Source organism: Pongo pygmaeus, chromosome 9 (assembly GCF_028885625.2).
Source record: "Pongo pygmaeus isolate AG05252 chromosome 9, NHGRI_mPonPyg2-v2.0_pri, whole genome shotgun sequence".
NCBI classification, from domain to species: Eukaryota; Metazoa; Chordata; class Mammalia; order Primates; family Hominidae; genus Pongo; species Pongo pygmaeus.
In genome coordinates this window covers 87256932-87329020 of record NC_072382.2, presented here as the reverse complement: position 1 = coordinate 87329020, position 72089 = coordinate 87256932, and the positions used below count along the sequence as shown (strand labels likewise).

The following is a 72089-nucleotide window of genomic DNA, read 5'->3' as shown; positions in this document are numbered from 1 at the left end:
TCCACACAGCCTAACTCTGAGACCTGAGTTTTTTTAATCACTTCACCATATGGCATCCCGCTGAGTTGTCAACACGTTCTTTTCTTTCTTTTCTTTCTTCTCTTTCTTTCCTTTCTTCTCTCCCCTCCCTCCCTCCCTTCCTCCCTTCCTTCCTTCCTCCCTTGCCTCTTTCTTTCTTTCTCTCTCTCTCCTCCTTTCTTCTTTTCTCTTCCTTTCTCCTTCCTTGCTTTTGTTTCTTTCCTCCCTCCCTCCGTCCCTCCTTCCTTTCTTCCTTTCTTTCTTTCTTTTCTTTCCCTCCCTCCTTCCTTTCTCTTCCTTTCTCCTTTCTCTCTTCCTTCCTTTCTTTCTCTTTCTTTCTTTTCTTTCTTTCTTTCCTTCTCTCTCTTTTCTTTCTTTCTTTCCTTCTCTCTCTTTTCTTTCTTTCTTCCTTTCTTCCCTCCCTCTCTTCCTTCCTTTTTATAATTTAGGTCATAAGCATATATTACTTCTGTATTAAGAAAAAAGCTTACTTGAATTTAAAAATCAATCAGATCAATGAATTTATTTTAAATATCCCCTCCCATTGATTCCCTGAAAAGATCACCTCTGTAACTTTAAGCATTGAATACATTGCAGTTTGAAGGCAAAGTCTTGTCAGGTGCGTGTACATGATTATTGTACCTAATTCTCTGAAAAATAGGCTACAATTACTACCAGGTTAATTAACTGTTATTATCTTAAAGTCTGGATTATTACAGATAAATGCCTAATTCTGAAATAAAACTGGGAATTAAAGCCAGAAAAATGGGGGTTTTGTTGTTATTTTAACATTTTGTAAACTTTTTTTTTTTTTTTTTTTCAGATGGAGTCTTGCTCTGTCGTCCAGGCTGGAGTGCGGTGGTACAATCTCGGCTCACTGCAACCTCCACCTCCCAGATTCAAGCGATTCACCTGCCTCAGCCTCCCAACCTTTGTAATCTTTATATTGTCTGAAAGTTTATTAATCAGCCATAAGAAATTCACTCCTATCTATAAATTAAAGTCAGTGCCCAAAGAGTCCTGAGATCTGAAATTTATTTTTACTTTTCTTGTTTTTCTTTTTTTCTTTCTTTTTTTGAGATGGAGTCTTGTTCTGATGCTCAGGCTGGAGTGTAGTGGCGCGATCTTGGCTCACTGCAACCTCTGCCTCCCGGGATCAAGCGATTCTCCTGCCTCACCCTCCTGAGTAGCTGTGACTACAGGTGTGTGCCACCACACTCGGCTAATTTTTTGTATTTTTAGTAGAGACAGGGTTTCACCATGTTGGTTAGACTGGTCTGGAACTCCTGACCTCGTGATCCTCCCGCCTCGGCCTCCCAAAGTGCTGGGATTACAGCTGTGAGCCACCGCGCCCAGCCACTTTTATTTTTTTCTGTGAACTATGCAGAAAAGTTGAGATCTGAAATTTAACTTAGCATTGTGAGGCTAGCCCCTTAGAAATGCAAAACTGTATTCCCAATTTCTTTGTAAATTTTTTTTTTACATTCATATTGGTTTGTTACTATATGACGTCTCAAGAGAATTAGCTTATATATCTGGGTCAGATATAATGCTGTTTTTTGTTGAAATAAGCCAACATCAGGGAAGTTTTGTGTTGAAAGAGTAATTACATATATGAAATTACACAGACTTTGCAAAACAATGTGAGCATTAAAAGAAAATAAATGAAAAAACCAACTTTTAAAATAGGTTGCATGTGATTTTACTGACCTTGACACTAATCTACCATCAGTACATATAAACAAAGCAAGAAAATAAATATACTTAATATGTTTTATGTAAAAATTAGTTGCTGCTTTTAATTCAAAGATATGTGTATATTTAAAAACATGTCTGGGAGAAAATCTTAAATAGGGTTAAAACAACAAGTTTTTCCAAATGAAGATATTAGTAAAAATATATTTTCTTTGAAAAGGGGTAAATTAGAAATTAAATATCTTGAATTTACTCTAACATGGGTTCTTACTTTATTTTCTTTCTTTGAGGGACCAAAAGGTGACTTAGAACAAAGACTTGATAGAGCAAGCTCAAGCACTAATAAGGTGCAGAGTGTCAAATAATTGTGAATCAAGACTTTGATGAGTTAAGTGTAAATGAATCAGAAACATGGCTTATATTCTTCAAAGTACACATGAGCTTAAAAGTGCAGAGGAAAACATGCTCAGTGAAATGCTCAGAGGCATCCTGAAACCCAAATACTTCAAATGTTGCATTTCAGCATTTAAGGTGTGCACAAAATGAGATCATGGCAATCTATATCCAGGGTAAATAGTGGAGATAATTTGCATTATCTTCATTTTTCCTTCTCATATTTTCTAAATCTTATGCCCAGGAAAAAGGATGCTGTATTAGCCTTCCCCAGAGGAAAAGAACAAGTAGTGTATGTATACATATATATAGAGACAGATTTATTTTAAGTAACTGGCGCATGCTATTATGGAGGCTGGAAAGTACAAAATCTACAGTTCTAATCTGAAGGTCATGTGCTGGCAGAATTCCTTCTTGCTCAGAAGGTCAGTCTTTTGTTCTAGTCAGACCTTCAACTGATTGAATAAGGCCCACCCACATTATGGAAGGTGATCTGCTTTACTCAGAGTCCACTGATTTAAATGTCATCCTCATCCAAACACCCTCACAGAAACGTTCAGAATAAAGTTTGACCAAATAGCTGAACACAGTGGCCCAGCCAAAATTAACCCTTACAGATGCTCAGTTGGTTCATATTGTCTGCCTGTTAATTAAATTTGACATTTAGAATACTAAAGAAATGCTAGTTCAAAGGGATGAATAGAATTCACTAACAAACTTGTAGAGCTGGAAAGGCCATTGGAGACCTTCTAATAGTATTTCTAATGGTATTTCTCAAAAGGAGTGCTATTAGCATTTAGGGCAGAACAGCTTTTGGATGTAGGGGATTGTCCTGAGCATGGCAGGACATTTAGCATCTCTGGCCCCAACCCATAAATGTTAATAGCTCTCCCAATCATTGTGACAACTGAACAAAACCATGCACAGATTTCCAAACACCCTGGGGTGGGGGGGAATGGAGGTAATACTCTTCATTAAGAACTGCCCCCTCACCCCAGTTTCGGAGGAAGAAACAGATTTAATAAGGTCAATTTACTGTATCTTCTGTGTAGACTATTACTTTCTCTCTCTCTCTCTTTTTTCCTGATTTAGCAGGGTAATTATTTGTACCAGACTATTTTGTAATAACATTGCCTAAAATAAAGTTTAAAATGTAAACTCTGAGTGGTATGAAAAGCTGCAATGTACAAAGTTGGGTACAGGTTTTAATCATTAAGTTACCAGGGTTTTGGTTAGCACACATATGTAATTTTTGGTATTAAACTAAAATCACAGCTATATCTAAATGTTCTGAGCTTGGTGTGGTGGCACACACCTGTAGTCCCAGCAACTCAGGAGGCTGAGGTGAGAGGATTGCTTGAGCAATCCAGCATGGGCAACATACCGCAGCCTGGGCAACATAGTGAGACCTCATCTCTAATAAAATTTAAAATAAAGAAACAAAAAGTAGAATATCTAAATTCTCTCCTTCCACAAAGCCGTTTGCCATCTTTTCAACCAGGACTAACTGTGCCTTTTCTTGATCTCTCATGACACTTATTTTTCTCTCTTTTATGTTACTTATTGTAGTAATATAATAGCTTTCATTCATTGTTGCTTACGATGAGCAATACAGTTTGCTAAATACTTAACATGTATTATAACTTTTACTCATAATAGAAACATTATAAGTAGATATTATTATGTTCTAATTGACAGATGAGGAAGTTGAGACACAAAGAGATTAAGTAATATATCCAAGGCCATATAATTAATACATTTCAGAGTTTGGATTTCAACTAAGATCTGTTTGCCTACAGATTCTGTGTTCTTAAATTATGCTTTTCTGACTCCAGATAGAGTCCATTTTGCCAGTCTCTCTCAGAAACTCTGGGATATTACTCAGGCCACCAATAAACCTACTTACATATGGCCACTTGGTATACTGGGAGATATGGCAGAGACTTTGGTATTGCTTGTGAGGCCTCAGAGATAACAGAATTAAAAACCCTTCAACAACAACAACAAAAAGATCTTTGAAGATTTCCTGCAGCTCCTGGTGAGTGTTCCCCAAGACAGGATAGGAAGTGACTCTTCTTTGCCTTCAGAAACAAGTTCTCTGAGTAATGTTTTGAGTTGGCACAGTTGGCATCACTAAAATAGCTTTCTGTTCCAGCCCCTGAGGTATTTGGTGAAACTTCTTTGTCAAAGAGAGCTACAAAATAGGAAGAACTAGACCACTTTTTGTTTCTTATTCTTAAAATATAGTGAAAGTAACACATGTACATTTTGGATAAATGTAACACATGTACATTTTGGATAATTTGGAAAACACGAGAAAAGCACCAAGAAGAAAACTCATGTAATTCTATGCAGAGATGGCCACTATTACTATCAGAGTCTTCTATTTTTTTTAGTCTTTTTCTGTCCACACACAAACATGAATACACACATATTTGGAAAATATAATTCATACCATGTTATAATTTTATAAGCAATTTTTATAACAGCATATGATGGATATACATTTCTTTGTTTTCCTGTAATATCATTTTAATGGCTGCATAGTACTACATCATAAAGATAGCCACAATTTATTTAACCACATCCCTGCTGTTTGTCATTTAGATGGTTCCTGATCTTTCCATGTATATTTACATACTTGCATGTGCATGTTTATATGGGCTCTGATTATTTCCTTAGGAGAGGGAAAAGAGAGGGAAGCCAAATCACTGGTTGGAAGTTACGTTGTACTCTGGTAAATGTGTCCAGTTAACACTCTCAGCGGAGCCAGGTTGCCCTTTGATGACTAAAAGATATGTAATCTCTCAGAGGCCACATCCTGAAAGTGTTGCTGGAATTGTAGGGAAGGAGCTTTCCACTGGGAGGAGGAAGAGCGAGTGGCTCCAGGTAACAGTGCGAAAATACCAACTGAGCTTGTCGACATTTATATGAGGATGCCAACTTTGCTACATGCCATGTTTCTCGGTCTACACTCCTAAGACTGTGGATTAACAACACAAAATACGTGTACTTCAAGTTCCTAACAGAAATGTCAGCCTTAACCCTGCTAATTAACTGCACCATGTCCCCACCCCAGACTAAGTTATTTGTGGGCAGAATCCATTTCTCATTCATTGTGATTTCTGTAGTGACTTCACATTCAATTAATGTTTTCTTTTTCTTTTCTTTTCTTTTTTTTGAGACAGAATCTCGCTGTGTTACCCAGGCTGAAGTGCAGTGGCGCAGTCTCAGCTCACTGCAACCCCCTTCTGGGTTCAAGCTATTCTCTTAGCACCCCCTGAGTACTTGGGATCACAGTCGTGTGCTACCACGCCCAGCTAATTTTTGTATTTTTAGTAGAGACGGGGTTTTGCCATGTCGGCCAGGCTGGTCTTGAATCCTGACCTCAAGCAATTCTCCTGCCTCAGCCTCCCAAAGTGCTGGGATTACAGGTGTGAGCCACTGTGTCTGGCCTCAACAAACATTTTCTGAATGAATGAAATCAGTATTATCTTTCTGCCTACTACCCTAATTTATATTGACTTGTTTAGAGGATTTAAAAGATGTCAGCTCCCGAAATTTGCTGTTGCAAGGACTGAAAGGCTTTTTCCCACAGTGAAAACACTATTACTCCAGCTGAAACCACTTTTACAGGTTGGAGCTTCTGGGTCGAGACCTCTTCCACAGGCTCACTAATCCACATAAGGAGAAAGACCTTGAAATAGTCTTGTTCAAACCTCCATTTGGAATCTACCCAATTGCAGCACACTAGTATATAACTCAGCTTTATACTACACATATTATTTTTTTAATTTTTCTGTTTGTTTATTTTCTTTTGTTTGTTTGCTTTGTTTTGTTTTGTTTTCTTTTGTTTTTTTGGAGACATGGTCTCGTTCTGTCACCCAGGCTGGACTGCAGTGACACGAGCATGGCTCACTGCAGCCTTGACCTCCTAGGCTCAGGCGATCCTCCTGTCTCAGCCTCCCAAGTAGCTAGGACTACAGGCACACAGCACCATGTCTGGCTAATTTTTTTTTTTCTGTCTTTTGTAGAGATAGGGTTTTGCCATGTTGCCCAGGCTGGTTTCAAACTCCTGGGCTCAAGTGATCCTCCCACCTTGGCCTCCCAAAGTGCTAGAATTACAGGCATGAGTCACTGTGCCCAACCCACACATCACTTAAAAAATTTTTTTTTCATGTCAGCTGCAAAAATGTACCCTTTCAACAAGATTGGAAACTTGTTGACCAAGTTCTATTCTTTCAGGTCAAATTCCAGTAAAACAGGTATAATTATCACAAGATGGATTATAGTGAAAATATTTCTAAGGTGTTGCAGGGCCATAATAATACTCTTTTGCTAATATCTTTACAAGGAGATTGTCAACTTACCTCTAACACTTACTCATGTCATACTCATGGAAACGACATCTAATATCTCCCACAGCCAGTACATTTGCATAAAACAAAGAACATTTTGTGAGGTAGAACAACGTAGCCTCATGGTTCTCCCTCTAATGACCATAGTACAGAAAAAGATACTATTTAGTTTCTGATGGCTTTATTATTAAAATCCTGAGCACACACATCCCTATGCAGAGTTAATGTTTCTTTGCATGTGAGTGCTGAAGAAAGAAAATTGGAGTTTTAGGATTTTACGCTAGGGTTTTTTTTTGGGTTGTGGTTTTGCTATTTTAACTTTTCTGAGATGTTATTTCCTAACGCGCAAAAACCTGGGAACAGGAGTTATTCACGAGGTCAGTACTGTACTGGTATCATCTCTTTCCCATCTCTGCTTTCCTGGTTTTGCTAGTCTGTGACCTTGTTATTCAAGTTCTTGGTTTTCCAGTTTGTGACCTTATTTTTTAAATTCCTGTGGATAATAAGGAATTTGGAGCCAGTAAGGTGAAAAAATCATCTCTAGAATTTGGGAAAGGCTTGAGTTAAACTCTCAGCTCGGCTATTTTAAAAGCTAAGCAATCCTGGGCTAGTCATCTAAGAGCTTAAGTCGCCAATCCCATGAGACTCTGATAAGAATATCTGCCTTTGAAACCTTTATTATGCCAATGTAAGTTTTATTTCATTTTTGAATGTTCATCCAAGGCCTTGTCTTCCTTCCTTGGCTCCTTTTCCTTTGCCTCCCGCCTAAAGGTCTCCTTTTCTAGAGTTCTCCCCACTTTTCCTTTTGTCCTATTAAGGTTGTGTAATCCTCAGGTGGCCTGTTCCATTCTCAGTTTCACCCATCATATACATACGTGGATGTCTGCTTTTGGTATGTAGTGCTCTTGTTGAGCTTTGGACCTATATATTCTACCGCCTATTGGATATAACCACCTGTAGGCCCCAGAAGGTCAAACATCCAAAACACAACTAATCTTCTTTCTCCCTATACTTGTTCCTTTCTGATGTGGTGACTAATACTAAGTGGGCCAATCCAGAAACCTGGTATTCATCCTAGATTCTGCCCATCCAATCAGACCCCTGTCAGATCAGCCAAAGGTCTGTAGATGTTATCCCTTCATGGTTTTCTAATATCACATCCCCTCCTCTCCATTTCCATTGCCACCACCTCAGTTAAAATCCTCATAAATTATTTCTTGGATGACTTGAATAGTCCCTCTTCTGGCCACTCTCTGTCTTTACCAGTTCCCCTCTAATCTGTTCTTCTCATTGTAGTTATAGTAAACTTTCCATATAATCCTGTCATTCTGCTTAACACCAATCTGGCTCTGCATGTCTTTTAGGATAAGGTCAAATTCTTTATGTTATTAGATGAAGTCCTTTATGACCTTGTCAATTATTTTAAAATTATTATTATTATTAGAGGCATGGTCTCATTCTCTCATTCAAGCTGGAGTGCAGTGGCACAATCATAGCTCACTATAACCTTGAACTCCTGGCCTCAAGTGATCCACCCACTTCAGCCTCCCAAAGTGCTGGGATTACAGGCATGAGCCTCCGCGCCCAGCCTAATTTTTGTACTTGATCTTAGTCAAAAGGCTGAGAAGCAATCCTGGCCTAATTTTCTATATAGTTTTCCTGCTGGGCGTTCTGCCACATTTGCCCTCTCTCCACACAGTTCTTCTCTAGTAACAAACAAGTTCATTTCCAAATGGCTCTTTCTAAGTTTATTTGTTCTCAAGACCAAAAGAACTAAGAGATGTTTATGTTTGCAGGCCCTGGATGGAATTCCACCAAATAGGTTCTCTGAAGAGAACCAGCACACTTATTGTTTGTAATAGCAAAAGACTACAATATAGATCCATCAATGGGGTATTGATTATATAAGTTATAGTATATCTATAGTGTAGTTTTTAAAATAAATAAGGTAGATCTATATGAATTGATATAGAACAATCTCCAAAATATATTAAATGGGAAAAAAGTTACAGAACAGTGTGTATAATGTGCACTTATGTGTATGAAAGGAAATATTTAAATTCCCAATAATGGTCACCTTTAGGCAGGGAAGTGGGGGTATAGGAAAGAAGGAAAAGTTGGTTTTTACTGTGTGTCTTTTTTATACTATTTGAATTGTAAACATTTATAATTATTGCTTTAAAAAATTAGTTTGCCTTCAACATCACAGACTAGACATGCTCTATTCTCCTACTTCCTGTACAATCTCTCAGCTATCTTTTCTCATGTACTAGTTTCCACCACGTTGAACATATGTTTAGGAAGGAAATCTCCCTCCTTGGTGATGGCTGCAAGTGTAGAAATCTCCTTGGCAGCTATGATGTCCTTAAACTACAGAACTTAAGTGTGGCTACGTAAAAAGTTCCATCAGGTGCATTTTTATCATGTTCAGTCCTCAAGTTCCTAAACAAATGATGTTTTCATCCAGAATTAACTTGATTCTGGCATCTGACATTAATCTTCCTTCTCTAGCTGTACACCCATAAAGCCTTTCCTTCTGACAATTTTTTAATTCTTCTTGCTTATTATTGTTGATAGCATATATATATGAGTGATTGCATGATCAGACATTTGTTCCTCAGAATTGTCATTATTCCTGAACAATTTATCCCATCAGTACATACATTTATCATCTTCAATTTTTACCACATCTATTTTTGTTTTTAAACTAATGCCTGTCTCTTCCTACTAACATTGTTAATACTCTAGATGCATTTGATCTTACTGAACATGAAAGGTTAATGATAACTTTGTAATTTTTGTACAACATTGAAAATTAAGAGCAAATCCATCAATTATACAAAGATCAAAGGCCATAAAGTTGTGTTCTGCAGGTTTCAGCCTGCATAGTTTTTTTGTTTGGCCCACATAACATTTTTTGTTTTATTTATCTATGTATTTAGGTTATTTTGTTTTTAAAATGTAACTTTTAAGTTCAGGAGTACATGTGCAGGTTTGTTATACAGGTAAACTTCTTTCATGGGAGTTCGTTGTACAGATTATTTCATCAGCCACGTATTAGGCCTAATACCCATTAGTTATTTTTCCTGATCCTCTCCCTCCTCCTAACCTCCACCCTACAATAGGCCCCAGTGTGTATTTTTCCCTCTATGTAACCATGTATTCTCATCACTTAGCTCGCACTTGTAAGTGAGCGCACGTGGTATTTGGTTTTCTGTTCCTACATTAGTTTGCTAAGGATAATGGCCTCCAGCTCCATCCATGTTTCCTCAAAGGACATGATCTTGTTCTTTTTTATGGCTGCATAGTATTCCATTGTGTATATGTACCACATTTTCTTTATTCAGTCTACCAGTGATGGGCATTTAGGTTGATTCCATGCCTTTGCTATTGTCAATAGTGCTGCAATGAACATACATGTGCATGTGTCCTTATGACAGAATGATGTATATTTCTTTGGGTATATACTCAGTGATGGGATTGCTCGGTTGAATGGTATTTCTGTTTTTAGGTCTTCGAGGAGTCACCACACTGTCTTCCACAATGGCTGAACTAATTTATCCTCCCACCAACAGTGTATAAGCATTCCTTTTCCTCCACAACCTCATTAGCATCTGTTATTTTTTGACTTTTTAATAATAGCCATTCTGGGTCAGGTGCGGTGGCTCATGCCTGTAATCCCAGCACTTTGGGAGGCTAAGGTGAGTGGATCCCTTTAAGTCAGGAGTTCAAGATTAGCCTGCCAACATGGTGAAACCCCGTTTCTACTAAAAATACAAAAATTAGCTGGGCACAGTGACATGCACCTGTAATCCCAGCTACTAGGGAAGCTGAAGCAGGGGAATCACTTGAACCTGGGAGGCAGAGGTTGCAGTGAGCTGAGATCGCACCACTGCACTCTAGCCTGGGTGACAGAGTGAGACTCTGTCTTAAAAAAAAAAAAAAGAATCATTCTGACTGGTGTGAAATGGTATCTCATTGTGGTTTTTATTTGCATTTCTCTAATGATCAGTGATGCTGAGTTTTTTAATATGATTGTTGGCCACATATATGCCTTCTTTTGAAAAGTGCCTGTTCATGTTTTTCGACCACTTTTTAATGGGCTGTTTGTTTTTTTCTTGTAAATTTGTTTAAGTTTCTTATAGATGCTAGATATTATTAGACCTTTGTCAGGTGTATAGTATGCAAAAATTTTCTTACATTCTGTAGGTTGTCTGTTTACTCTATTGATAGTTTCCTTTCCTGTGCAGAAGCCCTTTAATTAGATCCCTTTTGTCAATTTTTGCTTCTGTTGCAATTGCTTTTGGCATCTTTATCATGAAACCTAAGTCTTTAATCCATCTTCAGTTGATTTTTCTACATGGTTTAAGGAAGGAAATCCAGTTTCAATCTTCTGCATATGGCTAGCCAGTTATCCCAGCACCATTTATTGAATAGGAGTCCGTTCCCCATTGTTTTTGTCAGCTTTGTCAAAGACTAGATAGTTGTAGCTACGTGTGTGGCCCTATTTTTGGGTTCACTATGCTGTTCCATTGGTCTCTGTGTCTGTTTTTGTACCATTACCATACTGTTTTGATTACTATAGCCCTCTAGTATAATTTGAAGTTGGGTAGAGTGACATTTCCAGCTTTCTTTTTTTTGCTTAGGATTGCCTTGCCTATTTGAGCTCATTTTGGTTCCACAGGAACTTTAAAATTGTTTTTTTCTAGTTCTGCAAAGAACGTCATAGTTTAATAGGAATAGCACTGAAACTATAAATTGCTCTGGGCAGTTTGGCCGTTTTAATGACGTTGATTCTTCCTATCCATGAGCATGGAATGTTTTTTTGTTTGTGTCATCTCTGATTTCTTTGAGCAGTGTTTTGTAGTTCTCCTTGTGGAGATCTTTTACCTCCCTTAGCTGTATTTCTAGGGTGTGTGTGTGTGTGTGTGTGTGTGGCAATTGTAAATGGGATTGCATTCCTGATTTGGCTCTCAACTTGACTGTTGTTGGTGTATAGGAATGCTACTTATTTTGCACATTGATTTTGTATCCTGAGACTTTGCTGAAGTTGCTTATCAGCTGAAGGAGCTTTTGGACCAAGACTATGTTTGCAGACAACAGTTTAAAATATTGTATTAGTTATCAGCATTTGCAAGTTGAAAGAAAAAGAAAGCCATAGCAATACTGAAGCTACATTCTGACAAGGTAACATCAGCTGGCACTGTGGCTACTCACCCTTGCAAGGGGCACATACAGTTCATTTCACACCTCACACTCCAGCTTACCTCCAGCTTACTTCAAGTCCTTGCTCTGCCGACTTCACTCACGGTAGGCATTAGACTGAGGAATAACCCAATGGTCACATGGCTAGGACTAAAATGACCCTACCTAACCACTAACTCCTGGCATGCCTGAAATAGTTGATGTACCTTTGCTCCAGAGCAGAGCTTTGTATTTCTGAATGTTCACAGGTTGAAAGTTTTTAAGGAGACGTGTAATAAATCACAGCTTACTGGTTAAGTTGTGATCTCCATAATATATGTTTCCTTTTGTTTAAAATCCCCTCTTATTCCTACCTCACTCTTTTCATTTAGCTCATCCTTCAAAACGTAGCTTGCCAGGAAATCTCTCCTAGCCACCTAACCTGAGTTAGTTGCCTTTTTCCTACACTTTAGTAGAACGCTTCTTTTATCTTAGTTTTAATTATGGATTTTTTTTCTCTCCTCAACAAGATTGGGAGTTTTATGAAAGCAGATTACATGTTGAATTCACTTCATGTCCTATACACTTCGTATAGGTCTCCTATATGTCTAGAGTCAGGTATATAGGAGACATTCAACACATATTTGTTGAGGGAATTAATGACTGAATGTCTCAATCTATAGATCGTATATGATTTGCTTTCTATTACTCTGTCAGTATCAGTTTTGAGTTGCAGTATACAGGTTGATAAGGTCTGACTTACTCCTTTAAATTATGAACTTATTTATAGTTTGTACCAGAAAGTATGTTTTACTATGTTAAGTGTTGGAGAACAGGAAAAGCAAAGGAAGTTGAGGTCTAAACTTGTAAGTCTTGTGAATGGGCCATGGTTGTTAAAAGTCGTCTATCTCTGCCTCCTTAGAAAAGCTATCAGGAACACAGCATCAGAATTTTTATTTAGCTACATATTCTCATGGGTGTCTGTACGTCTAATTATCAAATAAATGACTCAGAATAAGATGGTGTTGGGGCCAGATGGAGTGGGAAGGGGAGGGTTGTAATTACTGAGTGAAGGCATGCTGATGTCATTAATATGTCTATTCAAGAAGTTAGTATTAATAAATTACAATGAAATGCAAGTGCAACCTAATGATTTGTCATTACCTTGAAACCTTGGTTAACAACATTGTTGGCATCATGATTACAGACTACTTATTAACTGTATATACCCTTAAATGTACACTTTTAAATTTATTGCCCCCCTGTGGTACCATAGGAATATATTTGGTCATCGTCCCTGTTCCTGGCACAGAGCTCCTAAAACCCTTGGAATTTCTTGGGTAATAAGGATGACGCGAGGATCTTTTGTTCTAATGAAGCAGCTCTTGGCCCCTAGATTGCTGCTTCAGGACGGGGACTGATTGCCAGAATATCTAAGCTTTGGTTAGAAGCTTGGAATTTTAGCCCTAACCCTCAGTCTCCAAGGAGGAGAGAGGGGTTGGAGATGGAATTTGTTTACCATTTCCCAATGATTTAATCAACCATGCCTATGTAATGAAACCTTCACAAAAACCCCTAAACAATGGGGTTTTGGGAGCTTCCAGGTTGGTGAACACCCAACGTACTGGGAGGGTGGTGCACCCCAACTCCACGGGGACAGATGCTCCTGCACATTCCCTTCTGAATCTCACCTTATATACTTCTCCATCTGGCTGTTCATTTGTTTCCTTTATAATAAACCAGTAAACATAAGCAAAGCGACTTTTTAAGTTGTGTGAGCTGTTCTAGCAAATTGTCAAACATAAGGAGGGGGTCAAAGGAACCCTGATTTACAGCTGGTTAGTCAGAAGTACTGGTGGCCCAAAACTTGGAAACAGCATTTGAAGTGGGGGCAGTCTTGTAGGACTGAACCCTTTGAATTATGGGACCTGATGCTAACTCCAGGTAGATAATGTCAGAAATTAATTGAATTGTTGGACATTCAATTGATGTCAGAGAGCTGAAGAAGTGATGTTGGAAAAGATAGCATATATTTGGTGTCAGGAGAAAAAAAACCTTTCATGCCGTTTCACAAAATTCTCAAACCTGTAGGATTCTGTCATTGATGATTAGCAATACTGATAAGTTACTTTAAGAAGTTCCTTCAAATCCGTGTTTCAATTTGGTTTACTCTACTGCCTTTTATGCAACGATATCAATTTGCTCTACTAATATTGAAATCGTACTATGTACCAGGTTTTATCCTAGAGAATAATGGTGAGCAAAACCAGATATAAGTCTCTATTTTCATGAGTCTACTAGTGGATGCCCATCAAAAAATCACATATACAGATACATTTACAACTATGTTAAATACTATGGATGAGAGGTTTATGATGTCGTGATTGTTCTCAACAGAAAGATCATGAAACAGTTTCCTGAGGAAGCTGAAATCTGAAGAACCATAAAAGGTCAACTAAGTGAGAATATGGGAATGGGTAAACTTAGATCTTGTGTATTGCAAAGACTTCTGGGACTGGAGTTTCTTATCTTTGCCCTCCTATCTCAGCACCCTCCTTTTGTAGATCCCCACCCCCACTCCCTCACACACAATTTCACTTCTATTAAGAGCCTCTCAGAATATACTCAGAACAGCATCAGAGGAAAACATTACATAAAGTTTTTTAACAGATAATAGTGTTAGATGTTCAATAAAGAAAGGCTCCTAGCTTCTTATAATTGAGTGCTGGTGTCCTAATCAGCTTCCTCCTCAAATCCTACACTGATCCCCAACTGGGTACACCTGGTGTTCACCCAGTGAGGGCCTCAGCGATTATGAAAATAAGAGAGCTATGAGTGAAGACTGGTGGACCACAGTGGAGCAACTTACTTTGCTGACTGGAGTATAGCATGTCTTCACAGAGATTTTCTACCCTTCAAAACCTTCACAAAATAGGTTTTGAAGGGTGGAATAGGAGGGAGGACTTCCAGAAGGAGGAAACAGCACCCACAAAAACAGACAGGAGTGAAAGAACACCACGTTTTTTCAGGAATGGCAGGTAGTTTAGACTTCTTTTAAATAAGTCGAGAAAACATCTTGATAAAATAGTGAAATCAAATCCGTTTTTAGAAAAATAAAGAACTAAAGTTTAGTAAATATGAAAAGTCCCACGAATAGAACTCCTTATTCCTTTAAAATCATGGATACATCAGTTGTTCCTACACATATTAATCTGAACATCTGCAATTGTCATAGGTTCCAAAAACTTTAGTTTAATTCTCCTGAATCCGTTAATATCTTACTTAAAGTCATTCTCCTTTTTTTTTTTTTTTTTTTTTTTGAGACGGAGTCTGGCTCTGTCGCTCAGGCTGGAGTGCAGTGGCGCCATCTCGGCTCACTGAAACCTCTGCCTCCCGGGTTCACACCATTCTCCTGCCACAGCCTCCCGAGTAGCTGGGACTACAGGCGCCCGCCACTACGCCTGGCTAATTTTTTGTATTTTTAGTAGAGACAGGGTTTCACCGTGTTAGCCAGGATGGTCTCGATCTGCTGACCTTGTGATCCGCCAGCCTCGGCCTCCCAAAGTGCATTCTCTTTTTTGATTGGCATCACCTGCTACCTTTCTCCTTTCTCACAGTATTTAGAATAATCTTTGCCAAATGATTTTTGTGTCTTTCCAGACCATGATGTGGTTGACTAAGAATTTGTTTAAGCCTAACTATTTTTCAGTTCTTCATTTGACTCAAAAAGTAGTTTGTTGTAGAATAGAAGCTTCCCCTTGAAATAGCATATGGCAAGACCTGGAAGAAAAAAAAGACTTAACCACTGAAAAATTCTTCCATAAAATTAAATTAAACAAGTTGTACAATTCTCTTTTACCATGTTATCAGACAAATATTCCATATATCTCCATCCTCAATGGATAAAGGTGAACTTTTCCCTTTATTAAAATTGAGAATGTTGCAAAATATTTCCATTATGTGCGAAGAAAAGAGGAACTGGCATGTATTAGCACACATACTATGCCAGTCTCTGTGACAGGTGCAATCTGAGCACTATCCTACCACTACGCTTGAATAGAGAGATGGTCATACAATGTCAACACGGTAATAAACTTCAGAGGTCATATAACCCACTGCTTTGGTTCTTTAGAGAAAACGCTGAGGCCCAGAGAGTAGGTTAGTGATCATTCAGTTCATTAAAAACCAAATGGGACTTGAGCTCAGTTTTCTGACACTTAGTTCAGTGCTCTTTCTATAACATACTGGTATTCTCAGGAGAGAATTCGTCATGACTTATAGTTATATAGTCACCATTCTTTCCCGTGTCTCTGCCTGCCCCATCTCTTTTTTCTATTTCTTCCTTTCTTTGTATTTTTTCATCTTTAACAGTAATGTTTTCTCTATTCTTAAAAAATTGGGTGTTTGAAAACATCCCTCAACAACTTAATTCAACTTTTATCTAATGATTATTAACTGCATACTGGATCTTAGACACCGTGCTGGGTAATTGGTTGGATACAGTAAGATAATATATAGAGAGATAACTAAAATACAAGGCAGTGTATGATAAGAACTTTGTAAATAAGTTTTACAGGATTTCAGAGGTAGGTGTGGGGAAAGTGGCCAGTGAACTGGGCTTTTAAAGAATGGAAGAGGTTTTCATAAGGATAAGGGCTGAAGGTAGGACAATAATTTTACACAAACTGAAGAGCAGTAATAAGGATACAGAAGAAGGGAGCAATGTAAGTTGGAGAGATGTCAAGTAGAATAGTATGAGTAACAAACCGTCTTACAGGAGAAAATGGAGGACAAAGCTGAGAAACAGGCTGTTATATTTCTGCAGCAGGGCAAGGGATCCTTCCCCTTATCAAGGCTAGAATACAAAGAAGGTGGAAGCCCCTACGACAGTCAGCTGTCATAGAAGTTGTAGACAGGTCACCTAGAGGCAGCACTGGAAACCAGCGAAAGTCGGCAATCCAGGTGACAAAAGTATCAACCAACTGGTACAAAAGCTACTACCAACTGGTACAAAAAGAACCACAGTCCAAGGAGACGCTTACTAGCACACGCCTACCTCCAGGGGGCGCTCAAGGCTTCCGTCCTTCCTTCCAAACAAAAAGGATCTCTGAAGAGGCTCCAGGACAAAATGGGGATTTCAGATATAGACGGAGGTTTTAGAGAAATTATTCTGCAGGGGATTCTGTTGAAGGAATAACGTGGTTATAAACAGAAGTGGGCTGAGAGACTTTCCCCGTCAGTGACCTCTGGCGACTCGGCTTTGGTTAACTCTTGTAATGCTTTCATCTTTTCATCTCTTCCCTGCCTTGGGATTGGTGTCTGGGACGTTATCAAGTCAGGAGGGCAAAAGTAACCTCAGGGAGTCCACTTTGTTCAGTCCAGCTGCTGAGGCAAGAGATCTGATAGGGTTTGGATCCCAGCATGAACTGGCAGCAAAGCATGGGCGTTTGTCCAGCGTCCTCTGTGTATGTGTTGGATGAAAAGCTCGTGTAGCCACATGCAGCATTCAGGATCCTGGCGGATGTTTCCACCTCCTAATTGTACAGGATTGGCATCTGGTGTGGTCTCGCAAGGGACTAAGATTTAGGAGGCAGGAAATTCATAGCAGGATTCTTGCTGCGAGGAAATCTTACCCAAACCTTTAATTAGTGATTACCAACAGGCAGAGATGGAGACCTATTTCTAAAGAAAATGTACTCTTGAGAGGCTGAGACTACAAAGGCACCTAGCTGCATATTTGCGAGGCTCCATCCCTTATGGTGGGAACAGAGTTTGGCCTTGCCAGGAGTCACTTTTGGGACTACAACATCCTGCCAGCAGAAGTCTGGAATTTGGAGAAATGCAAAGCCAATTGTGAGGTAAATACCTTCTCTACAAAATAAAGATTGTGTTCTTGGACAGAGCCAGACCTCATTTAATTTAGGAGTGACAAGGTGGAAATGCTAGAAGCAATGGCTTGAATCTAGGATCCTGGAGAGGTGTTTAATCCGTAGGAATGAAGCAGACCTGTGAATGACATAGGGAAGAAGGGTGCCAATATCATAAATTCTTAGTTTTGTTAGTCCACAGTGGTGTTCAGACACAACTGTCTGGGAGGGAAGGCAGGCTGCACAGGTGTTGAACTTACCCTAGCATGTGGGTGTCAGAATGTCACAATTAAATCTTTTTTTTTCTTTATAGATTCAGAGAGCATTTAAAAAATTCTCTTCTATGGTTCCAGTTATAGGAGTCACATTATTATTCTAGCATGCCATCTGATATTAAAATAATTTAATATAGAGGCCTATGGGTTCTAACACAATAATTTCTTATCCTATCATTTACATACTTCTAATTTCTAATATCTCCTATTTTATTCTATTTATTTATTTATTTATTTAGAGGCAGGGTCTTGCTCTGTCACACACGCTGGAGTGCAGTAGCTACTATCATGGCTCACTGCAGCCTCGAACTCCCAGGCTCAAGAGATCCTTCCACTTCAGTCTCCCAAGTAGCTGGCGCTATGGTCGCATGCCACAAGTCCAGCTAATTTTTTTAAAATAATTTTTTTGTAGAGATGGAGTCTCACTATGTTGTCTGGGCTGGTCTCAGACTTCTGAGCTCAAGTGATCCTCCTGCCTCAGCCTCCCAAAGTGCTAGGAGTACAGGCATAAGCCACTATGCCTGGCCTCTCATATTTTTTTAAAAATAATACTTATCTTTTTATCTCATTATAAAATTTATGAGTAATTAATGCAGAAAATTTGAAAACACCAGAAATACAATGTAAAACAAAAATTAGTCATAATTCTACCACTCAAAGGTAAGCACTATTAACTTTTTAAAAATTTTTCTTTGAGATAAGGTCTGGCTCTGTTGCCCAGGCTGCAGTACCATGGCATAATCATGGCTTGCTGCAGCCTCAACCTCCCAGGATCAAACAAGCCTCCTACCTCAGCCTCCTGAGTAACTGAAACTACAGGCACACACCACCATGCCTGGCTAAATTTTTAAATTTTTTGCAGAGACAAGGTATCCCTGTGTTGCCCTGGCTGGTCTTGAACTCCTGGGCTCAAGCAATCCTCCTCCCTCAGCCTCTGAAAATGTTAGGATTACAGGCATGAGCCACCAGGCCCGGCTACTATTAACATTTTGATGCATGCACTTTCACTATTTTTTACTGTATGTGTGTGTATATTTTAAAACAAAAATCATCAAAATTTACATTGTTTGGTAGCTTTTTTTTCATTTATTGATTATGGAACTATTTCAATGTCAATAAATGATCTACATTACAATTTTTTCCCCATAATACTTTTTATTATACAAGTATTAGCTGTGCATTGCTGTGAGCTTAGAAAATGGAGAAAAATTGTACAGAAAGAAATAACTCATCCAGAGATTAATTGCTTTCAATTTAGTCGTCTATTTCTTGGAAGATTTTCCCCCATCCCTTCTTACTATTAGTCCACAGATCCTCCAGCTCAGCCAATGATAGCAGCTGTAGTCAGCTGGGTAATGGCCATTCAAAGATATCCTTGGAACTTGCGAATGTTGCCTTATTTGGGAAAAAGGTCTTTGCACATGTGATTATGTTTAAGGATCTTTCAAAGTCTCACCAACCCGGAAGTTGGTTTCATTTCCTGGAAAAAAAACTTGATAGCTAGGGTTAATATATTGGATCCGGAGAGGAAAAGGGCATCTATACTAAGGGAAGTGACGTGCAGATTCTGGACTTCCTGTAGGTTAAGAGTTTGAGTGTTCTGCATGTAGGCTGTGAGTTTCAAACTTTTTCAGTAGCTGAAAACTCAATTGAGAATGCGTCTGAGGTGGCACAAGTAGAAGCAGAATCCACAGCTGAGGTCCAAGTCAAGCGCTAGAGGCAAAAATGGATCAGAGGGACCTGGTGGAGGTTGTAGACAGAAGCCTCAGCAGAAAGACTTCTGACCTCATCATCAGCCATAAGCAAGGTGAAGGGCATTCAAAAGAAAGGGACTTTGGTGGCACAGGGAATTTTCAGTTTTCATGGTTCATCTACTAATTTAATGCATTATTGATTATATGCTACCAATTAACCTCTTTTTTTTTCTTTTTTCCCACTCCAGTATGCTAAGGAGGACCAATTAACCTCTTTAATAACCTTGGTTTTTTGGTTTTTGGTTTTTGGTTTTGAGACGGAGTCTTGCTCTGTCACCCAGGCTAGAGTGCAGTGGTGCAATCTCAGCTCATTGCAACCTCCACCTCCCAGGTTCAAACGATTCTCCTGCCTCTGCCTCCCAAGTAGCTGGGATTACAGGCACCTGCCACCATGCCCAGCTAATTTTTGTATTTTTAGTAGAGATGGGGTTTCACCATGTTGGCCAGGCTGGTCTCGAACTCCTGACCTCAGGTGATCTGCCCACCTCAGCCTCCCAAAGTGCTGGGATTATAGGCATGAGCCACTGCACCCGGCCAAATAACCTTGCTTTAAATGGCCCAGTATGGGGTTGAGCCACAACCACCTCTCTCAGTGATTCTCAGGAGTGTGGAGGGGAAACCAGTAGGGGTGATCATCTTTAATAGTGACTAGAGGACCTTACAGAAAAAGTATGCCAAACATAACTGCTCCATGTGTGAATCTGTCATTCTGGCCAATTTGGGAGATTGTAGGGGTGGTCCTCCAAGAGAACAGAACATTTTGGAGGGTTTGAGTAGATGAACATGAAATGTTGGGTGTGGGTGGGGACAGTCACTTCAGCTTGCTCTGCCCACCCAAAGCAACCAGAGTGGAAGATCAAGCTCTTAGTTCAGAGATGACTGGGCTGGATTTCCCCAGCCACACCACAAGGGGAGTCCCAAGGAAGAGGAAACAGGGAAACATTGTGGGTGACACTGAGGCTTTCTCCCAGTCCTCCCACTGCTCTGGGCATTTCCTCCAGAGAGGCCCTGCTCCAACAGTGAGCACTGTGGGCTGTGCACCTGCTGCCCTCAATGGGGTTTAGCTATCTTCTGATTGAGTTGGAGAAAGGTTGGATGATGAAGTGAAGGGGAGGGAGTTGTGCTGGAGCAGTGATGAGCCTCATGTCGGGACATTCCAGCCACAGAGTTAAGAGGAGGGGAGAGGAAAGCCAGTGGGAGGGAAAAGGAGAGAGCATGAGATCCAGAATTTGGGCACGGCTTAGAAATTTAATCTTACGTTAGATGCCAGAGCAAGGAGGAAGAAGGGACCTCTCATTCATGAGTCTCTTCCCTTATCCATCTACTTTCGCACCCCTAACTTGCATTGTATGTCAACACTAAATAATTCCAATGAGAAAATGCATATGACAGTGCTTTGTGAAACTTAAAACCCTAATAATAATGATAATAAAGAATAGCATTTATTGAGAGTTACTATATGTAGTCACAGATCTAAGCGCTTCACATATATCCATCTTATCTAATCCTCATAATAATTTTGTGACAGTTATTATTCTAATTTTAGTGATGGGAAAATTGAGTCTTAGGGAAATTAAGGTTAAGAAATTTGCTCCTGTATATATAGATAGGAAATGGCAGAGTCACAATATGAAGTCTTCTAGATCCAGAGCCCAAACTATTAACCATTTTTGCTCTACTGCCTTGTTAAATGTCTGTTATTTATTTTCAGCCTCACTAGATAAGTGTGGGTAGAACACAGACACCAACAGAACTTCAGACTTGATAAAACAACAACAACAATAACAACCCAATGCATAATGAATGAGAACGAATCAATAGCAAGCCACTTTAAAGAAGCAAATTGGTACCCAGGCCATTTTGAGCAGGAACACTAGTCCCTCAAGTGCCTCCTTTCTAGGCAGGTTCTAGGGTGGCTGCACATATCCCAGGTGTACACGAAGTGCCCAGAATCTGGGAGTGCCCATCTCTCAATTTCACTGCCTCACAGGCTCTGCTCTGTTTTCCTACTGTTGCTCCCAGTGGTAGTCTCTGGTTTTGGGGTTCAACAGTGCCCCATTGAGTTCCGGCTTCTTTTCTTCGACCACATTGCCCTGCTTGCTGAGGCTGTGTGCCCTAAAGGAGTGGGGGGTACTTCGCAGGCAAAGTTATAACTAATATTCTCCCCAATGCACTAATCATGCTCTTGGGCTTTCATAGCCTACCAACAGTTAAATTTTTATTAGGCCCATTTCCTCAGTTTCCTAAAGAACTTTGTCAAGGACTTGGAGGACCTTCCCTACAGCCTGAGTTAGAGAACATGTGGGTTGTGCTACTCAGTGACTGACTAAAGAAAATTCCTGTCCACTAATGGTGAACCACTGTCCCAGAACTGAGCTAGAACATCTGACGCCTTTCCTATCTTGAGGAGACTCCTTCTATCTGGGTGGTTACCTAGAGGTCAGAGGCAGAGTCACTGCCCTGGACCTTCCACTGCTTCCAGCATATCTTGCCACAGACTCCCCAAGAGGGACAGTCAAGATTTCATGTGCATAGAACCCTGGCACTAGATAGGAAATAGATCCAAAAGAAAGGATTAAAGGGTAAGGTCTGAGGAAGAAGAGTCCAGAAACATTCCACATAGAGTCCAGAGTTTTGAGTCTGTCTGTGAACCACCTTTCTGGTACTATGGCCCAGCCGGTGCCACAGCATGGAAGTGCCCTTGGGAGAATATCTGCATACCCTGTAGAGAATAGTGTATATCATACAATCCTTTCATTCCTGACAAGGGAACACTAGCTAGTTCTCCATCCCATCCTCCTCTTCTGCCCCCATATCCACCCATGATTGTGAACTACTTGGATAAATTTCTCAAGACTTTTGGCCTAGTGATGGTATGACCTAATAATTTTGAAATCTAATTTTGAATTTCACCCTAGTTTACTTTCTGGTTGTCAATTCAGTATTATTTTTATCTAGGCTGGATGTTCACGCTGGTCAGATTAACCAGATAATTGCTAACACTCTGGGTTATGTTGTTTAGAAGTAACAGCAGTTGGAGGAAATGGCCTAAAAACAAGCAAAACCAGAAAAAAAAAAGCCAATAAGAGTTATCCAGTTTTATTTAAAAACTGACAAACCTACATTTCATTTCATGCTCATAGATTCAATCATAAACTGTATTTCCAAGACTGCTGAATTCGTGGTAAGAAGTTGATCAAGTTATGGCAATTATCTTTGGGATAATTTGCTAAAGTGAGCATTTTGATGCTGTGTGCCTTGTGGGCTCAGTTTGTTGAACAGTGACTTTTTAATCATTCAGACCTGGCCTTGCTCACAGATCCAACCCAAGAGATGGTATAGTATGAGGAAAAAGGCCTGGGCTTTGAAGGAAGACAAAGCTAGGTCCACATCTTGGTGCTTCTGTCCATGAGTCATATGATCTTGGACTTTGCACCTTCGGAGTGTCAGCTCCCTTATCTGTAAAAATGGTGGTGGGAGGGGAAAGATTATTTTCAAGACTGATGTGAAGACTAAAAATTAAATGATATTTTACAGATCAGACATGGAGCTATATAAAGTACCAAACACATGGTTGATAGTCAGAATAAGTACAGAGGCTAAGGGACGAGTCACTTGGACCTGTGAGGCAGAAGCTGCAGTGAGCTGAGAATGCACCACTGCACCCCAGCCTGGATGACAGAGTGAGACTCTGTCTCAAAAAAAAAAAATAATAAGTACAAACTTCCCTTCTCTAATATTAACTTATAAATAATTTTTTAAAAATTATTTCACATCACTTTGAGAACAAATACATAAATAGAAAGGCTAGTATGTAAGAGAAACTCAATAAATTCTTGTCAAATAAATGGATACATTTTGAGTATTTCTTTTCTTTTTTCTTTTTAAGAGATAAGGTCTTGCTCTGTCACTCAGGCTTCAGTGCCGTGGCATGATTATAGCTCACTGTAGCCTCAAACTTCTGGGTTCAAGCAATCCACCTGTGTCGGCCCCCCGAAGTGCTGAGATTACAGGCATGAGTCAACACGCCCAGCCTCTTTGAATATTTCAAAACAGGGTCACAACATGACAAAGAAGAGGTGATCACTTACATGCTTTGCAAGTGGAACTGAAAGCTCACGTCCAAATTTCTCCTCTTTCACTTGACTTGAAATTCTCATTATTAAGATCATGACATAATGACCATCATTCATTTAACACACATGGATTGAAAAACCTACTGTGTATCAATTGTGGGGTTACAAATACTAAGTCACATGTCCCTCCTTTGAGAAGGTCTTAATATGTAGAAGAAACTAAGCATGAAAACAAATGGTTAATACAGTATGTGTCAACTGCATTGATGGATAAAAATAAGGACATTTTGCTCAGAAGTTTATAGTTAGTGTGCATAAATGTTATTCAACAGTGGGTTTTCTCATGCTCTTCAACTCATGTATTAGTAAAAATTATACTGATAAATTCAAAGGTGTTAGGTTTTGGCTTTATGCTTTTCCTTTTCCTAGAATGCTCTTCTCTCTCTGGAAAACCACACATCCTTCAGCATGCAATTTAATGCTCCAACAAGAAGCTCATCCAACATTCCGTGATCCCTATCTCCTTTCTACTTGCAACACATTCCGTAGTTCTTAACCCTGGCTGTTAGTAAAATCTTCGAAAAAGGTTCAGAGGTTGTATATATCTGAGTCTGACCTAGATTTACTAAATTAGCTGAGACATAAGCATTTGTAGTTTTAAAAGCTTCACAGGTGGTTCTAATTCTGGGGATGAAATTCACTAATCCCAGTACTAATTGTATTATAGCATAAGCAAAACATGTGTTACTGGAGTGCAACGACTGTAGCGCTTCCATTTTATTTCCCCGGTTTGTAGAATGCTGTAAGCACTCAGCAAAAGTTTGTTGAACATATTCAATGACTTACCGAGCAGACAGGGCTGGAAAGGCAGAGTCTTTCTTTCTTTCTTTTTTTTTTTTTTTTTTTTTTTTTTTTGAGATGGAGTCTCACTTTGTCACCCAGGCTGGAATGCATGGTGTGATCTCGGCTCACTGCAACCTCCACCTCCCAGGTTCAAGCGATTCTCAAGCCTCAGCCTCCCAAGTAGCTGGGACTCCTGGCCTGTGCTACTATGCTTGGCTAATTTTTGTATTTTTAGTAGAGACAAGGTTTCACCATGTTGGCCAGGCTGGTCTCGAACTCCTGACCTTAAGTGATCCGCACTCCTCGGCCGCCCAAAGTGCTGGGATTACATGCATGAGCCACTGTGCCAGGCCAGAGTCAGTTTTAACGAGGGACTCATTCTAGGTGGACAGGAGAAGAGTGGTGTGGGAGTGTGGCATTGAGTGAGGTATGAGTCCAGAAGGGGAAACCTAAAGTGATCCTAGTTTAAGGTTTCAGGGTCATGAAAAAGAAAGAAGTGGATATCAAAGACCACCTTGGCCTAGTCTACCCTCGTTTGACATAGTCTACCTTCCTTTGCCCCAGAGTTGGAACGGGATGACATTTGAGTAACCTTCTAGTCAGGACTGTATCAGGTCAGCACTGGACTAAAAGGAGAGTCTAGGATGGTATCTAGTTAGACACTGTATCAGTGCCCTTAGTGGGAAGTAAAAGAGACAGATGCAGACCACGAGTTTAAAATCCGGTTAAGACTCATGAAACAACAAAGAAAACATTCACAGAACAACACAGCAATTAACTTACTAGTTACTGTTTACTGAGTGCTTTCTACATGCCAGTGTTTACATTAAGTGCTTTACAAACATGACTTAACTGAAAATAATTTCTATTGCCCTTGATGAAGAAATGTAGGCTTGGAGAGAATGAATAACTTGTTCAAGGTTATACATCCAATAAGTGTTGAAAACCAGATGTGGACTCAGGTTTGGCTGACTCCAGAACTTGTGCTTTTTGTGCACTACACTAGAGAGCCTCTATCCTTGAGTCTCTGGTATGCAACCTCTGGTCCAAGTGATTACCTAAAATCATATTGTAAATTTTACCATGTGCTCAAGGTTTAAAACCTTTCCACAGCTCTCCACTGCCTTACAGAATGTGTTAAACGCGGGAGTATTTGGCAGAACCAAGTAGAGGTAACTGAGTTGAATGAGGTCGATGTTGGTTTCCAAAAACAGTGAGTTTACTTGAAGTTTACTTGAAGGAAGTAAGGAATACGGAATATTGAGGAGAAAGAACAAAGCAAGGACTAAACCTAGACCTGGAATATTTCGGGTAAAAAACCCTAGACTTACTTCTACACCCACTAAAGCCAAACTTCTGCACCTACCAAACCAAACTTCTCATGAACACACACACGCACACACACACACCCCACAGAACCTATGAGATTCTACTAATTTTTTTTTTACCAGATAAATAGAATAGTAAAATTAGTAAGGTACATTTTACCAGAAGTAAGCTGTTTTTACTCACAGCACTTCTGACACCAACTTTTTGGGTTGTTTTCTCACACCAACCAATTCTCCATGTCTCTGGAAATTGACTGGGTGTCCAACAATCCAATTCAATTAGCACTAACTACCCAGAGTTGGCCTCTGACTATTCAGGGTTAAGGGCTCAGAGCCATAAGGCTGCGCTCATTTCAGATGCTACGTGTAATATCAGATCACCTGTACTTCTCCACCCTCCCCTAGCTTTATTAAGCTATAGTTGGCAAATAAAAATGATATATATTTACAGTGTACAATGTGAGGTTTTGATATATGTATATGTGGTGAAATAATTAAATCAAAGTAATTAACATATCCATCACTGCACATACAACTTTTTTGTAGTGAGAACATTTAAAATCTATTGTCTTAGCAATTTTCAAGAATACAATACAATATTCTTAACTATCATCACTATGCTGTACAATAGATCTCCAGAATTTATTCATCCTAACAGTTGGAAACCCTGTACCCTTTGACAGTATCTCCCCATTCCTTTCTTCTTACCCCCAGGCCCTGTTAACCACCATTTTACTCTCTGCTTCTATGAGTTCCACATATAAGTGAGATCTGTAGTATCTGTAGTCTTTCAGTGCCTGGCTTATCTCACTTAGTATAATATCCTTTAGGTTTACCCAGATTGTCATAAATGACAGAACTTCCTTATTTTGAAAGGCTGAACAATATTACATTGTGTGTGTGTGTAAAACATTTTCTTTATCCATTCATCCATTGATGGACACTTAGGTTGACTTTCTATCTTGGCTGTTGTGAATAATGCTGCAATGATTGTGGGGATGCAGATATCTCTTCAATATATTGATTTCCTTTCTTTTGGATATATATCCAGAAGTAGGATTGCTGGGTCATAAGGTAGTCCTATTTTTGATTTCTGAGGAACCTCTACGTGATTTTCCATAGTGGCTGTACCAATTTACATTCTGACCCACATTGTACAAGGGTTCCCCTTTCTCCACATCCTCACCAATACGTATTATCATTTGTCTTTTTGATAGCTATTCTAACATGTGTGAGGTGATACCTCACTGTGGTTTTAATTTAACTTGCATTTTCCTGATGATTAGTGATGTTGACCATTTTTTCATATACCTGTTGGCCATTCATACTTCTTCTTTTGAGAAATGTCTATTCAGGTCTTTTGACTTTTTTCTTTCTTCTTTTTTTTTTTTGAGACGGAGTTTCGCTCTTGTTGCCCAGGCTGGAGTGCAATGGCACAATCTCAGCTCACTGCAACCTCTGCTTCCCGGGTTCAAGCGATTCTCCTGCCTCAGCTTCCCGAGTAGCTGGGATTACAGGCGTGCACCACCACACCCGGCTAATTTTGTATTTTTAGTAGAGACAGGGTTTCTCCATGTTGGTCAGCGTGGTCTTGAACTCCCAATCTCAGGTGATTTGCCCACCTTGGCCTCCTAAAGTGCTGGGATTACAGACGTGAATCACTGCACCCAACCCTTTGCCCATTTTTAAATCTGGTTATGTGTTTTCTTGTTATTGAGTTGTTTGAATTCCTTGTATAGTTTGAATACTAACCTCTTATCAGATATATGGCTTGCAAATACTTTCTTTCATTCCATAGGTTGTTTCTTGTCTTTTTTCTCCTGCACATAGGTTGTATTCCATAGATTGTTTCTTTTTCTATAGGAAGCTTTTTAGTTTGATGCATTCTCATTTGTCTGTTTTTGTTTTTGCTGCCTGTGCTTTTAGGGTCATAACCAAAAAAAGTCATTGCTGAGGACAACGTCAAGAAGCTTTTTTCCTATGTTTTCTTCTAGTAGTTCTACAGTTTCGGGTCTTATGTTTAAGTCTTCAATCCATTTTGAGTTGTTTTTTTTTTTTGTATATGGTGTGAGATAAGGGTTCAGTTTTATTCTTTTGCATGTAGATATTCCAATTGTCCCAATACCATTTATTGAATAGTCTGCCCTTCTCTCATTGTGTGCTCTTGGCACCTTTGTTAAAGATCAATTGACCATAAATGTGTGGAACTATTTCTGGACTCTCCATTCTGTTCTATTGGTCTATATGTCTGTTTTTAATGCCAGTACCATGCTATTTTAGATCACCTGTACTTCTATGTGACCAGCCATAAATCAAATATTCCCATAACCCCCTCCTAAGTTTCAATGGTTTCCTAGACTGGCCAACAGAACTCAGGAAGGCACTTTACTTATATTTGTATTTTAAAGGATACAAATGAACAGCCGATGAGCAGTATAGGGGCAAGGCCCAGAAAAGTCCCAAGCATAACAGCTTCTGTACCATGGAGCTGGGGTATGCTACCCTCCCAGAATGAGGATGTGTTAACCAACTGGGAAGCTCTCTGAACTCCATTGCTTATGGGTTTTTATGGAAGTTTCATTAAGTAGACATGATTCATTAAATCATTGACCATTGGTGATTGAACTCAATCTCTACCCCCTCTCCCCTCCCCAGCAGAATGGGGATGAAAGTTCCAAGTTTCTAATCAAGACTTGGCCTTTTTGGCTTCCAGCCCCTATCCTGAAGCTACCTAGGGGCCCTCAGCCACCAGACATCTAATTAGCACGCAAAATATAGTCTTACCCTTATCATTCCCAGGATTCCAAAATGTTTCGGGAGCTGTGTGCCAGGAATCTGGGACAAAGATAAGACAAAGATATTTACTTTTTATAATACCACAAAGGCCATCTTTGCTTGCTGCTTCTTGTTATCTGGTGATGTTGTTAAGCATGAAGAAATCATTCTAAAATCTGAGGCAGAAAGTTAATATCAATAACTGAAACTGTACAGATTTAAATGTGTGTTGACTTTAACTCAGAATGCACATCCATTCAGATGTTACTTATGCACATTCACAAGGCACATTTGAAGCCTATGCTGTGAATGAAGAGTAGTCTGGGAGGCCCAGCAGCCCTTAGCAATTTGGTCTTTACTTGGAGTTTGTATTTCCTTCCTCGCTTTTTATATTACGTGGCCTTGTCTCATGATGGCACCATTGTGACATATTGTACCGGCTGGCCACACTCTGTTCAACTGTTGTTTGCTTAATGCATTCTCTCATGATAAACTGGACCCAAAGCTTACCTATTCTGCCCCCCACCCCAACTTTAGAATGGCAGGCAAATGATGAAGCTTTCCCATGGGAGATTCCTTTTATTTCTTTTTAATATTTTATGTATGTATTATTATTTAGAGACACTGTCTCTCCCTCTCTCTGTCACCCAGGCTGGAATGCAGTGGCACAATCATAGCTCACTGCAGCCTAGAATTCCTGGGATCAAATGATCCTCCTGCTTCAGGCTCCCAAAGCGCTGGGATTACAGGTGTGAGCCACCACGCCTGACATCTGCAGGAAATTCTAACTTTATTTTCACCACCATTAGTTCAATTATGGTCAAGAATTTGCACATACAAGTCTTCTAAGCAGCTTTGTATTGCTTAACTCCATCTTTTGCAATCATCTAAGCTACTGTTTCTGTATTGATGTTATGCAAACATATACCACTTTATTGGTAAACTGTTTGTTATTTTGTTTTTATATTTTAGTTGGTTCTACTTCTTTGGGTATCTTTTCTATTGTCTTATTCCTTAATGTGTATGCTTTAAATGTGTATGTCTGAGATACTGTTGAAAAAAAGATTAATTTTACATTTGAATGGCTGGTAAATAACAAAATTTTAGTGGACATTTATTACAATAAATAAAAGAGAAGAGTAAATTCTTGTGGCTTTCTATGAAATCAGTTTTCTTGTAGCATTATACTCACCTAATATAGACTAAACAAAACATTCCTGTGCTTAACAATTAGTAGCAAGTCCATGCCATTCACTAAATATTTATTGAGGACTTACTCTGGGCCAGACACGTATGGGGTAGAGCTCACAGGACATAGAAAGATGCTGTGTGTCTAGAGTTAAAAGAGCAACAACAGGCCCTATCACTCTTCTGCTTAAAATACTTGGATAGCCTTAGATCCAAATCAGTTCAAAATATTCCTCTCCCATCCAGACACTGGCTCAAGGAGCTCAAAAAGGGAAAAGGTGGCTTTAAAATACTGAGCTGTGGCTGGGTGCGGTGGTTCACGCCTGTAATCCCAGCACTTTGGGATGCTGAAGCAGGTGGATCACCTGGGGCTAAGAGTTTGAGACCAGCCTGGCCAACATGTTGAAACCCCATCTCTACTAAAAATACAAAAAATTAGCTGGGTGTGGTGGTGCACACCTGTAGTCCCAGCTACTCGGGAGGCTGAGGCATGAGAATTTCTTGAACCCAAGAGGTGAAGGTTGCAGTGAGCTGAAATTGCGCCACTGCACTTCAGCCTGGGCAACAGACCGAACATTCTGTCCGAACAACAGCAACAACAAAAAGATGCTAAGCTGTGCCTCTGACCCTGCATTTTTTCCTCTTTGCTATGTCTTAGTACTTTCTGGTCATGTTTCATATTAATTATTTCCGGTTTCCTGTCAGCTTTGAATTAATCTTAGCTTTGTCCCCTGGGCCCTCACTTTCAGATCATCCCAGTTCTATTCCACGCATATTATGGGGAGAGTCTTACCCTACCCATAACCACACCCAGCTTCTGTAAGTATAATCCCAGAATGGCATCTGAGACCCCACTTGCCTGGCAGAGGAGTTTCGGTGTGTAACATCAAAACATAGCTTTGATGTTACTATTCCTTACTTTAAGACACAAAATGCTTTTAGATCTGACACATGTTCATTTCACTAGCTTGTCTCCTGCCATTCCTCAACTAGGATGTTATGGATCTGTCCTATTGAATTTCTTGAGCAGTTTCTGGAGCAAGTAATTTTATTTCCCATCTCAGTTTTTGCACATGGCACATTTCCTTCTCATAAAAACCCTTGTTCCACCATCCCCAATTCTCCAGCTATCTCCTCCTCTTAAACTCAAAGCTAGTTTCAGGGGTCGCATTTCCCAAGAAGTTCCAGTCTCACTTAGATGTTTCTCCTCTAGGCTACAGTGTTTATGGCACTATAGCAATTGCTTTACTTATGTGTCTCCCCCCGCTCCCAGATCTTGAAAGAGGTTACCACGTTTTATTCGACTTTTTTTTTTTTTTTAAAGAGTCTCACTCTGTCACCCAGGCTGGAGTGCAGTGGTGCCAGCTTGGCTCACTGCAACCTCTGCCTCCCAGGTTCAAGTGATTCTTATGCCTCAGCCTCCCAAGTAGCTGGGATTATAGGTGGGTGCCACCACGCTTTGTATTTTCAGTAGAGACAGGGTTTCGCCATGTTGCCCAGTCTGGTCTAGCATTCCTGAACTCAGGCAATCTGCCAGCCTCAGCCTCTCAAAGTGCTGATACTGCAGGCATCAGCCACCATGCCCAACCTTTTATTAGACTTTCTATCCTATCCCTAGCCTATGATAGGGACTCATTAAGTGACTATTGAGTAAATCAGTGAATGAATGAATTAATGAATAAGTGAATATATTGCCTAATACATCTACTTAAAGCCTCTTAGAAAGCAGGTGTGGTATGAATTGTAAACAAACAATAGTACTACAATCTTAATATGGAGGGTGAAAAATAGAAAGGTCTTCAACAGATAATATTTTTTTCTATTTATGTATGTTCCTTTTTTTCTAGATATGAGCAAAAGTCTGAGTGCCAATTGCTGAATCAAGATTTACCCAAATGTTACCAAAACCAATGGCAAGTTAGTCAAATATAGGACTCATCAGTGAATTAACAATCATTGAGTATCTATTATGTGCACATCACTGTTTATAAGAATGTTGTGATTTAGTGAGGGAGCATATACAAAAATTACCCTGAGGAAGGGCAGACTGTAATAATCAAATTAGAGACTCAAACCACATTCTGTGGGATTCAAATGGAAAAAAAGATTAATTCTTATTAGAAGTAATCAAGTCAACAATGTATGGGTTGGGCACAGGCTGTGAAAATCAGGACAACCAGCTAATTAATGTTGCACAGAATAAATGATGAATTGAATAACATCTATTGCTTGTCAGCTGGTTGTTTTGCTCTTCAACTGCCCTAACCTCTGACTGACATGGAAGTAAGAAAGAAGAAGGAAGTGCAGCAGGACTCAAAGGGGAAGAAATGACTCTTGCTAAAGAAGGAAGAGAAGTGGAACCAACCACAGGGAGGAGAGATGGGGTAAAAATTGTTTTGAGGCCGGGCGCGCTGGCTCACGCCTGTAATCCCAGCACTTTGGGAGGCCGAGGCGGGCGGATCACGAGGTCAGGAGATGGAGACCATCCTGGCTAACACGGTGAAACCCCGTCTCTACTAAAAAAATACAAAAAATTAGCCGGGCGTGGTGGCGGGCGCCTGCAGAGGCTGGGGCAGGAGAATGGTGTGAACCCGGGAGGCGGAGCTTGCAGTGAGCCCAGATCGCGCCACTGCACTCCAGCCTGGGCGACAGAGCGAGACTCCGTGTCAAAAAATAAAATAATAAAATAAAATAAAATAAAATAAAATAGTTTTGATTCCGTTGTAGCATTTCCTTGAGTCTCTTCAGTTCTAAGAATAGGGAAAGGAAGAAAAGAAGAGAGCCTGTCATGGAACCAAAGGAAGACAGCATCAAAATAAGGAGAAAAGAGCAAAGAAGCAGAAACAACTTGGAATTATGCCACAGAATTATGCCACCATACTGCTGCTTATAAAACGTTCATACTGAAAACGTTTTAGTGACGGTACAAATAAAAAGGTAGAGGAGGCATGGTTGTAGATAACGGTCTAAGGAAAAAAGTGTGTTACTATGGTTATCATTAGAACTTTTCACAAATAGTCCCACTCTTTCCATTAATGTACACTGGGGGATCAAACTGCCACCTCCTTTGAGGATTTATATGGCTGTGTGGCTTGCATTGGCCAATAAAATGTGAGGGGAAGTGACAGATATGTAGAGTGTATGAGAAATACCTTTCAGCCCCTGAGATTTGGAGTGTTAGTATTAGCTAACCTGTCTTTACTAATACATTTACCCACAAAGAAAAGGAAAAGATTGCTAATATTTATGCAAAAAAAAAGATTGAGAGAGATAAATTTGTGGGACAGGTCAGAGGAGTACTCTAAGAGTTGGATTTAAGTTAGAAATAAAATGTAAAGCTAAATAGTTAGCATTATAAAATGTGTAATAATTTCTTTCTTCTAATTATTGTATGTCTTTCTCTTTGTAATATTCTTCTTCATACACAGCATCTGCTTTTTACAGTTTCAACTACTGCCTCAATGTGAACAATTAGAAACTCATCTATCTGATTTTGACCATAATATTCACATTTCTAACTGCCTATAAAAATGTACATATTTTAAAAGACTCCCAGTACAACTGTTCACACATGTTCATGTCTAAGAATGAAACAATGAAACTCCCTAGAAGACCAAACCTCCCCCAAAAAAATTCCTTTCCTCTTCCTGTTAACAAAATCTCCCCTCAAGCTTTGCTAGTTAACTTAGATAACTTCCTCCTTATTCCTCTTTATTCAATCTCTGCTTCAAAATGCCTCTCAGATTTACCACTTTCTCTACTCACATCTCAGCTACCCTAGTCCAAATGTATTTAACTCATAACTGGACCATGGTCATAAACTCCTCTCCTCCTCTCCAATATATTCTCCCACCCCTCCATCCTGTCCACTCTTTCCAGACTGATGTTCCCTCCACAAAGGTCCTCTGCGACCCCTCAGCCTTGTGTCCAACAGCATTCACCATAGCCTGCCCCTCCAGGCCTCTCCCACTGCTTACCAGCTGCTGTGCTCAGGCTGGCGTGTTTGGTGTTTGCTGTGCTGTGAGCCATTCTGCTCATTCCTCCTTCCTTATTTTACCAACATTTTTACCTCCAACTCTGCAAGTGCTCTCACTTTCATCTTCCTGATAAAAAATCCCACACATCTTTAAGGCTCACCTTATATCCCTTTTCCTCTTTTCCCAGAAGACTTTCTCAACAAATCCCACCCAAAGAGATCTCTTCCTTTCTCTACCCACATAGCACTAGTCACAGAGTTTAAAGCTCTCTGAGAAGTCATATAGAACAATCCTTCAATTTTATAGCTGAGGTTGAGAGACTTGGTTAGTCCTGCAACCAGTTAGTGACAACTAAAACTAGAATCCAGATGTCTTGAATGCATTTTCTTTCCCGCTACATTTTACTGCCTTTTCTTTGTTAACTGCAAGATGTTTTACAGTTTAATCCTATTCAACCTTATATTTTGTTTAGTGTTTAAAAATCATGTATCCCTGATTAGATCATAGGCAGCTTAGGAGCAATGATGTGATGCAGGGTCTATATTAGGTAAAAAGCCCTATTTGGGGGGGCATCTAAGGCCGCCGTTCACAGTAAGGTTTAATGTAGGGCCTAACCATTAAACTAATATGTTTTGGAATAATTGGGAATCTGAGCCAGGAACACAAATCAAACCAAGGAGAAAAAATAAGAGAGTAATTTAATGTCAGGAGCTTAGAAAACCAGAATCAAGAGAAATGAGGAAGGTTCCAGAGTACAAACTCCTTGGTTGAATTATAGGTGGTTCAAGAGAGGTAGGTCAATAGGGACATGTTCCTACCCAACTCCTAGAACAGCGGGTATAGGAAGAAGAAAACGGATCCTTACCAATATGCCCACAAGGATCCTCTGTCTAGCTAGAGAAGATGACCCTAAAAGGGGACACCAAGCACGAGAAAGCATGATTTCTAATTATAGAAGGTCTTGCCAGCCAGAGAGGGGCTGAGCAGGGAGGCCAGAGCTGCTCAGATCCTAAAGGTGCTAAGATGCCCTTAATTGGCTGTTGGCACAACCCCATAATCCTCCTGAGGCAGAAGGATTGCTTGAGCCCAGGAGTTCAAGCATTTGGTGCTCCCTTTGCAGGCTTCAGAGTGTAGGCTCATCAAAACCTATCCCTCTTGAACCCTGGCCCAGGCCCCTGGACAGAGGCCTATGCCTCTTAACTCATGTCCTGGCTGCAGGACAACAGATCTAGTCTACCAGTGATTGACTTGGCCTACCTGTGCTAACTCCCTATATTTTGTTAACATAAATAGCTTAGCATGGAGTATAAAAGATATTGCATGCTTTTACCCCACTTTTCGTTTCTTGTTTTATTTCCCAAGGTATCCCTTTACTTATCTTACATGATAGCCATCCAGGCAGCCACAATTCCTCACATATAATATACACTTTCAGGCCTCCTTGTGCTGTTCCCTCTGCCTAGAGTGCTCTTCCTGTTCCCTTCCCACTCTATCTGACTGACAAGAATGTATTTATGTTTTGAGATCCAACTCATATGCTTCTGCTGTCATGAAGTATTCTCATATCCCCCCTAATTAGGACAGAGGAACTCATTCCTTTCTCTAGACTCTCATAATCAGTTACTTGTGTTTTTCTTATAGCACTTTTTTAAAAATCTGCTTTATAGTATGGTATAGTTTTAAAACTTCACTATATTATGTTCAAGCACCTTGAGAACAGGAACTATGTCTTAATTGTCACTGTACCCTCACAGGACCTAGTCCATCCTGTTGAATAAACATGTTGGGCTAGGCCAGGCATGGTGACTCACATCTGTAATCCCAGTGCTTTGGAAGGCTGAGGCAGGGGGATCACTTGCGGCCAGGAGTTCGAGATCAGCCTGGGCAACATAGCAAGAGCCTGTCTCCACAAAAAATAAAACTAAAATAAAAAACTAGCTGGGCATGGTGGCATGCACCTGTAGTCCCAGATATTTGGGAGGCTGAGGCAGAAGGATTGCTTGAGCCCAGGAGTTCAAGGTTACAGTGAGCTATGATCACACCACTGCACTCCAGCCTAGGTAACAGAGCAAGACCCTGTCTCTCTTAAAAAAAAATTAATAAAATAAAATATGTTGGGCCAAGTCTTGAATTGTTGTTTCTATTTTCTATTTTTTAAACAAACTATTTTTTAGAGCAGTTTTAGGTTCACAGCAAAATTAGGTAAGTCCAGAGAGTTCCTATGTATCCTCTGGCCCAACACACACATGGTCTCTCCCACAATCAACATTCTGCCCCAGAGTGGTACATTTATTACAATGAATGAACCTACATTGACACATTGTTACCACCTGAAGTCCCTTGTTTACATTAGGCTTCACTCTTGGTGCTATATGTATATGGATGGGTTATGACAAATGTATAATGACAAGTAGCCACCACTGTATCATACAAAGTAGTTTCACTGCTCTAAACGTTCTCTGTGTTCTGCCTGTTCATCCCTCCATTCCTGCTAACCCCTGGCAACCAGTGATCTTTTTTACTGTCTCTGTAGTTTTGCCTTTTCCAGAATGTCATATAGCTGGAATCATAAAGTATGGAGCCATTTTAAGTTGTCTTCTTTCACTTAGTATAATTATATGGATTTAAGTTTCCTTTATGTCTTTTCATGGAGAATAGAGAGAATGCCACTCTTTTCATGCTTGATAGCTCATTTCTTTTTAGTTCTAAAAAACATTCCATCCTCTGAATGTACCATGGTTTATTTACCGGTTCACCTACTGAAGAACACCTTGGTTACTTCCTAGTTTTGTCAATTATGAATAAAGCTGCTATAAACATTTGTGTGCAGGTTTTTGTGTAGACATGAGTTTTCAACTTATTTGATTAAATACCATGAAGCATAATTGCTGGATCACATAGTAAAAAGATGTTTGGTTTTGTGAGAAACTGCCAAGCTATCTTCCAAGGTGGCTTTGCCATTTTGCATTTCCACCAGCAATGAATGAGCTTTCTTGTTTCTCCATATCCTCACCAGCATTTGGTACTATCAGTGTCTTGGATTTTTGCCATTCTAATAGGTGGTAGTAGCTCACTGTTTTTTAAATTTGCAATACCCTGATGACATATAATGTTGAGCATCTTTTAATGTGCTTATTTATCATCAGTTTATCTTCTTTGGCAAGGTACTATTCTCTATTTTTTACCTAAGAAAAATAAATACATGCCAATTTTTGAAACAATATACTGGTTTACAAAGTAAAAAGTTGAAGTTCTCTCTCTCTCAATCTCACTACCCAAAAGTAATCACTGTTAACATTGTCTTCATTCAAGACATGTTTTTATGCATTTACATACCTACATATGTATATTTTTATGTACTCATTTGATTTTTCTTTTAATAGTATTTTATGAGTTACTTTTTAAATATATGTTAAAGGTATATTACTTTACTATATCCTGGAGACCTTTCAATGTCAGTAATGGGTGCAGAATATGCCAGAGGATGAATGTGCTATAAAGTAACTAATCAGTTCCTTATTGGACATCTATGTTGTTTTTTAAATTTTTCTTTCTTTCTTTTTTTAACCTTTAGGCAATTCTGTAATGAACCACCTTCTGTATATATATACATATCTCTGTACAACAATGCCAGTATATCTGTGGATAGATTCTTAGAAATGGAATTGCTGAGTCAAAGATTACATAATTTAACAACATGATAGGAATTGTCCTCAAACCGCCAAACTATGCACAGGAGACTGTTCAAGTTTACACTCCCATCAAGTGTTAGAGAGTAGTTCAGTATTCAGAGAAGCCATAGGAGTTTTAAATAGGTGCCTCAGGAGCTACTGGGGAAAACAAGTGAGTAAGAAAAGGGCTGGTAGTCCACACAGCAATCTCCTTACCTCTTCAGTGAGAACGCCTCTCCTTTGATCAACATTGTTTATTGGGTTTAGTTTAAAATTCCTCTTGAGGAGAACTTTCTGGGACTAAACATTTGAAAATCTTTGAAATAAAAAAATTACCTGTTTTTAAGTGACAAAAATTATTAATTTATAAGTTACTTAGGAATGCTCTCAGGTGCAAGTAACAGATGACCCAAACACAGCAGATTGAATCGGCGAGGGTACAATTTTCTCATGTAACATAAATGCAGCAGCTGTATTTGTTGGGTGGCTCAGTGGCCTTTTGGGCTTTTCCTTCGTGGTTGCAAGATGGCACCACTCCAACTCAAGCATCATGTTTGTATTCAAGACAGAAGGAAAGGGAGACAGTTTGTATCAGTCACTCTGGCCCTTTTATCATAATTGCAAAAGTGCCCTTAGAAAAAGTCTGCTTCTCCCTAAGATCTTTGCTCAGATGTTATTGGGCAGAGCTTTTTTGTGTGTGTAGTGTCTAATGGTTGCAAGGGAGGTTGGGAAAAGTGATTCATTTTTTTTCTGGCTTTTATAGTGGAAGCAGGCAAAAGATTAGTTGGGTGTAGTTGTTGGGTTAGCCGGTCATCATGTTCTGCCCCTAAGTGCTCAGAATACTGAAGACAAAAGATGCAATGACAAACAAGATAGTCCTTATTCTTTTTTTTGTTTGTTTGTTTTTTGTTTTTAGATACAGCTATAATTTTATTACAAAACCGTTCTTTTGGCATTAGTTAGTTACAGTGATAGCAAGATAATTTGAGTGTGCAGACTAGCTCTGATGGAACCACTGTATTCCCTGCTTACTGAACCAAACTTCAGCTACCTCATATCGATTACATACAAGTGACCTGCAGTTATTACTGCTACAAATCTTGACGTGTGTACCACTGAGGGAGGAGCTGATGCTAAGGGATTCGATTACATGTTGATAAGACTACAAAAGTTCCTTTATGGGACTTTTTCTTCCTCTTCCCATCCCATGACTTTGCTTTAGAACAATCACATTGCTTAGAGCTAGTCTGAGTAGCAGCAGCACCCAAGGAGCATCAGCTCTTGTTAAAAAGCAATACCTGTGTGATGCACTTTTACACCACAGGCAAAGGGAAGGATCACCCTCATTTTAAACTCCTGCAGAGTCCCTTAATAAAACATAAAAGTATTCCATCAAGTTCTTCTGGGTGGTGTTATTGCTGTACATTTGTTGGTGAGTTATTTTCTGTGCTGTGTTTGCTTTGGAAAGATCTTCCAATATATCTCCAATATTCCTTTCTTATCGTGTCCTTTTCTTTAGCTAGGATTTCACATAACCCTAATGCGTTATTAAGAATGTCTTCCTTATTGACACACTGGTTTTCTAGCATGTCTTCATAGACATCCACAAGAAAGGCAATTAGGTAGGGGGAACTATGACTTGGTTGTAAATCAAGTAATTGATTTAACAGATTAGGATTCTTGGAAAGACCACCATCATGCAAAATTCCTTTCAAATAGTTCCATGAACTATTATGTGGTACTAGTTGAATCATTTCCAGAGTGTATTGGACTTCTTTCTCCAATACAGCACAATCATTGTAGCCAGTGGTGTTAGAAATAACGAAGTATCTTTGGTTCCAGACAGAGATATTTCTCACATCCTCTTTGAGAAGTTGGTCCACATACTGCAGCTCATTATCCCAAAGTTTAAACTCCTGAATAACCCATTGTCGATGCTGCCAGGCATGATAATTCTTTGCATCCCGATTAAGAATATTATCAATAAATTCAGGCTCCTGAGATGGATCTCTTAGCCATTCCACCATTACTTGCCTATTGTGCCATACTAGATAGTTTTTGGGCTGCCATTCACTTATTGCAGTGATGTAGTTCATTTCCTCATGTAGATCCTTCTGAAGTGACTTTAAGAGAACTCTCTGGAAATGTCACACTGTATAATTGGCTGCATTTAACTCAATAGCATCCCGGGTTACCTTAAAACTCGTTCACTTCTTTCTTCATGCTGCAGCACAGCTCGGAAGTAATCAAACATCTCTAAATTTGTCACTATAAATGATCTGGACCACGGGATTGGGGCCATCATTCTGCGGCACTGGATCTGTATCAGCCCATTCTGCTCTGTCCCTGTACGGGACATAGGAGGGTGAATCCAGGCTCAGAAACCCGTCGTCGTCCATGGGGTACGCCACGGCTTCCCCGGCCTCGGCTGCCATCTCTTCCTCGTGCTGCTCCTGGGGCAGCGGTGAGTGCAGCTGCGGCGGGGGCTGCTCCAGCTGCCCGGGCTCACCGCCTTGCGCAGCCTCTTCGACCCCCTCAGTGGCCTCCACCTCAAGATAGTCCTTATTCTTAAGTTGTTAACAAACAGAAGTAAAAACAAACCAGTTTTATTGCATATTGGTGAAATAAAAACATTATATGTCCCAATGAAAAATATGTAGAGGAGATATTAGAGGCCCAAAGGAGAGAATGGTTAATTCTATCTCAAGTGAGGAGGGGTGGTAGGAGATCAAATAAGACTGTATCCAAAAAGTGACATTTAAACAGAGTCTTGGAAAATAAGTAGATGCTCAGTGGGTGAAATATATTCTAGGTAAAGGAATGGAGGTTCTGAGACAAAAATCCACGTGATGCATTCCAGGAGCTGCAAGCAGTTCATTATGACTGAGGAGGAGATTTGGAGCTAGATGATGACCCAGGAGACCTAATGAGAGATGAAGCTGGAAATCAATGCTGGGACCAAGTCACACAGAGGGCCTCCTGTGTTTCACAACAAGGACTCAGGAAACCCTTGTGATCTGGACAGTATCATTGAGATTGTGTCACCTAAGCTGTCCAGTGCAACCATGAAGTGGAAAGCATGTGAAAAAAAGTGTAAAGTACCTGAAACCTTTATTGGATTTCCCTTTCACCTGGGTGCAGCTACACTTTAACACCCGAGTAGCCTGCACACTTGCTAGCCCTATTGGGTAAATACTACTGAGTCCTTAATCAACTATTGAGTTGTATTTGCCACCAACTCCTAGGGAAAGTTACTGCGCTTCTCTGGGCCTCAATTTCGTCATCTATAAAATAAAAATTAACCTTTGTAGTATAGAATTTTACTTTTTTTCCCCCCAAATGTTTTCAGATGCTTGATTCAGGAACATCAGTCTGGTATAATTAAAGGGAAAACAACATCAAGAAAGGCTTTTGAGTCAGAAAGACCTGGGTATGAATCCTGGTTCTCCATGTGTTAACAGAGTTACTATGTGACAACTGCTTGAACTGTGGTTTTCTCATATACAAAATAGGGATAATGCACCTATCAGTGCCTGAAGCATAGCTATTACCCAATAAGTAGCACTGTTTTTATATTGTTTTTAAAATTTACATCTACCCTATAAGGTAGGTGAAATAGGTCTAACGTTACCCTAAAGTTGAAGATCCAGAGGCTTACAGATATTAGTAATTTGACAAAAGAGCAGCCAGCTAGATAAGTGGTAGAACAGGGCACAAATCCAAGTTCTTATTCTTTTCATAAACGATGCAGCTTCTTTCCTCCAAGTGGTAGGATGGGATTCAGATCTCTGTGATGCCTGTCAAGCGAATGATTTTATAAACAAATTAGATAGCGCCACACCTTCCTTAAATCTGAGCTCAGGGAACAGAAAGGCCTGGGTTATCTCATGCTTTATAATCATTTCGGGATGTGTGACTGGGATACTCTAGCCCTGTGTCTAGCTTTAGCATGACTATAACCTGCCAGGAGAGGGAGCTCCTACTGACTCCATGCTAAGGTTACAGATACCCTGGAGACTTCAAGGGCTGCAGCACAGCGGGGGAAAGGAAGGGTGGGGTTTTCCTTGTTACGGGTAACGACTACGCAGCTTTCTGGGAATGCATATTTTGGGAAAAACATTGACATTATTTTAAAAAAAAGGTGAGATTATGACACAGAAAGAAATGACCTTTACCAGGAGGAAGTAGAAAGAAAAAAAAGAGGAAGTGACTAGAGCAAAGGAAGACAAAAGGAAATTTGGCACAACAGGGTAGGTTTTGTTAATGCTGCACTTTTATTTAAATAGAAGGTAGACAAATGAAATATTTTTAGACTCGTACTTCAGGAACATAAGAATGGAATGAATGTTTTAAAAAATCTTCTGAGAACAGAATTAGCATGTGTCCTCCTAATAATTATTTCCCTATTTTGCTTCAATAAATATTACCTTGCCATATGTCCAAACCCTGTGCTAGGCACTAAAGATATGGAAATTAACAATTGAGCTCTTGATCTCAAAGAATGGTCAGTACAGCAGAACAGACTTACATATGAGCAGTAAATTACAGGAAAGCCTGCCACCTTCTATGCTCTGGTTGCTAGTAGAGGACAGAGGAGACAGCTCTTATATCACCATGGGGGAAGGTCAAAGAATATTTATGATAATTACAGATAATTTTTTTGTGGGCACTCACCACCTGGCAGGCAGTCTGCCAAGTGCTTTATGTGGATTATGTCATTTGAGCCTCATAATAATGCAGGTGTTATTCTGTGATTTTCATTCTTTAGATGTGAAAATAGAGAAGCAACTTTTCCAAGATCATAAGTGGTGGAGAGAAGTTTTCCAAGGAGAAAACCTGGGCTATATATTAAAAACAACAACAATAAAATCAGACAGAACTGAAAGAGAAGAAGGATGGTGAAAAGGGGAAATGGGGGAGAATATTCTGTGCAGAAATAACAGTATGAAAGAGGCTGGTCAGCAAGTGACAGCAGATTGCAGTGGAAAAATCACAAATTGTTCAATGTTACTGGAGTGTTCAATGCATGTGGGGGGGTAGAAAGAATTGAAATTAGAATGATGGGCATGGGTCAGATCACAATGGGCTAGCCATGTCCTGGAAAAGAGTTTGAACTTTATTCTGAAACCACTGAAGCATGAAATAAGGACAACAAAATAATAAGAATAAGAATATTGTTATCGTGTAGGCTGAATAATGGTCCCCCAAAGATGGTTTCACATCCTGATATGGTTTGGGTGTTTGGCGCCTCCCAAAAACAGAGCCCCATACTTAGTTTAATGCCCTGCTGTTGCTCTCTTGAAATTTTTAATAATTACTTTACAAGGTGCCATCCTGCATTTTCATTTTGCACTGGGCCTCACAAATTATGTAGCCAGTATTGCCTAATTCTAACATTAATCCTGAAAAACAAAAAAGTTATACTCACTTTATAAACCAAGACACTGAAAATCTCAGAGAGGGAGTATAATCCATTAATAAATGCCTTGAATCAGGTAAATTCTGCTACTTGCCAGTCAGGGCCCCTAGGACAAGCTTACTAATTCCTTCCAAGCCTCACTTTCTTCTTTTGCACAGTAATTACAATATCTGCCCTGCAGAATGGTCATGAGCAGTAGAAATAACATATGTAAAGTATTGACACAGTGCTGGCAGATCAGAGGGACTCAGATGGTAGTTGCTATGGCTGAAAGTCCAAGACTTAGTAAGAGATGAGGAAGGATTTCATGCCTATAGTTTTCTTTTTTTTTTTTCTCTCGGACTTGTATTTTGGAAGATCATTCTGGCACAATGTGGGTTGGTGAAATGTAAGACCAGAGGCAAGAAGACCAGTTCAGAAACTGTGGCAATGTCATAGACAATTTCTGGAAAGACTGTCCATCTCATGCCATCTCTTTTTTCTTTGATATTTGCCTCTAGTACATAGAAGTCGTCCTCCAGAGCTGTGTCCCCATCACATGACTCAACCTTCCTAAACTTCTTAGTCTTTGTTGGTCCCCAGATTTCCCCAGAAATTTGGAATTTTGATCCAAGAGATGCAGAGGCTAAGCATTGTTGGAACCAAGTCTATTCGTAGGAGACTCTCCAGAGAAGGCCCAAAGCAACCTGCTTGCTGCTGAGGTCCCTGGAGCCATTCTGAAGCCTGCCTCTCCACAATGATTTCTCAGTTTCTCCTTTCATTCCACACATGTATACATTCAATAAATCTTTTTGCATTCCCTTCTGAAGCAACGAGTTACAACCAATAGAACCCTAATACATGTAACAATGCTAGAGTTATTGGGAGAAATGGTTGAAACATTAATCAAATTCGTGTAATAGGTTTAGGGAGAAGAAGGTGCACATTTAGGAATATGTAGGTGCAGAAGAAAGAGTTTGGAGTGCCTTCCACATTTCTGGCTTCAGTGACTGGGTTGATGTTGCTACAGTCATAAAGGTAGGGCTTATGGGGAAAAAAAGGAGTGATCGGAGGGGAAGATACTGGACTTGAGGTGCCTAGAGGACATTCAAATGGAGACATACAGTTGGAAATTAGATATGTGCTTCTGGAATTCAAGAGCGTAGTCTAGGCTGGCAATACATATTTGGGAATTTTCAGCATTTAAATTGTCATTACCGCCATGGGGGTGAATGAGATTGCCCAGAGTATTAAGTTAAAAAAGAAGGATCCAATAATGAAATCCTATATTTAATACCGATGTATAAGAAGCAGGTAGAAGGAAAGAAACGCTGAAAGGAGGCTTAGAAGGAATGGCCAGGGAGGGAGAAGCAGAACCAGGAGAAGTGCCAAATGAAAGGAGAATGTGGAAAAGGATATGATATCTAAATCAGTTCAGCATCATTACCAGTGTCCTCTTTATCTACAGCTGAGGCCGCAGTCACACCATCAAACATACCTCCTGAGCCTGCTCCCAGACCCAGGGATTTTTTTTTTTGTAAGACAGAGTCTCACTCTGTCACCCAGGCTGGAGTGCAGTGGCGCGATCTTAGCTCACTGCAGCCTTCGCCTCCTGGGTTCAAGCGATTCTTGTGCCTCAGCCTCCAAAGTAGCTGAGATTATAGGTGCCTGACACCACGCCCAGGCTAATTTTTGTATTTTTAGTAGAGATGAGGTTTCACCATCTTGAACTCCTGACCTCGGGTGATCTGCCCTCCTTGGCTTCCCAAAGTATTGGGACTACAGGTGTGAACCACTACGCCCTGCCCAAACCCAGGGAATTTCTTTAAGCTCCATCTTCTGCCCTTTGCTATGGCCCTAGATTCTCCCATACTGCTTGGCTTTTTTGGATGGATGGCTTAGAGTAACAGCTGATGGCTGTTAAAATATTGTGAGTTCACCAACAATGAAATAAATGCAAATTGAAACAGCCTAAGATTGTTAAGATTCAGGCCAGGTGTGGTGGCTCATGCCTGTAATCCCAGCACTTTGGGAGGCCGAGGCAGGCAGATCACCTGAGGTTAGGAGTTTGAGACCAACCTGGCCAACATGCTGAAACCTCATTTCTACTAAAAAATACAAAAATCAGCTGGATGTGGTTGTGCACGCCTGTAATTCCCAGCTACTGGGGAGGCTGAGGCAGGATAATGGCTTGAACTCGGGAGGGAGAGGTTGCAGTGAGCCAAGATCATGCCACTGCACTTCATCCTGGGCAACAGAGTGAGGTTCTGTCTCAAAATAAAAATAAAAATAAAAAATAAGGTTCTATCATGTACCTGTACCTGATATGGTTTGGCTCACTCACCACCCAAATCTCGTCTTGAATTGTAATAATCCCCATGTGTCAAGGGCCGGGCCAGATGGAGATAATTGAATCATGGGGATGGTTTTCCCCATACTGTTCTCATGGGAGAGAATAAGTCTCATGAGATCTGATGGTTTTATAAATGGGCATTCCCCTACACAAACTCTCTTGCCTGCTACCATGTAAGACATGACTTTGCTTCTCCTTTGCCTTCTGCCATGATTGTGAGGCCTCCCCAGCCATGTGGAACTGTGAGTCAGTTAAACCTCTTTTCTTTATAAATTATTCAGTCTCAAGTATGTCTTTATTAGCAGTGTGAGAACAGACTAATACAGTAACTATATCATTAATATACACGAATAAAGCAATAAAGCCTTATGTTGGCAGAGGCTGTGGAGAGCAAGGCAAGTGCAAATTTTGCTGATAGCATTTTAGGTACAGTCAACTTTTCTGCAGAGTAACCAGGGAAGCAGTACATGAGCTGTATGTGTCCTTTGTTCCACTTTGGAACACACCTCAAGGCCATAAGCTAAAGGAAAAATGTAGTAAGCAGTGAAGATTCTAGTCCCACTATTTATAATGGCACAAAATGAAAACAATCCAAGTCCCAAGCTTTAAAGTAATTTTTAAATAATATCCAACTAACTGATTTGGAATGCTGTGTAACCATTAAAAATGATAACCATGTGAACATGGAAACATATCTATGAAATAATGTTAAGTGAAAAAAGCAAAGCACACTAAGTGTCAGTGAGGGCATAGGAAAGTGGGAACCCTCAACATATTGTTGGTGGGAATGTAAAATGGTACAGCCACTTTCGAAAACACAACCTGGAAGTTCCTCAAAAAGTTAAACATAGAGTTATCATTTGACAATGTCACTCCTAGGTATATACCCAAGAGAAATGAAAACATATGTCCACACAAAAACTTGTACACAAATATTCATAACAGTACTAGTCATAATAGTCAAAAGGTAGAAACAACTCATGTCCATTGGCTGATAAAATGATAAACAAAAGGTGCTATACTTACACAATGGAGTATTATTTGGCCATAAAAAGGATAAAGTAGGTACATGCTTCAGCATGGATGAACCTTGAGAACATTATGCTAGTGAAAGAAGGCAGTCACAAAAGACCACATGTTATATAAAACCACTTCTATGAGGGAAGATTCAGATGTGATAGTAAAAGGTACAGGGTTTCTTTTTGAGATGCTAAAAATGTCCTCAAATTGATGTGGTCATGGTTATACAACTCTGTGAATATACCAAAAACCACTGGATGTACACTTTAAGTGGGTGGATTGTATAGTATGTGAATTATATCCCAATAAAGCTATTACAAAAATTTTTAAAAATCATTAAATGGTATGTTTACAGTGGGTAAATTTTATGAAGAAATATATAACATACATACAAAAACCTCAATAAAGCTTTTTTTTTTTTTGAGACGGAGTCTCGCTCTGTCGCTTGGGCTGGAGTGCAGTGGCGCAATCTCGGCTCACTGCAAGCTCCGCCTCCCAGGTTCACGCCATTCTCTTGCCTTAGCCTCCTGAGTAGCTGCGACTACAGGCGCCTGCCACCACGCCTGGCTAATTTTTTGTATTTTTAGTAGAGACGGAGTTTCACTGTGTTAGCCAGGATGGTCTCGATCTCCTGACCTCATGATCCACCTGCCTTGGCTTCCCAAAGTGCTGGGATTACAGGTGTGAGCCACCACGCCCGGCCAAGCTTTTTTTTTTAAAAAAAGAAAAACACACTTGGGCACGGTGGCTCAACACCTGTAATCCCAGCACTTTGGGAGGCCAAGGCGGGTGGATCACCTGAGGTCAGGAGTTAGAGACCAGCCTGACCAACATGGAGAAACCCCATCTCTACTAAAAATACAAAAAAAATTAGCCGGGCGTAGTGGTGCATGCCTGTAATCGCAGCTACTAGGGAGGCTGAGGCAGGAGTATTGCTTGAACCCGGGAGGCAGAGGTTGCAGTGAGCCAAGATCGTGCCATTGCATTTCAGCCTGAGCAACAAGAGCGAAACTCCATCTCAACAAAAAAAAAAAAAAAAAAAAAAAAAAAAAAAAGAAAGGAAAGAAAAGCACAAACTAGTCACTGCTTTGTATGCATCTGTATTTTTATAAAGTAACAAAGGCTGGAAGATACTGGGAGTCAGTGAAGGTATAACAGAAAGACACCAGATCTGCAATCTAAAGGCCTGGTTCCATTCCTCCTCATCCTGTTATTTTCTAACCATGTGACCTTGTTTGAGCCTTAGTTCTTTCATTTATAAAATAGAGGTATTAGTTCCTACCTCACATGGTTATTTTGAGGCATAAATGTTTAGTGGGTTCATTTTCTTGCCCTTTAGAGTAGCTTAAGCCGGAGGTTAAAACAAGGTGGCAATAAAAGTACAATAACATATGTGAAAGGGATTTGAAAGTGAAATCTCCTATGAAAGAATAAGACAGTCTAGATCCTGATTATGCTTCTGGCCTAGAAAATAGTATCAGCATAGCCTCAGCCTCAAAAAAAAAGGACCATCCTTTTGCCTGAGTGCTTTGAAAAATGCCTTTATAACTGGCCACATGAAAATTAAGAAAAGCTTTCCGCATTCTGAAAATGTACACTAGTTTTAAAGGTAATTTGGGGGTGACACAAAGGAGCTAAGGTGTGTTAATGCCAAGTTACCATAGCAACATGCATGGCTGCTCTATCCTTCCCAATCCTGGGCCTATCCCCAGATGGGATGATGAGCCTAGTAAACACCAGAACTATGCCATTCTACATGAAATTATCTTCTCCATATGCAGACAAGGGAGACATTCGTGCTTTCCCACAAATAACATTTGAAGGGAGAAGCCCTAAATGTTTCCAAAATAATCTCCTCTCCTTTCTCCAGAATCAGAATCAAGATCCTGTACACCCATTGCAATGCCTGGCGTGCAGTAAGTATTCAACATATAGCTGTTTAATGGATGACTGGTCAGAATTTACCTAGAAGTCCAAGGTTGGAATAGAACACCATTGTTTATTAGGAAAAAGAGACTATTAAATAGGCCAGGAATTTCAGAAAGGAGATTTAAATTCATACTCCACATAATTTGGTGTCTGTTCCAAGCCACACAGCATTTTCACATCTGTATCTTCCCTGTTTATTAAATTTCTTCAGCCCATAGCTAATTCCTCTCAAATATCATACTTGTTACACAGAACAGACACAATGCGATTTTACCAGTGTTATTCAACCTGTTACAAGGCACACATTTTCAAAGGCTGTGCAGGAACAGCATGTGAAAATGGCTTCATGAATGTGCTGTCCTCCACCCTTCCGAGTTCTTGGCTTGATCTTGCTAGAGAAGGGAGCCTAAGCGGGCCTGCATCTGGGTAAATTGTTTCCTCCTTGAAAAGGGCAGAGGAAAACGTCAGTAGTGCCAAGAGGGCTGTTTTTGAAATCATTCTTGCGGGATTGGAAAGCCTCTCTCAACTCAGGAGCCAGGCTCTCAGTCCCACCACTGAGTCAGGCTTTGAAAGTAGCTCATATCTGCTTCCCCCATATAGTCTCACATTTTTGGCAGAACCTCTGGGTTCTTTCTCTCTTGGAAGACATTTCCTTCTTGTAATCTCCTCACTCTTTGTATGAAACCCCTGAGGTCAAAGGGGAAGAACAGTAAGGTCTCCTCTTCACCACCCTATTTTCAAAGAACTGTTTCAAACCAACAGCAATAACAGCACCTGCCAACTGCCAATCATTGGCACTTTGCAAACATTATCTCAGTTAATCTTCAAAAGTCCTTGGAATACTTGGAAGGCAAGTACTTTTTATTCTCATTTTATCTTTGAGGAAATCAAGGCTCAGAGAGATTTTAGTCAGTGGCTGAGCCATTATTTAAACTCAGGTCTAGCTGGCCCTGGTGGCTCATGCCTGTAATTCCAACATTGGGAGGTTAAAACAGGAGGATCGCTTGAGCCTAGGAGTTTGAGTCGAGCCTGAGAAACATAGCAAGACTATGTCTACGAAAAAAAAAAATAAAAAAGTAGTAGGGTATGGTGGCATGTGCCTATAGTCTTAGCTTCTCTGGAGGCTGAGGTGGGAGGATTGCTTGAGCCCAGGAGTTTAAGGTTACAGTGAGCTATGATTGCATCACTGTACTCCAGCCTGGGTGACAGAGTAAGACCATCATGTCTAAAAAACAAGCAAACAAACAAACTCAGGTCTGAGTATATGCTTTCATCTAAAATAGCTAAAAACAACAAAAGCAACAATAACTTTTGCCAACATTACTCTGCACTAGAGAGTTTGGGGAGAGCCAAGGAAGAAAATCCTGGCTTGAACAATACCCTCACATTGCTTAGACCTTAATCATACTAATTTTAGACCTTAATTGTAGTAGCATATGTGTTGTGCTTGGTGGCAGTAGGAAAGGACTGAGCAGGAAATACTGGACCCAGATTCCGGCTGGTTAGAAAGAGTAACAGATACCAGAGGTGGCTCTGCTTCTAATGCTCTTTCATTTCTCTCTCTTTCCATCCTTTAAGACCCATCTCTGTGAAAACTTTCCTGACCACCCACATGCTCCCCAGCATTAATCCTTTATTTTGTGTTCCCATTGAATTTTGTTACATCTCGGTTATAGCCCTTTCTTATATTTTATTTTAATATACATTTCCTAACTGGCTAGAGCATCTTGAGGCCAGTACCAGTGTCTTAGTCCTCTTTGTACCCAGCACCTTTAACAGTTCCTGGTTAATAAAGCCTCAAGTCAATGTTGCTACTCAATAAATCATGACCTTCTCTTTATCTTGGTTTTTCAATTTTGAACCAGTATCCTCACTTTCCCTACATTCTGACTTGGATGGAACTTACATTCTTCTTGGCTGCCCAGCGTCTGAGCCCCCTTCCTGTGTCTGGGGAAACTGCCATTGCATGAGACATGCTGGGAGGTAGAATGTGTCTTCCCCTGATGGAAGCTGGAAAACAGGCCAGACGGTTGGCCTCCTGGGTCCCTGGCAGCTGGTGCACAAGCATATGACCTAATCTTGGCCCCCCTGATATTACTGCCTGAGACTCTAAGTTTGAAGCAAATGACCCAAGAAACTGGGACAGTTTAGAATTTGTGCTGGTGGCAGCACTGGTGTCCACTGCTCGGTGGGAGAGGAAGCAGCATTTTCACCAGGATGTTTCTGAGGTGAGGTCTTCCCCGTGGTTCTTTTTTAGTTCCTGTCCATTTTCCTAGCTTGATTCTCTAGACTGCTTATCATTTCTGTGATCTTCACACTATCTCCCTAATAAACTCTTTTTTTGACTAAGATAGTCAGAGTTAGCGCCTGTTACAACAAAGAGCCCTGACTGATGGACTTGGTGGCCTCATAGTACATGGTCCTGGGTCCTGGGAAACCAAATGCCAACTTCTTCCTGATTCAAAATCAAGGCAGAGATACAGAATTACTCCTTAGTTTGCCATACTTTTAACTTTTCACATTCATTGTTACATTTCATCCTCACAACTCTAACAGTAGGCAAGTGGGGTGGGTAATAAAATGAGGTTTTAAAATAAGAAAAGTGAAGCTCAATTAGTCTAGATGGCTTCCCTGAGGTCCCCAAACTGATGGCAGAACTCAAACTACAATCCAAATCTTCTGATTCCCAGCCAAAGGCTCTTCATAGGTAAATAACACTGAATTAGTTATGTTTTGACTTTTAAAACATTCATCCAAAAATATTCATTAAGTATCCATTATGTGTCAATCATTGATGAGGACAACAGACTCCCTCTATTATAGGCTCAATACTATGGTTTCTGAAAAGTACTATAAGTATCAGTATAAATATGTATATTAATAATACTCTACATTTGGGAAAGAGTATAATACTGTTGTTAAAACCTAAGCCAGGCTGCTTGGGACCAAGCCCTTGCTCCCCTCCTTACTGTTTGTGCATAGCACATGCTGTCAGTGTTCTGTCCATAACCTCTCAGCCCTCCCCTGTGCACCCTGAAGTCTGCTTACTGAAAACACTTGTGACTCACTGCCTGAAGAGCACGCTGGGCCCCTGTGCAAGGGAAGCTGGGATTTCCAGAGTTAATATCTGAGAAACAGTCCTCAAACAGTGACAGATGGAGATTTGGAGAGAAACACCCCAGTTTCCTTGCCTCTTGGGGGAAATACTTCAGAGGCATATTCCTCACTGTCTTCCCAAATTTCCCAGTGGGATTGAGCTCCAGGTACCCTCAGTGGTAATGTCTTTGATAGCACACACCTTATTGGCTCCTTCTCTTCTGCACCTCGCTTCCCCACTTTCTGACTGGGGTTTCCTAGGATCACCCCCCAAATAAACTACCTTTGCTTGAATCCTTTTCTCAAGGTCCACTTCTGAGAGAACCCAAACCAAGACACCATGAGACCTTGGGACTATGACTCAATAAGGCCCTGTAAAATGAAGATTATATTTCCTGCCTCATAGAGACACATTCATGACACAAAGTAGCCTGGCTCCTGGTTTCACATAATCAACACTCCCTGTTCACCATTGTTGTGTCTGTCGCACCGTTTGTTTTCAGAGCGCTTGCCCACGTGTCTTCCTTCTCAATCAGAGGAGTTTCATCTCTTACCACCCCACCACACCTGCCTGGCTCCATGCCAGATGCAGTTCTTTACTTCAGCCCTGCCCTCCAGTTTACATGTGTCTGAGATGACCAAATTCCTTCACATATTTGTGACTCAGCACATGGTGCTCTCCTTGCCTGGGTATACTTCCCCCTCCCCACATTTATCTCCTACCTATCAAGCTCCCGCCCCAGGTTGACCTCCTCTAGGAAGCTTTCCCCCATTCTCCTCCCTTCCTCTTCTCTTCTATCCACATCATACATGCCCACACACCCACACACTGGGGCATTCAAGGAGGGCATCTCACCCAGGCGTGCTCTCTCCATCACTGCATATCACCTAGAACTGTAGTTATTGGCTTTCTTACCTGCCTGCTTTGCTAGACTGTGAACATCTGTCTACAGCAGAGACTGTATCTTTTATTTCTATATTTCTTGTGCATAGCCTAGTGCCCATCTCAAAAAATGTGAAATTTTTCAGTTGAGGAAACAGAGGCTTAAAAGCTTAATTGACCCCATTAGAGTTCATACAATTAATACATGGCAGAACAAGAACTCAAAACTGATCACGTGGCTTCAAAGTTGAACATTTTTTCTACAGTGTCATAGCTGTGAGGATTTTTGTGCTAGAGATGCACTGCATATCCTTCCCAGCATCACATCTCTTAGAAAATAAACTCCATCCACAGCCTTGGAAGAAAGGCAGTTTTCCATTCAAAATGACCCAGTCTCCAGCTATAGTTGACTGGCTAGGAGTGGACATCTGACCAAAGAGAGAGCCCAGTGAGACCATCTCTCCTGAGAATCTAGAGAGACAGGATCAGTTGGCTACAGGCACTGGACCTATATGGTGGCAGAGAATAAGTGCAACAGAGGGTGACATTTTGGGACTTCCGTTTTGGGTCATGTCATCTGATGAGCTGTGAGAGTTGATCTACCATGAGAAGTATAGAGAGAACACGATGATGATGATGATGAAAGATACAGAAACAGGGAGACCATCTTCTTCCATTTCCAGTCCTTCATGAGGTTGAGTTCTGTGAGATATACTTAATCCTTCATAAATACATTTCCTGTCTCTTAAGCTAACTCAGTTGTTTCTCTGTCTTTGAACCAGATACAAGATAGCCTGTTCTCTGCAACAGAGACAAACCCTGAAGGAGCTGAAGGCTGTCTGCTGACCATATTTCCCCTGACAGAATAGCAAGTCCTTCCTAGAAGGGGAATCTAGCCAATGGGTCTCCTTGTCTATGACACCAGGTGAGGGGCATGCCATGATTATGGTCAGAGCAACCCAGATAGTCACTAATGTGTTCACCTGAGGTCAGCAAATTCATGCTTTGCCACCTAAGAATCTGTTTTTGAAAATAAAAATTTTAATTTCATCTTTTAAAAATTAGTTATGCATTAACATTACAGATTAAAATACACCTAAAGAGCAAATGAAAGATTTAATTATAAGCACGGTGATTTTAGTATTTACACAATTTGGCACCTATCTCAATACCTCTTATGATTATCTAGTGTACGTAATATAGTCTGGGTTCTTCTATACATCTCCCTTCAGCCATGGATGCAACACACAGTTATAACTATATGTGAGCCCGTTAAAGGGTAAGTCAGATCATGTCACATCTCCGACCATAAGGTGCCACATGATCTCGCCATCTGTTGTGTAACTTCTCTGATCCAATCTCCTATGACTCCCTCCCATGCGACATTGGCCTCCATCTTCCTTCAACATGCCAGGCACATTCCCGTTTCATGGCTGGATTAGTTTTCTACGGCTGCCATTGCAAAGTACCAAAAACTGGGTGGCTCAAAACAACAGAAATTTACTGTCTCACAGTTCCGGAAGTGAGAAGTCCAACATCAAGGTGTTAACCAGGGCCATCCTCCCACTAAAACCTGTAGGAGAGAACTTTTGCCTGCCCCTTCCGAGATTCTGGCCATGGCTGTCAACTCTAGGCATTCCTTGGCTTGCAGTTGCATCACTTAAATCTCTCTTTTGTCATCACACAGCATATTCCCTGTGTCTCTCTGTGTCTGTGTCCTCTCATAAAAACACCAGTCATATTGGATTAGGGCCCACCCTAATGACCACATCTTCACTTGATCTGCAAAGATCCTGTCTTCAAATAAGGTCACATTTCACAGGTACCAGGGCTTAGGACTTCAACATATCTTTTGGCGACGGGAAATAATTCAACCCACAACAATGGCCTTTACAGTTATTCTGCTTAGAATGCTTTTTCTCCAGATGTCTACACTGTTCACCTTCTCTTGTGCTTCTGGTCTTTACTCAAATGTTACTTCCTTGGCAAGGCCTTCCTTAGCCACCTTATCTGAAATCACAACATCTGTTCCCCAGCATTTGCTAGTCCCCTTCCCTGCTTTATTTTTCTCTTTACCACTTGTAATTAGCATATTGTATGTTGTATTTCACGTATTCATATTGTCTCTTGTCTGTCTCCCCTGGTAGCATGAAAACTCCAGGAAAGCAGGGATTTTTGTGACTTTCGTTCATGGCTATGTTGCCAGCATGTAGAACCAAGCCTGGCACAAAGGATACTCGTTGAACGTATACAAGAATCTCCATGTCCAAAGCCCTATGTTTAGAGCTCTAAGACTTCTGCAGCTTCACCAAGAGTCAGACCTTCTCCTACAGCCACAAGCTTTAACTTCGTAACAGGAAGCCAAGTGTCGTAGTTCCCCACACAGAGGAGTTAGGAGGAAAAACTTATCTCAGCCCCAAAGGTCTGGTTGTTGAAACTCCAGTCCACCAAGTATATTTGAAGGAAAAACAAGGCAGTGTCTCCCCTATCTGGTCTTTTGCTTAATTTATGAAACAAAACAGAAGGGCCTGGTGCGGTGGCTCACGCCTGTAATCCCAACATTTTGAGAGGTTGAGGCAGGCGGATCACCTGAGGCCAGGAGTTTGAAACCAGCCTGCCCAACGTGGTGAAACCCCGTCTCTACTAAAAATACAAAAATTAGCCAGGCGTGGTGGTGGGCCTGTAATCCCAGCTACCCGGGAAGCTGAGGCATGAGAATCTCTTGAACCCAGGAGGCGGAGGTTGCAGTGAGCTGAGATCGTGCCACTGCACTCCAGCCTGGGTGACGGAGCGAGACTCTGTCTCAAAAAAAAAACAAAAAACAAAAACGAAAAAAAGCAGAAGGAAAGGGATTAGGGCTAGGGAATCTCTGTTTGCCAAAATAGTCTTTTCCAGTCATAACCTTTCTGTCTACCTGATGATTTTTCCATCTTTGCCAGGTTTCCTTCTCTCTCCTCTGATGTAGATCTATGGTTTTGTGAGGTCCAGTATTATGAAGACCTTTATGTGCAGCGGCTCCTCCAGCAACTGGCACTCATCCAGCTACATCAGAGTTCTAACAGGACTCTTGGGTTGTAAAACTTTCAGCTTATAGTCTTGCGATGATTATTTTGTGTCAACCTGGCTGAGCTGCAATGCCCAGATATTGGTCAAACATTATTCTGGATGTTTCTGTGTAGGTGTTTTAGATGAAATTAACATTTAATTTAGTGGACTTTGAGGAAACCAGATTGCCCTTCATAATGTGGGTGTGCCTTATCCAATCAGTTGAAGGCGTAACTAGAACAAAAGACTCACCTCCTCTGAGCAAGAGGAAATTCTTTCAGCAGGGGGCCTTCAGCCTTGAACTGCAACATTGACTCTTTCTGGGTTCTCTAGCCTGCTCGCCTGCCTTGCAGATTTTGGACTTGCCATCTGCTATGGTTTGGATATGGTTGGTTGTCTCCACCAAAGCTCATGGTGAAATTTGATCCTCAGTGTGCTGGTGTTGGGAGGTGGGGACTAGTGGAAGGTATTTGGGTTATGGGGACAGGGCTCATGAATGGCTTTGTGATGTTCTCAAGTTAGTCTGTTCTCACTCTCAGGCAACTGAACTGGTTCTCATAGGAATGATTAGTTCCTGCGAAAGTGGGTTGTTACAATGCCAGGATGCTCCCCTGGCTTCCCCTCTTTGCATGTGTCTGCTTCCGACTTGACCTTCTCCACCATGTTGTGATGCTGCATGAAAGCCCTTGCCAGAAGCCAAGGCCATGCCTTTGAATTTCTCATCCTGCAGAAGTGTGAGCCAAATAAACCTCTTTTCTTTACAGATTACCCAGTCTCAGGTTTTCTTTTTTTTTTCTTCTTTTTTTTTTTTTAAGTACAGAATACACACTGGATCAAATATTCTTTTGAAGCAACAGGAAACAAACTAAGACATCATCCTCTATAATTGCATGAGTCAATTCTTTAACATCTCTTTAGTGCTCTTTTTACGCACACACATACATGAATCCTGTTGGTTCCATTTTTCTGGAGAACCCTGACTAATACAAATTTTATCAGCGTTTCTCACAGAAATATTTATTTTAAACAACAGTGAAACAGAATTTCATGATGTTTTCTGACCGAGGTTGAATATAATCTGCTTCCACTGAAAAAGCAAAACCCAGGCAACATGTTTCCCCTGGTTCTGGGGCTCCAGTCATAAAACTGAGAGCTTTTTAGAGAGTGGGGTTTACAAAGGATACAGAGGATAGAGTTCCAGAGAATGAAGAAACTCTTGTTTATTACTTACAGACCATGCTTAGTCCCAGAAAAGACAGCATAGAAAAATGTTTACTTTCTCCAATAATCAAGAAGCCAAGAAAGATTTACTGACTTGGGACAGAAGGGAAGGAAGAGAATGACTTCCTTGGCCTCCTGAATAACTTCAGATCAGGATTTTCTTTTTTTTTTTTTTTTTTTTGAGACAGAGTTTCACTCTTGTTGCCCAGGCTAGAGTGCAATGGTGCAATCTTGGCTCACCATTACCTCCACCTCCCAGGTTGAAGTGATTCTTCTGCCTCAGCCTCCTGAGTAGCTGGGATTACAGGCATGCGCCACCACACCTGGCTAATTTTTGTATTTTTAGTGGAGATGGGTTTGTCAGGCTGGCCTCGAACTCCTGACCTCAGGTGATCCACCCTCCTCAGCCTCCCAAAGTGCTGGGATTACAGGCATGAGCCACCATGCCCAGCCAGATCAGGATCTTAATTGAAAAGTACAACTATTTTCTTTATCTAGTTTTGCCATGGACTAGTTGTGTGATCTAGTGAGGCACTTCCTTTCTCTGGGCCTTCATTTTCTCACTGCTAAAATGAAGCATTTGAATTAGACAGTGTCTTTAGTCTCTTTCAACCACACCAGCCTATGTTGCCCTAATTGTTTTTTTTTCTTTTTTTTTTTTTTGAGATGGAGTCTTGCTGTGTCACCCAGGCTGGAGTGAAGTGGCACAATCTCGGCTCGCTGCAACCTCCGCCTCCCAGGTTCAAGCGATTCTCCTGCCTCAGCCTCCTGAGTAGCTGGGACTACCAGCACCTGCCACCATGCCCAGCTAATTTTTGTATTTTTAGTAGAGACAGGATTTCATCATGTTAGCCAGGCTGGTCTCAAACTCCTGACCTCAAGTGATCTGCCTACAGTGCAACATAGTGGGGTAAAAAGTTATTTAAACCAACTCTGTGCCCCTGAGGGTCTGACCATTTTGTCAGGGAGAGAGGAAATGTTGTATTCTGTTTAAATACAGCAGAAAGAATCCTCCGCAGAGCCTGGTCAGTGGTACTTATAATCTAAGTCTCACAGGTTCCAAGGTTTGTGGGTAGATCTGAGAAGCAGAGGGCCAGCTGAGAGAACTCTTGTCTTCCCAATTCTTTCACTCCATCACCCTGAGACTTTCTCTCTCTCTGTCTAGAGTTGACCAAAAAGTGCAGCATCATCTTTGGTTGTCCTGTGTACCCCCTAGAGCCACAGGCAGGTAAAAAATAAACTGCTCTCTGCTCTTCTTTCCTGCCCCAGATTCTCTAGTCAAGTCAGACTTCTCCCAGTTCAAGTGGAGAATTACTCTGTATCAGCCGATTCCCTGAAAGTCAGCTGACTAAATGGTGTTCTATCCTCGTTTTAAAGCAGCCTAGAAAAATTGAGTTTATGGATAATTGCTCTGAGTCATTGCTCAGAAAAACCTCTACATGTCAGTCTATTTGATTTTTTTGTTTTTTTTGTTTGTTTGTTTGTTTGAGATGGCGTCTCCCTCTGCCACCCAGGCTGGAGTGCAGTGGCACGATCTTGGCTCACTGCAACCTCTGCTTCCCAGGTTCAAGCAATTCTCCTGCCTCAGCCTTCTAAGTAGCTGGGATTACAGGTGCCTCCCACCATGCCTGGCTAATTTTTGTATTTTTAGTAGAGATGGGGTTTCACCATGTTGGCCATTGTTTGCCAGGCTGGTCTTGAACTCCTGGCCTCAGGTGATCCACCTGCCTTGGCCTCCCAAAGTGCTGGGATTACAGGCCTGAGCCACTGTGCCTAGCCATTCTATTTGATTTTATGAAGACTTTCAGCTTTTAGATCAGAGGAGCTGCCTCCCCATTCTGAAAAAAAAGGTGAATGTGGCTTTGGACCAGGAGACAGGATGACTTGTCTCTGGTTCCAGTTGCATCACTTAGGGACGGTGGATGCTTGGCATGTAATTTCTGCTCTCTGAGCTTTGGTCATCTCCTCTGTAAAGAGAGGACTGTAACAATAGTGCAACACTCCCTACCCGCCCTCCACGCACCCCACCCTCCACCACAGGGTTGTTCTGAGAATTAAATGAGATCATCTATGTGACGATATTCTACACTACGCAAATGTAAGTTCCCTTTATCAGATTTCAGCTTTGATGAGTCATTTCAGACATTAGTTCTTGACATATTTCCTTCACTTAACTCCACCACTAATTATTTCTTCTTTTTTCCTTTTCTTATTTCCTGTAGAAATTATAAAATTGGTCCTCTGCATATCTCTTCATGAAGTCTACCCCTATACCTTACCTACCATCTTTCTGGCTCCATTCCCCATTCCCACTTAGACCTGCCAGGTCTTACTCCCTCATTGTGTCAGTAATTATTCAGAAAGTCTTCTCCCAGCCCACGCTATCACCATGCATAGCTGCATATCTGACAGTGACATACTTCATGTTCGATCTAGTTGTAGTCATGTATAGAAACCCAAATAATGATGGAATAAGAGTTAAGTCATGTGTTCCAGAATTAGCATTATCATTGATTATCCAGTGGGCTTCAGGCCATTCAGTTAAACAAACATCCATTCAGGTCAGGTGGTGGAGGGGATGTTCCCTGCTGTGCAGAAACTCAAAATTTTGTAAGTCACACAGATTTGTAAACCTCCAATTATGAAAAATGAAGTGGCACACACATACAAAAATAATATTGGCACATTGGGGAAGGAACAATTTGATGTGCCTTTGAAGGCTGTAGAAAGCACCACTGCAGAGAGGAGGTGACATCTGAGCTTGGTCTTGAATGATGGATGACTAAGATTTTAAAGTCCAAGAAGGAGACCAGGTTGAAGGAGGAACATTAACAGATGAACAGAATAGCTAGATGAAGGAATGGCAAGATTTCGGTGTGACCGGAGCACAGAATGCATAGTGGGGAGAATAGGAGATAAGGCTAGAAGGAACACTGGGCTGAAGTCATGTAGGATCTAATGTGCCAGGTTCGTATATCTGGGCTTTGTTCTATCCAGCCCTTCCCAACCAGGATTCCACCAGAAAAATTAAGCCGTGATGACTTAAGATATCTATCATACAAATAAATTTCTCTCCCCTGTACACCTAGAATGGTATTAACTATGTACCATCCTGGAAAGACCTGAAATAGTCACTCAAATAATTTTCTGGAGGGCTTGGTTCTCACATGGAAGCCCAGGAGAGAAAGGCTGCTAGGCAATGGCAAGCCATCCAACATTTATAGAAAGCAAGTGACATCTTCACATGTCATAGAAACATTGCTTGGGTGGCAATGAGAAGAGTGCTTTAGAAATAGTACAGGCAGAGGATAAGTGGTTAACTAAACTGCTGTTGCAATAATTCAGGTGGGTGACAACCAGGGCTCAGGGTGGTGACAGTAGAAATGGAGATAAAGGACACCTTAGAGACATTTGGGAGGCAGAATAGATGGTGTTCTTTAGTGTTGTCTTCCCCAGCTCTTTGGCTATGATATGAAATCATCAGCTCCCTCCAGCTTCAGGCTGGAACCTTCCTAAAGAGGGCAAGAAGTGGCTGGGTGCAGTGGCAGACGCCTGTAATCCCAGCACTTTGGGAGGCCAAGGCAGGCAAATCACTTGAGGTCAGGAGTTTGAGACCAGCCTGGCCAACATGGTGAAACCCTGTCTGTACCAAAAATACAAAAATTAGCTGGGTGTGGTGGCATACGTCTATAGTCCTAACTACTTGGGAGGCTGAGGCAGGAGAATCGCTTGAACCAAGGAGGCGGAGGTTGCGGTGAGCCAAGATCATGCCACTGCTCTCCAGTCTGGGCGACAGAGCTAGACTCCATTTCAAAAAAAAAAAAAAAAAAAAGAGGGCAGAAGTGCACCAGCCACAACTCAGCATGGGGGTGGGGTGTGCTGCCACTTCTCTGGACTTTATCACATCTCTGGTGAACTCTGCACACCCTGATGAGCCTCAAGTTGTGACTTTTCTTCACACCCCCTCACCCTCCTGGGCACGTTGGTCCAGTCTTCACAACTGACCTTCAGCCTCATTCTTCTCCCCAGCCACACATTTCAAAAGTGCTACCCTGAACTCCACACTGCCTGGCTGGGTTCCTGACGCTTTGCTTCCCTAACCCAACTCATTCTTCCAAGGAGCTGGATCCACTCCCTGTGCTCCACCCCAGCCCTAGGAGTTCTACAGCTGATGCAGCATTGCTAGCTCCAGTCCTGCTCATTCCCAGCTTCCTCCCTATGGGTCATGTGGCTGAGGTCTTATCATGCCTTATACCTAAACTCACTGGAATTTAGGCACGTCATCACCAAGCCTCATCTAGGGCCTGTTTTCTCATTTGTAATGTGCAGGGATTGTACTAGGTGACTTCTTTTATTTTATTTTTTATTATACTTTAAGTTTTAGGGTACATGTGCACAATGTGCAGGTTAGTTACACCAGCATGGCACATGTACTAGGTGACTTCCAAAGGATCTCCCTTCCAACACTAACATCCTGTGTTTCTAAGTAGGCCAACTGTAAAAAGAAGTCTGCATTGGCACAGAACAATTGAGGCTGGGAGCAAGTGAGTCAGACTCAGCAGAAATGTCAAGCTCACTGTGGAGCCAGGAGATCAGAGTGCAGCATGCCACTGGGCAGACAGGAGCCGGGGCCTCGAGCCAGAGATTAGCCTACCCAGACAGCTGTGCGGACAAGATGACAGATGCCATGCCTTGCTTATTAGTCACATTGGTGTTCAAGGAATTAACCACTTCATTTTGTGCCCTCCAAAGGACAACATTCATTTATGACCTAAAGCTATTTAGCATGGAGTTTGTAATTCTACCTTTCTCACAGTTACTGCTGGTGATTTAGGATTCAATATTATCCCATTATTATTTTGTCCATTTGCTTGAAATTGCCATCCAATGGGCATTCACTGAGCATCTAGTTTTACTCTCAAAACTTCCTAAGTCCCTCTCAGATGCCTCTCAGTGTGTGTGAAAGAAAGGGCACAGGTCTTTGGAGACCTACATTTGAACCCCACAGCTACTTACTAGTCATATGGTTCTGGAAAAGTTAATCTCTGAAGAGTGTGTGTGTGTGTGTGTGTGTGTGTGTAAGAGAGAAAGAGAGACACAGTCTTGCTCTGTCACCCAGGCTGGAGTGCAGTGGCATGATCATGGCTCACTGCATCCTTCGCCTCCCTTGTTCAAGCAATTTTCCTGCCTCAGCCTCCCGAATAGCTGGGACTACAGGTGCGTGCCACCATGCCCAGCTAATTTTTGTATTCTTATTAGAGACAGGGTTTCAGCATGTTGGCCAGGCTGGTCTTGAACTCCTGACCTCAGGTGATCCACCCACCTTGGCCTCCCAAAGTGTTGGGATTACAGGCATAAGCCACCACACCTGACTAATCTCTGAATTTTTTATTCCCCATGTGTGAAATGGGATAATAATAATACCTGCCTTGCAGATTTGTAGCCCAGGTTAAAGTGTCTACTGGTATGGAAGGTTCTCAGTAAAGAAGTTCTCCTTCACAGAAACCCTGCTGTTTTGCATGTCTTGAAATCTCTGCCTTCAGGATTGTTTCTCTTAGGTTTGCCTGGCCCTTTCCTCTCTTTCTTCCTTAAGCCTGCAAGGTCCCTGCTGGTCCACACAAGTTTCTGCTCCAATTCCAGACCTGCAGCATGCTGAGTCAGCACTAGCACTTCCTAGCGTAGGGGCTTTTCTCCACCCCATCATGGCTGAGCAATCACAAGCCAAGAAAATCTTGATCAGAAGATAAGATCATAGCTGAAGGCTCTGAGAGCTCCATTGTCTCAGCTTCAGATGCTGTTATATAGAAGATTAAAACCCCAGTACTGTGACTCAGTGAGGGCCCAGTTAGGAGATTATAAGACACAGTGCCGAAGGGTTAAAGGTGATAAAGTAAGTATGCCTTGAAGCTGCTGAGTATAGGAATTAGCTGTGGGCACACATCTCTGGCAGGCTAGGGACTAAGCTTCCTGGTTCCTTCCTTGTACATCATGGGTTGTAGGGTCTTAGAGATCTTTTGTTTACCCTCTTTCACACAAATGGAGAAACTGAGGCCCACAAGCAGGAATTAACTTGCCCAGATTTATATAAAGAGAAAAAGCCATAATTGCATTCAAATGCAGGACACAACTCTATGTTCCAACTGCTTCTATTATCCTATGATAAAATAGTGATTGTTAAAATTCAATGCATTGTGGACACTCACTAAACTTGACTCTTAAATAAGAAGTGTGGGGAATGTTGTTAACAGGATTTCTAGCAGGAGAGCATTCACTTTTTCATCAAATATTTATTGAGTCCTAGAAGGTAAGTAATGGCCAAATTGTTAAGGGTATCAGAGGATATGCTTAGGCGTGTGGTTTGTATTTTGTAGGCAACAGTCCGTCAAAGATTTCAGAGAAGAGGATTAACATGATCAGCTTTAAAGAGAGCATGCTAGCAGCAGAGGAGAGGATTGGAAGGTGTCAAATTAGATGCCCAAGGACTTAGGGGGCTTTTACAGTAGTCCTGGCAAGAGATGACTGATGGAGGTCTAAAGAAGGGAAGTGGCAGTAAGGACAGAGGGCAAGCAGAGCCAAAGGCCATTTCTTCTTTTTCTTTTATTATTCTGAATTGACATATAATAATTGTACATATTTATGAAGTACAGGGTGATATTTTGATACATGTATACAATGTGTATTGATCAGGTCAGGGTAGTTAGCATAGCCTTCACCTCAGACGTTTCTCATTTCTTCATGTTGGGAACATTCAAAATTCACTCTTCTGACTATTTGAAAATACACAATCAATTGTTTTTAATTATAGTCATGCTACAGTGCTGTAGAACACTAGAACTTCCTCCTTTTTAGCTGCACTGTTGTATTTGTTAACCAACCTTTGGCTATTCCCCCTCTGCTCTACCCTTCCCCACCTCTAGTAACCATTATTCTACTCTCTACTTCCATGAGATCAACCTTTTACGCTTCTACATATAAATGAGAACCTGCCAAACACCATTTCTTAAATGCGGTTAATGGGACTTGGTGGTCAGTGGAAGGGCTGAGTAGAGCAGGAAGCTGGGCCCCAGGCCAGTCCAAGCACAGCTTTTCAAGACTCCAGATTCCTGACTAGGGTCTCAGGCTCACCACGCAGTCTTCACTCATGGCAGGGCAACTATTTGATGGCCACTGGGCAGGCTACAGCCTGCAAACCCTCACTGAATAAACCAAGGGCATCTGTTTCCCAGCAAAGATATTTGGTCAAGACAGGCAGTTAAGGAGTCTTATTAAAAGTTGTTTACCTAGAGACTTTCAGTTAAGGGCAGAAATTCTTAAAGATTAAACTTGTTAGTTTCTACAGCTTCTCTGGCTAATGAAAGTTTTCTGGTAAGAAGGTAAGTGGCATCCTCTACTCGCTATGGAGGTCATGTATTGTAATAGTTAATAACATAAAATTCAGCTGGACTCGGTGGCTCAAGACGCGGTGGCTCAAGACGCAGTGGCTCACACCAGTTATCCCAACAATTTGGGAGGCCGAGGTGGGTGGATGACTTGACACTAGGAGTTTGAGACCAGCCTGGCTAACATGGTGAAACCTTGTCTCTATTAAAAATAGAAAAATTAGCCAGGCATGGTAGCCTGTAGTCCCAGCTACTTAGGAGGAGGCTGAGGTGGGAGAATAATTTGAACCAAGGAGGTGGAGGTTGCAATGAGCCAAGACTGTGCCACTGCACTCCAGTGTGGGCCACAGAATGAAAAAAAAACTAAAAAACAGAAAGCGGCCGGGCGCGGTGGCTGACGCCTGTAATCCCAGCACTTTAGGAGGCCGAGGTGGGCGGATCACGAGGTCAGGAGATCGAGACCATCCTGGCTAACACGGTGAAACCCCGTCTCTACTAAAAATACAAAAATTAGCCGGGCATGGTAGTGGACGCCTGTAATCCTAGCTACTCAGGAGGCTGAGGCAGGAGAATGGTGTGAACCCAGGAGGCAGAGCTTGCAGTGAGCCGAGATCATGCCACTGCACTCTAGCCTGGGTGACAGAGCAAGACTGTCTCAAAAAAAAAAAAAAAAACATAAAGCAAACCATAAAATTTGTTGTCAGGAGGTCCTAGGTTTGAATCCCAGATAGGGACTCACAACTGTATAACCTTAAGTAAGTTACTAAATGTCTTTTAAGATTCCTCTACCATAAAAAGGTAATAAAAGTATTACCTCTGTAAGGATTGTTTTCTTAATGATATGAGAAAATGCATTTTAAGTGCTCAGAACCATGCTTGCCACAGAGCAAGTGCGCAATCAGGGTCAGCTATCGTTAATGTTAATATCTCTACTGAATTATTTTGTAGCATGGCATATAAATAATCACTTTTCTAAGTATAAAAAATTTTGTGTTCAACACTGTAAAAGCCTCCTGTTTGGATATTGTGTTTTAACCAAGTGTCAAAGACTCATGAATGAATGTTGGGAGAGAAGAATATTTGATACATCTACTGTACGTGCAGATTTTATAAATGTGCAACAAAAGCTTTTGTTTTACTTTTCAAAAATTCCATGTTCAAGAGTGATTTTTCTAGGTGACTTTGATTTTATTTGCCAGGTGACTTTGAGTAAGTCTATTTGACCATTTTAATTTCATTTGGTCTCTCTGCAAAATAAGCAGGGCTGGTCTTCAACTCCTGACCTTGTGATCTGCCCACTTTGGGCTCCCAAAGTGCTGGGATTACAGGTGTGAGCCACTGCGCCCGGCCTGAGCCCACCTTTCATGTCCGGCTTCAGCTTATTCTCTCAACCCTCTTTCCCATGATTTTGCTTCCCTCATTCTGTTATAACCAGACTGATCTTGGCTATTTCCTTAGATCCTGTGTGTTTACTGCATTCATGTTTTACTAATGCTGCTCTCCACCTGGAAGCACTTCTTTCCCTTTGTCTGAATTCTTTCTCTAACCTCACAACCAACATTTGTATGTCCAAATCCTCCCATTCATCAAAGCTTAGTGTGCAAAGTAGAGGTAATCTTTCTCTTTGGGTGAATGTCTCCCTCAGTGGAGCTCCCAGGATACTTTTTGTATGTACCTCTCAGGTGTTCCCTGGTAGACCAAGTGGCACAGAGGTTAGGCACATAGGATCTTCAGTCATACCACCTCCACCTGAGTTCAAATCTCCAGGGCTCTTTAGCTAGGCAATATTGGGAAAGTTAAAACAAACAAACAAAAACTTTCCATGCCTCAGGTTCCTCACCTGTAAAAATGGAGTTGATGGTAGTTCCTACCTCTTAAGGTTTCTGTTAGGTTTAAATAAGGCCGTAAATATACAGTAATTATTTATTTATTTTTGAGTCTTGCTCTGTCACCCAGGCTGGAGTGCAGTGGCACGATCTTGGCTCACTGCAACCTCTGCCTCCCGAGTTCAAATGATTCTTTTGCCTCAGCCTCCTGAGTAGCTGGGATTACAGGCGCATGCCATCATGCCCTGCTAATTTTTGTATTTTTAGTAGAGACAGGGTTTCACCATGTTGGCCAGGCTGGTCTCAAACTCCTGACCTCGAGTGATCCACCCACATTGACCTCTCAAAGTGCTGGGATTACAGGCATAAGCCACCATGCCCCGCCCAATATAAAGCATTTAGAATAGTGCCTTGCCTATAGTGACTGTTTAATAAATGCTAGCTGTCATTATTACTCCTCTCCTTCTACCTTATTTTACAGATATAACATCTCTGGGCCAGGCACAGTGGCTCACACATGTAATCCCAGCACTTTGGGAGGCCAAGGCAGGAAGATTTCTTGAGTCCAAGAGTTTGAGACCAGCCTGGCCAACATGGCAAAACCCTATCTCTACAAAAAATACAAAAATTAGCCAGGCATAGTAGCACATGCCTGTAGTCCCAGCTGCTTGGGAGGCTGAGGCGGGAGGATCTTTTGAGCCCAGAATGTGGAGGTTGTAGTGAGCCAAGATTGTGCCGTTGCACTCCAGCCTGGTGACAGAGTAAGATCCTGTCTCAAAAAATAAAATAAAAATAAAAATAATAACATCTCTGTCTTATGTTCCCTCTTAGAATGTACACTTTGAGGGTAGGAGGACATGAGCTTGTTCTTTGCTTTTTTTTTTTTTTTTTGAGATGGAGTTTTGCTCCTGTTGCCCAGGCTGGAGTACAATGGCGCGATCTTGGCTCACTGCAATCTCCACCTCCTGGGTTCAAGCAATTCTCCTGCCTCAGGCTACCAAGTAGCCAGGATTACAGGCATGCACCACCACACCCGGCTAATTTTTTGTGTGATTTCACCATGTTGGTCAGGCTGTTCTTGAACTCCTGACCCCAAGTGATCCACCCACCTCAGCCTCCCAAAGTGTTGGGATTACAGGTGTGAGCCATCATGACCGGCCAAGCCTGTCCATTTTTTTGAAGCTCCTTTTGTGCCTAGAATATAGTCAACACACAAAATTAATTATTTGACAGATTTTAGAAAACTTAAGGCCAACTGTTTTCCCCCTTTTCATATCCACAAGGTGCCTTTACATGAAATTAGTGATTCCATGAATTAAACAGACTTATTGTAATTAAACGTCAAATTGGACATTAGATTAAACAGTCTATAGTTAGTTGCATGTTAATGCATGTGGTAAGGACAGACATTTTTAAAGAATGTTAGATGTGGTGTACGGTTATTTAACAGTAGAGCCCGGACTCTGGCCCAGGGCTCCCAAATCCCAGTCCAGGGCCCATTCCACTGCTCCAAGCTGCCCAATTGTATTATCTTTGCTTCCCATGACCGTGGGTTAGTCTGGCTCTGGCTGGCCATGCACAACAACCAAAGCCACCATGGAGCAGTTCACACTGCAGAGAGCAGCCTCACCTGTGATCCATGGACAAATTGGTGGACAAACATGTATTAGTGGAAAATATTATGTATTTGTCCAAAGTTCCATTGTAGTCAAGTTTTCAGGGCAAATTCAGATCTATTTCTGAGATATTTTCTACAGCTATGTCTTACATCTTTGCAGAGACACTTTTTTGGCCTGTGTTCATGGATTTACGCCAAATAGCAGTTTACCCAACACTGTGATTCATTTGTTTGTTTTCTATACACTGTTTGGCTTTTCCTATATTTGGCTTCAACTGAGGACTCTCAACATATGCTTTGTGTGGCTAGTCAGACTTTTTGGTATATATATATTGGAGATGGGGGTCTCACTAGTTTGCCCAGGTTTGTCTCAAACTCCTAGACCCAAGCAATTCTCCTGCCTCAGCTTCTCAAGTAGCTGGGATTACAGGCATTTGCTACTATGCCTAGCTTATTTTGGGATCTTAACATAAAAATAAAATAAAATTAGAACAAAGGCCAGGATTTTTCTAATAATAAATCAGCGACTAGTCTTTTTTTTTTTAACTGAGTATTAACTTCAATTTAATTCTTCTCTTCAGTGAATTTCATAGCATTAATGTTAAAGCACAATTCAGGTCAAGTAGAATATCAGCTCCTGGTGTGTCATTAATAGTACGTAGTTCATGAATAAGAGCCACACAAAGTAGCACAGGTCCACAGAAATGGGCCTGGAGAAATTAGGCCAAACAGAGCTTAAATAAATTAAGGTATAAGATGCTATCTTCTCCCTGCTCTTAAAGCAGCATGTCTTTTCTTATAACTAAACTAAGACACAAGTAGGTACAAGCCTATGGCATAGAGGAGTGCCAGAAGTCTCAAAAGTTGATTCTCCAACGTTCTTCCCTTTTGAAAAAGAACTTTTAAGTTCAGGGGTACATGTGCAGGTTTGTTACATAGGTAAACTTGTGTAATGGGGGTTTGTTGTACAGATTATTTCATCACCCAGGTGTTAAACCTAGTACCCATTAGTTCCATTAGTTATTTTTCCTTATCCTTTCCCTCCTCCCACCCTCCAACTTCTAGTAGGCCCCAGGGTGTGTTGTTTCCTCTATGTGTCCATGTGTTCTCATCATTTAGCTCCCACTTATAAGTGAGAACATGCCATATTTGGCTTTCTGCTCCTGCATTAGTTTGCTAAGGACAATGGCCTCCAGCTCCATCCATGTCACTGCAAAGGACATGATCTCACTCTTTTTCATGGCTGTATAGTATTCCATGGTGTATATGTACCACATTTTCTTTATCCAATCTATCGCTGATGAGCATATAGGTTGATTCCACATCTTTGCTATTGTGAATAGTGTTGTAATTAACATATGCGTGCATGCGTCTTTGTAATAGGACAATTTATATTCCTTTGGGTATATAGCCAGTAATGGAATTGTTGGATCAAATGGTATTTCTGCCTTTAGGACTTGGAGGAATTGCCACACTGTCTTCCACAATGGTTGAACTAATTTACAGTCCCACTAACAGTGTATAAGTGTTCCTTTTTCTCCACAACCCTGCCAACATCTGTTATTTTTTGACTTTTTAGTAACAGCCATTCTGACTGGTGTGAGATGGTATCTCATTGTGGTTGGATTTGCATTTCTCTAATGATCAGTGATGTTGAGCTTTTATTCATATGATTGTTGGCCACATGTATGTCTTCTTTTGAAAAGTGTCTGTTCATGTCCTTTGCCCACTTTTTTAACGGGGTTTTTCTCTTCTTGTAAATTTGTTACTTATAGATGCTGGATATTAGACCTTTGTCAAATGCATAGTTTGCAATACTTTTCTCCCCCTCTATAAGTGGTCTGTTTACTCTGTTGATAGCTTCTTTTGCTGTGCAGAAGCTCTTTAGTTTAATTAGATCCCATTTGTCAATTTTTGCTTTTGTTTCAATTGCTTTTCGCATCTTTGTCATGAAATCTTTGCCCGTGCCTATGTCCTGAATGGTATCACCTAGATCCAACCTGCTTCTTATGTTTGGTGTTCCTACTTCTAGAGTACTGTTCCATTGGCAGGAGTTTATTCCACAGACTTCTGTCCATTCCTTTACTAATTCCTTCATTCTTCAAATGTTTAGTAGTGCCACTATGTGCAGGAACTAGGAAGAGAAAAACGAGTAGGGCACAGAACTTTTTGTCTGGGGGGAAGATTGAAATAGGCAGATAGCTAAAATTCTGTGTTTGATGATTATCATGATAGAGCTGTACCTATGGGGCTGCCAGTATAGGAGGTGACCCAGAGAAGGGGTCTCATAGAAAATCACAAGGAGAAAGTGTGCATAGTGGAAACATGGTCCTCACAGGGGACAAGTACATGAGCAAAGACAAAGTTGAGTGTGGATATCTCCGACAGGGTGAATGTTTTAAGTTGGCTAGCGGTTATTAAGAAAGCAGAATGAACAATACCCTTCCAGTTTCACAGAGTAAGCTGGGCAGAATTTGACCCACAAGCTAAGACTTGATAGGAAAGTGAGTGAGAACAGACAAAGACTGGAAACCTGGGCCACTGCCCATCTGGGGCTAAAGTGGGCTCTCGGTTGCTGGAGGACCAACTTAAGGCACTGGAGCCTTAAAAGGCACTAAAAGAAGATGGTCAGATAATGCCAAACAAATGTTACCTATTTGGTGATTTGGAGAAAGTAGGCACTGGCTTGCAGCCTTGTATACCAGAGGGAAGCCATAAATTAAGATTTGAATTAATGTGGTTTGTGTAATTAAAACAGGCAAAGCATGTGTTTGGCTTCAGGACTAGGAAGATTGCTGAGTTCCCAAATTATAATCACTCCCACCACTGCACTGTACCCCCAAAGAGCATATGCTCTTCCTCTTACTTAGAATACATCTGTGCCCTCTTCTTTGCCCTTCAAGGCTTGGCACAAGTGTCCCCTCCTTTCCTGCTGGCTCAGACTGTTGGGTATCCCTGCTCCGAGCTCCCACAGCAATTAGCACATCCTTCTCCGTGGATCAGCACTCATTGCATTGGATTGTCCCTGTCTATTTAGCTTTCTGTCTCCCTCCCCAATAGGCTGTGAGCTCTCTGAGGGCAGAAACTGCCTTTCATCTCAATATCCCAGGACTTAACCAAAGATAAGTACATAGTAGCTGCCAATACATGTCTGTGGGTGGACTGACATATAGACAGACAGATGGATTGAATGGACAGATGGATGACTGACCCAAATCAGTAAGAGTTTGCATTCTCCTTGGGAAGACAGACCTTAGAGGGTGAGTGCCAAGGAAAATGCTGAATATATTTTAAAGCTGTGGCAAACCATGGATTAAAAAAACAGGTGCTTTAGTCCAATTCAAACCTACTTGCAATTTTGTTGCTTTATGTTCCTGTTCACAGAAGCACTGTAATTTTAGATCAGGGTTTGCTTAGTAGGCAGGTTTCAAAGATGTGGAATGGGGAGCAATCTAATCAAAAAGGCTCAAACTAGGAGCCAAGAGGTCTAGCTTCTCTTCCTGATCCACCCCACTTCAACTTCCCGATTATGTAACCTAGATGAGCTTCTTATCTCCATAGGATTCCACTCTCTGGCCTCCTGTCTTTCCCCTTTGCGCCCATCCTCCACCCAGTTATTTTTCTTGAAAATAAATTAATCATCTTGGTTATTTGCTTTAAAATCTCCTTGTTGCCTCCAGAGCAAAGTCCAGCTTCTTTGCAGTCAAGCAAGGTCGTCCTTTGAGACTGGTCATCCTCTGTCAAGTTCCTTATATCCATTACTCCATGGCCCCATTCCTCTAACCAAGCTCTTTCATGCCTTTGTGTTTTTTCTACACATGGGATCTGATATCAGAACAACTTTTGGCCTGGCGCGGTAGTTCACACCTGTAATCCCAGCACTTTGGGAGGCCGAGGCAGGCAGATCACTTGAGGTCAGGAGTTTGAGACCAGCCTGGCCAACATGGTGAAACCCCATCTCTATTAAAAATGCAAAAATTGGCCAGGCATGGTGGTGGGCACTTGGAGTCCCAGCTACTTGGGAGGCTGAAGCAGGAGAATCGCTTGAGCCCAGGAGGTGGAGGGTGCAGTGAGCTGAGATTGTACCACTGCACTCCAGCCTAGGTGACAGAGCAAGACTCCGTCTAAAAAAACATCAATAACAACAACTTTCCACAGTCATTCCACCTGGCGAGCTCCTATTTATTCATCTTTTAAGACCCAGCCAGTGGAGCCCTAGAAGTTGCTTTCTCAGCAAGGCCTCTTCTAACTCCTTCAGTGAGTGTGAGCACTTCTTCCACTCTGCTCCCATAGAATTTTCTCTTGTTTATGTCAGATCCCTTATAACCCTGATGGAAATTTGCTTACTCATCCATCTATCTCAGTTGCAAAACTCTTGAGTTCCTCTAGGCCAGGGGCCATTATTAGTTGCCAGCACTGAGAAGGTTCTACAATATATGCTGGTTGAATAAAATCAAATGAGTTATATTGAATTTTACTTGAACTGTCTCCCTAACTGTGACTTATTCACTTCTCTTTCTATATATAAAATCTAATTCTAAGATTGGGCTTTGTGAGCCTTGATCAGAGAGTAGGCATTATTCTGTCCCCTTTATATTTGGTAACAACACTTAATTCTTATCTCAGCCCCGCAAAGCCCACATTACCATTACTATTACTGCTATTTACTGGCTGGGCACAGTGGCTCATGCCTGTAATCCCAGCACTTTGGGAGGCCACAGTGAGAGGATCGCTTGACCCCAGGAGTTCGAGACCAGCCTGGGCAACATAGTGAAACCAAGTCTCCACAAAAAAATTTTTGTAATTAGCCTGGCACGGTGGTATACCCCTGTAGCCCCAGCTGTTCAGGAGGCTGATGAGGGAGGATTGCTTGAGCCAGGGAGGTGGAGGCTCCAGTGAGCTGTGATCATGCCACTGCA

At 41.1% G+C, this 72089-nt stretch overlaps 1 pseudogene; it reads right to left on the bottom strand.

The window, feature by feature from the left end:
- Positions 1 to 38814: 38814 nt before the first annotated feature.
- On the bottom strand, positions 38815 to 44024 carry LOC129008703 (protein farnesyltransferase/geranylgeranyltransferase type-1 subunit alpha-like; annotated as a pseudogene).
- Positions 44025 to 72089: the final 28065 nt, after the last annotated feature.